This window comes from Tetrao urogallus (assembly GCF_951394365.1).
Source record: "Tetrao urogallus genome assembly, chromosome: 12".
NCBI classification, from domain to species: domain Eukaryota; kingdom Metazoa; phylum Chordata; class Aves; order Galliformes; family Phasianidae; genus Tetrao; species Tetrao urogallus.
This window is the reverse complement of record NC_136825.1, coordinates 16101919-16174007: the sequence shown is the minus strand read 5'-3', so window position 1 is coordinate 16174007 and position 72089 is coordinate 16101919. Positions and strand designations below refer to the sequence as shown.

Sequence of the window (72089 nt, the reverse complement as noted above, 5' to 3'; positions counted from 1 at the left end):
GTAATAAAAGCTTGGAATTCTCGCACTAGGAGACAAACTCTGCACAAAAAGCTTTCAAACTAAATAGATAAGTATTATTGTCCTAATTCTGCAAAAGAGTAAGACACAGAAAACATACAACTGTAAGCTGAGGAGCTTGGCAGTAGGTTTAAACATACCAAATTCACTCAAGCATGCTCTACTAATAGGGCTGTTATCCTTCACGGAGCATTTCCCCATAGTTTTGTGCAACAGACCTGACCAGGCACCCACTCATGGGCCTCACTTGGGCCTAAATCATGCAGACTGCAACAAAGAAGCAGTCGGAGCCCACAACCAAGAAGTAGGAAGTCCCTTTGCAGTTACAAAGCATACTTGTGTGTACATGGAAAAAAAACACACCAAGAAACCAACAAACCAACTAGATAAGCACAACTAATTTAATGAGGTCTGTATCAGAAGGTGTGGACATACTGAGATGGGATGAGAAGGTTGGGAAAGAATTATCTTCTGTGTCTCACTCCTGTGCTTTTAAAAAAAGATAAATACACACTCAGTTCCTACCAGGACACTTGTCTATGTAGCCTACTGAGTTCAGTCTGGGGTTACTGTTGGCTTATTATTTTAACAGCCCTAAGAGAGATATAGCAAGCAGAAAGCCTGATGCTGATTCTAGTAATAACGCAAACTGGGATTCCTTTGTGTTCCAGAAGGAGGAGAAAATAACAGAAGCATGATTCAGCTGATCTTTTCCATTCTCTGCATTTCCTTTTTCAGTAACTTTTCTTTTGTTCCTTCCTTGTTTGACTATCATTAAAAAACAAATAAAAAACCAACATAGCAGTGCTGTAAGTTTAAGCTTATGAGTATGATATTTTCCAGACTGATGTAGTTCCAGTCTGTTTTGAAACAATCTTCACTCTATGTTTATGGGCCGTACTGTTAAAAAACAGCAGCCAGATTATTAAAGCTACCTACTGAGAGACTTTCAGAGAAAGTTACTATTCTGAGATGCTATGAAACATGTTTTCAATGTACAGTACATTTAAAACGGTATTACATTCCATGCCTGGAAGGCAACAGCATACTCTGACCAACTCAGAAAGACAAACTGTCCCAGTGATTTCACTGAAAATAATCAGTATCTTTGGAACTTAAGGATTGAAAAAGCCTGCTCCTTCATCAGTTTCAGAGATAAGACATCTTATTTTTTCATAAATACTTACTGCCAAATACCGGAGTTGAAAGGTTCTCTGCTCTAGATACTATTGATGGCATTCCAGTTAAGGCAGAAACAATGGCATCGAAAAAGCTTGAATGAGGAGCTGCAACAAAGATTGGGGCTTCCTGTAGACTCGCCACTTTCCCTTTTACTTTAACTTGGAAACCCATTACAAAGAACAGGGTACGAGTTAGGCATGAGAGGGTTGTCTGGATCATCCTCCTTGTGAACAGAAACACAAAAACATCATCCAGGTTACAGCTAGTACTCTGAACAAATACCTAGCTCTCACCAGCACTGTGGGCAGGCACAGGACAGCAATACTACTTGAAAGGAGAGCATTGGAGGCTATTTTTTTTTTTTTTTAATGTTGGCATTTACAATATTGTATTTACGATTTTAAAGATAAGACAATGTAAAGCATCTTCTCCGGTACAGTTCCCCCCTGTTCCCCAGGTATGCCATTATTCCTGCTGTATTTTATAGCACTTTAGCACGATGCTATTGGGAGGGCAGGATAAGTGCTTAGCAGATTCAGCATCACTGTTGTGAGAACATACATCACTCCAGTTCTGTTCTTTTTTGATCATTTTTAATCATGTAAGATTAAATAACATAAATGGGACGAGCTCCCTCAGTGGGACTATCATTTCTTGGCCTGGTTACTGTTCACTTCGTGTGTCTCCTCTTCCTGCACGTAGCTGCAAAGTGTTGCAATGAGAAGAGACCCAGAAGCTGAGTGACTAAAACCAGAACACACAAAGGCAGCTTTAGAATACTCCTCCTTAGCATCACAGCTAAGAGAGAAACTGTCAAAGCTAATTTCGTTCGCAAAGCTTCGTTCAGCTAAGTAACATTACCAAATACTTTTTAAAATAGTTTTCTTTCTCAAATATTCCTACTTGCATCATTACTGAAATAAGTCCTGGCTTACTGACAGTCTGTTAATAATGCTTTTTATAAAGATGTATCTCAGTCTCAAGGAACTCAAAAATTTACTTATTGAAAAGCTTCGCTATGGTTGTAAAATACTCTCATCAAAAAACTGCTTCCCCTGCAACAGTAAAAATAAGATTTGACAGAGGACTCCTCTTTAATCAAAAGGAGGAAGAGAGTGTGAGGAAAAAAATACTTTGGACACTGACTTTGTGTTATTAAAAAAGCCCACAAACATAGAGCTCAACAAATATTGGTCACTTGTTACCTTCTCCATCCTTTAAGTGGCACTGATGCTCCTCCAGTGTGACGGAAAGTTGCAGCTGATGCAGACAGCCAGGACAGCAGTAAAAGGATTACCATACATATGGCACGAAGAGGTAGCAAGATAATCCCCAGAAGAACAAGCTGGAAAAAGAGAGAGGAAATTCTGAAGAAATGGCATCAAAACAAATAAATATCTATGCAGTTGCATTTTATGAATTTTAAAACACAGAAATTACTACTATATGTCTTAATGTATGCTAGTACTAATGAGTCCAGTTTTCATACAGGGAACTTTAGTCACTCATAGCATTTCAAAATATATTTTCAGATTACCATTTCAGCTGGAAGTGGAACATCTGATTATTTGGGTTTTTGGCTTGGATGTTGTTAACAGAGAAGGTAATCAGAGTTTGCCATAGTTTATACTTAGACTTGGTCTGCAGCATACAACAAGGTCAGATGAGTCTGACCAGCTGCTGTGCACCTCCACTACAGAGCTTCTATCACCAACCACCATCTGTCTAAAAGCCAAGTGGGATTGCTAAGATGATCACAGTGCACTTCAACCTTTTAAAAACAATTTTGTGTTGAGCCACAGCACTGCTGTGAGCGATTCTCACTGCTACGGCTCGCAGCAGCGCAGAGGCAACGCGACTTCATTTCCCATTAGGCAAACAGGAGTTCTCAGTAAAACCACACTCGTATTTTAAGGCATGGGTTCAGACCTTACAGTGCCCTAGGAGCTGCAGCAGCAGTTCTAGGCTGATTGCCTTTGGAAGCAGTTTGCTCACAGCCTGCACTACACAGACAGTAGAACCCAGCTACTAGGAAGACTAACTTCTTGTCTCCTGTCTGCGTTAAGCATCCTGGCTGTTAACTTCTGCCCTAGCACTCCTTTAATCTTTCAGAATAAGCTGAAAAATCATAGTTCCTTTCCTCCTCGCAATCAGGAGACCATTTCTAACTTGAAGCAAACTTTTGGGAGAGTTTTATTATGGTTGCAGCCTTCCAAGCTAGGTACCAAAGTCAGTCTAGAAAGACCCAGGCTCACACTGCTGGTCAGTTCTCCAAATGCAATTATATGGGGAGCTGGAGGCACGAGAGCCACTTACATGCCCTGGTTGCAAATAATCCTCAAATATTAGCCCCAGCCCCCAAGAAGGAATTTTTAGCTTGCTTTTTTTTTTTTTTTTTTTTTTTTTTTTTCCCCCATGCACAGCTCCAGCAAAAAGGTGTATTGGTACAAGGTTGTTAACAGCTTGTTGTAGTGCAGGGCAGGGCAGGAAGAAATTCTTTATTCTTGTACCCCAGTAAATTACTTTAGAAGCTATATCCTGAAGGCTGTCCTTTGTGGCACAACAGCAGTGCTACACAGATTGAGCAAGCACAGCCTGGGTGGAAGGTGAGCTGCCTTAGCCTGGGGAAGTCAGTGCAGCTTTCCTGGCAGGCTGTGAGCTGCTCTGTGTGCGTACATGGCACAAAACAATACATGCCCATGCAGAACTGTTGGAGTGGGCATTTTTTTTACATTTGCACAGTGCTCCTCAAAACTTAGCATTTGGTTGTACCAGCAGCCACTGATTGACAGCTCCATCAATTCAAATATGGTAAAGTTATTCAATAATATCTAAGTTTCAGCTTTCAGATTTTGATAAGCACTTAGCTTGCAGTTCTGCAGTAACATCCACTGTTCTACAGAACTTCTGATGCTGTAACACACCTTGTGAATTCATCCAGGAAGTCTGCATTGCTATTCAATTGTTTTTGGGTGAGGTATCAGCCTGTGTAAAACGACAAAAAGAATCTGACTCATGACTTTTAACCTTAAGTTTTACACCAGTTCTATTCAAATAATTACTGAGTCATCTGTTACGGATCTGTAGTCACAAACTGCCAACAGCTAACCAGTGGATTTGAATATGGTGAAGGAACACATGGGTTTCTGTATGTCATATCAGATCAGATAATTAATTTGTGAGCTTTACCACAACTGAACAACAGAGCTCCTCTTTCAAAATCAGCCTTTTTAGTAGGCTTTTCAGCAACAACTACTTCCTGTACAGGAAAAGCAAGGCTTTGAATAAGTTTTACAAAATCGTTTGCAACTTAAATATTTGAACTATGAGTATTAATTAATACCTCTTTTCTTTCAAAAGCAACAAATTATTTTAGTACATTTGCAATATAAGCATCTTCGAGTCTTACTAATCCAATTCTTGAATATATTAGCTTGGATCTAACTTTCATCAACACAGTTCTTCCTCACAGTTCTGCCCCTCAACTCCTTTCCAGTTCCATTCTCGTGTCCTCCTACTGTTCTCTTGTCAACATCCAGAAGAGGCTCTGGCCTTAGTCTTCTAAACCCAACTGTAATGACAGGGACTAAGAGGAATTTTGGGCCTTTGGGGCTCTCTCACATTTTGCAAAAGGCACAGTGACCACCTATCAAACTTGACAGTGGGTACACTGTAAATGAGGATAAGGAGAAGGTGTTGCAGCTTAAGATCTGTAAGCGCTGCCACATAAGCTGGGCATGATTATTTGCTTCTTGCAGCATACAATTATTCTAACATTAAAGTTGTATATAAGTAGTCAGGGAAGTGCATTAGTAACTTCATGGACAATACCGAAAGGACTAATGTCAGCAGCTGGGCTTGAGAGATTTGGCCTTGGGCACTTATTGCTCCTACCCTCTTTGGTGCCAGACACAGTAAACATGAAGAATTCAGGTAGCAAGTCTCTCAAAATCAGATATTCCCTATCACATGCATCCACTCTAGTGGGATCTATAAATCCAGTTCAACAGTTCAGTTGTATTCTGTAGTATGAAATAGGAGGTGTAAGCATGGATTAGCGTGTTTGCACTAAAACGATCTTTTTCCTTTATGGGGAAAAAAAAAAAAAAAAGGACTGAATGTGCACTGACCTACAATGAAAAACAAGGATGCGGTAGCAGAAGCAAAACAGTTCCTCCCTCAAAACTTTAATAAATTCATTAATCTATTTTAGGCAGATGCACAGGTGGTGCTGATGTGCTGATGCAGGCTGTCAGCTTTCTAGGTCACTGTGTAATGAGGCAGAGTTGATTTCTGCTCCATCAGCTGCAGAGGTGGGTAAAAAAAAAGGACAGAAAAGAGAAAGGTCAAGGTAGGATAGAAAAGTGCTAGAGAAAAATGTACAGAACACAGGTACAAAGTTCAGCAACTACTGAGTAGGACCCGAGTCACTCATTTCTGTATGCAGTAGTCACAAAGACAGAACTGCTCTGAGTCATCTCAAGCACTATTCCCCAAATGAGGGATCACCTAGCTCTTTCTGTGCAAGGTGCCTGTAACCACATAACCTTTCACTGCCGCAGTCAACAGCAATGACTGCAAAGCTGCATCACAGCTCACTGGTTCCAGTCCCTGCCCCAGCAGAGCGCCGTTCCCTCCTGCTGCGCTGTGGAGCTATGTGTGGAATGTACTTTGCTTTAAAACATCCCATGATTTTCATCCCTTCTTCCTGAAGGAAAAGATATATTTGTGGTAGCTAAAATGGCAATCAGAGCCTAAAAGTAGTATGCACTAGTAGTTGTGCACCCCTGCAAAGAACAGCCAGCACACTGTCCGTGTCTGGAACCTCATTAGGAAACTGCTATCAGTACCCGGGCTTCATGCCTGCAGCTAAGGGATCAGATGCATCTGAGATGTGTCTGAGGCCACCAGTAAAACAAGGGATAAAGAGATTTGAAACTGTTTTCCAGGTTCCTCAAATTTCCTCTCCCCAGCTTCCTTCAGGGCAAACATTGTTTATAACTTTCAGAAGAGCTATATGAAACATAAAATATTTATTCATAACAACCAGCAGAAATTTGCCGTGAGTTCCTACACAGCGATGTGCTCATCGTCCTCACGGAGATGTCACTGAGTACAGCTCTTAAAACGAAGCTGTTTCAAAATCAATGCCCAGAAGCTGTTCGCTTTCTTCACCGCACAAGCCCCCGACAGCCCGCCGTGCAGCGGTGCCGACACCACGCACAGCAACGCATTGCGGCCGCTCACGCAGGGTGCAGGCGTTCCGTTTTCCCTAAGAGCAGCGCGTTATCTGCAGTCACGGTGCAAACCAGCCGCAGTTCGGTCCCGCACAGGAGGCTGAAGCTGCAGGCTGCGCACGGTGCGGAGCGGGCTGCCGGCTGTACGACGCCTAACGGACAGCGAGGCTTCCGGACGCCCCGCCGTCACACGCGGCACGGCGCGCCGTCCTCGCAACGCGGCCTCCGGCTTTCGCCCGTCCCGCCGCCGACGATCCGCGGGCTCCGACGCGCCGAGGCCGCCGCGGCGGGAGGCTCGGATCCCGGCTCCGCGCCGCGCCGCCAGCCTTACCCGCAGCTTGTCCCCTGCGCTCGGTCCGCCCGGGTGGACGAAGGGGTTGGGAACGACGGGCGGGGAGAAGGACTGCTGCCGGGGCAGCGGCAGCGCGCGCTGCGCCATGCCCGCGACACCGCCGCGCCGACGCCCCGGGCGATGTTTGCGCATGAGCCGCGGCCGGGGGGGCGCCACAGCCGTGCCCGGTGCTGAGCGGCGCTGCCCCGCCCGGCGAGCCGCCCATAACCAACCGCTCGCGCCCAGGGAGCCGTTGGGCTCGCGCACGGTCCCGCGCGCCTTCTGAGGCGCGAGCTGCTGGGCGGGAACCGGGAGCGCACGGCGTTCTGCCGTTCTCCCTTCGCTGCCTCCCGAGCTGTAGCCCGGCACCCTCCTTCCCCGCAGCCCTCGTTCGGCATCGCAGCGCTGGGTGCTGAGGCGGCGGTTGCCGCAGGCTGAGCCCTGGCGTTCCCGTGAACGCGAGCGGTGCTCGGCATCCACCAGGGCTGACGTGAGAGATAAGAGACAGATTGGCGTTTCACGGTGTGCGACGGAAGCCCTTTTCGAGCGAAGGATGCGCTCGCGTGCTGCGGAGAGCCGTAGTGTGAGACGAGGTACGGAGATCCGCCGAGGGCGGTCCGTACGGGAGCTGGGCTCACACCTGGCCCCGGGTCACACCGTGCAACGCCTGCAGGGCGGCCCTGGAGAGGGGCTGAGTGAGGCTCAGGAGCTGTGGCAGAGCCCTGCTGCACGGAGCCTTCTTTCTCATCACGTGCCTTTCTTTGCACCCCAAGACGCTTCTGCTTCCTCTGCTAAAGGAACTTGCGGCCTGACCGAGGTTAGGAAAAACGCGCTTGGGTTCACGCACTGATCTGCTGCTGCGGGTGAGCCAGCAGGACGGCAGTCTGCAGAGCTGCTCCCAGACCTGGCCTTAGCAGTGGCATCTGTTCTCTATGCAGGCACCGTGTTTTGCTGTGGTGTTCTGTTCTATCTCACGTCTGTTCTTCAGTGAAAATATTGACGCTTCTTCCCACATCAATCTGTTGCTGAACCAACTATTCGTATTGCTGTAAAAAGATCACATAAATCTTATGGTTCAGTTCCCGGTTTGGCGTGGCTGCTTTCACCAAATATAGTTTTAGTAAACACTAAAAATTATCCGTGGTTTGAATTGCGTGTGCTGAAGGAGTAGTCCTAATGATATCCTTGGGTTAACTGGAGCCTGCACGTCACAGAAATGCGGTGAGTGGAGGATTTCCCTTGGCAGGTTTCCAGGGTCACCCAGTGACCACTGGTCCTTGGAACCGGTGCTGTGTGGAAGATAAGGCTGAGGGAACCCCAGAGAAGGCGGCTCAGTTCTGCCCTCGTTAACAGATCGTTGTACAAGCTCTTTCTAAAATCCCACAGCTTTCCTAGCCAATCTGTTCCCATATATACAAATACATTTTCTGAGTAGAGCCTTTCTCTCTGCAATTTATATCCATTTTCTTAGTGGATGTGAACTGTTCCCTTTCTTCTTTGCGGTTACTTTTTGCATACCCTTACAGTGCTTTCATGATTCTCTCAAGCCTTCACTACACTCTGCAGTTGAGTGCTTTCAGGTTTTCTCCCCCAGGTCATAGTTTCTAAAGATCTGACTATTCCTGGTGCTTCTCTTTGGCTTTTCTCCAGACCTTTCAGGTGCCTAAACTGGAAGCACTTCTCCCCAGGAGGACTGACCAGTGCTGGTGGTTGGGCAGGAAGGATTACTTTCTGCCAAGTTTATATATCCCCATACAGTATCCCCATACAGCTTCTATCTCACTGCCCTGGCTCTGTGACTCACGCTGTGATTCACGATAACGCTTAGATGCATTTCTGCACAATTACTTGTCATTTAAAATGTGAAGTTCTAAGAACAAGCCACTGCATTTGTCCTTATCAAATCCAATCCTGCCTCTAGAACCTGGGATACTAAAGTATCTAGTTTTACAAATTTGATGCTTTTATTGTGCAGAAGAATTGTTAAAAGACAATTGTACTGATTATAAATATTTACTTATCTAAGGCTGATTAGCCATAGTGACCTCAAAAAGGCTTAACTTCACTGGTTACGAGGTATGAACAGCAACAAAAATGTTCTAATCTTCAGAATGTGTGAAGGTGTGATCCTTTGGTTAAACTGACGTCAGTCACGCTTGCATAATAATTCCTGTCTGGTGTGCCAGTCTATGGTAGAATGAACACTGGTTCACGTTCCTCTAATACGAAACAACTAAAACTGAAACTGATTTCTGCAACCATTTCAGTTACCATTACCTCAACAGAGCATCTGATACTACAGATTGGCAAGATGGGAGCAGTAGCATTAGTTTGCTGTCAATTAGGTGTTTGTTTTTCTTTTTCTTTCTCCATTTTTGAACCTACACTCACCTTTATTTCTGCAGGTCCCTAGGAAGGTAGATGTTCTCCCTAAGGTGCTTTACCCTGGATTGTCTTGTACTGTAAAATGAGGCTCTAGAGCAGGTGTAGCTTCAGTGTGTACTCTAAATAGTTTCCCTTTTTAGCATTTTCATATTTAATTCTTCAATTGGGCCTGCTGTCTTAACTTTATAAAACACTCACGAAGGCATTTTTAACACGGAAATGGAAATCCCGCCTCGTGTTTGAGTTGCTCCCTGCTTGCTCTTGACGAACATTCCCCCTCTTGTGGCCGCAATCGTGTAATGCCTCTGCACAGAAAATTGAGGGCAGAATCTGAACTACATGTGAGGAAAAGCACGACCCTTCGTCGAGGAATACTACAAAACTTCTTCATGCAAAGTGTCGTTCTGATTATTGTCTTACTTTCTGTGGTATTGTGAGCTACTTTTACATAATGGGTATGAAATCAGAAATAGATTTCTAGTGTGTTTTCATTGTGAGTTTAACTTCTCCTTTCTTTCTTTGCAGATCATGATCTAACACCAGTTCGTTCTTTGCTCCCCTCCTGGAGCAATGCCTACTGATCCCTCCCAAGAGAAAACCTGGGTGCAGATGGCAGATGTTTTTCTCCAGTGTCCAGTGAAGCCAAATAGCATGAATGACAAGTCGCATCAAGTTTGTTTTTCTCTACCTGAGACAGCATTGCAGTGTTATCCTGGTAAGTCATGTATCCTCAGAGGTCTTCATACCTCAGCCATACAACACAACCTCTGTGGCGTGCTTATGTTAATAGCACTGTGGCAGGTTGCCACAGATATTTTAAACTAAAAAGCCACAGGCTTTTTTGATGATTGTATCTGAGAATCAGAAAGCCAGCATGAGTCTCCAAGGAAACCCAAACTCAGTGCTAAGCAGTGTGGACATACCTGTCTCCCCAGTGATGTCCACAGGGGTAAACATGGCCTGTCATGTCGTTAATAGCAGCTGCAATAGTAAACAACATACTTACCATGAAAGAGGAATCAAAATCACTTTTTCAAGTACTGATAAAGGACTAATTAAATGGTATACAGTAATGGAAATAAGATCTGATTGTAGAAGGGAACTGAAACAAACATTACTTAACAGTCTCTATAACTAATATCTATTTAACACTCAGTAAAAAATGCCATCCATGGGAATGTTCAATGGGCCAGATAACAGACAATGTAATTTGTTAGGACTTCATCAATCGATTTCAGACTGCTGAGAATCTAGCTCTGCATGTCTTTCAGTAGAATTTATTGTTTCTGTGTCACTGTAAACAATGGAAGCAGTTCTGGCCTGTTCCTTCACAGCGCTCAAGTGTTTGTGGACCAGAGGATGTAGTGACAGGCATGCATAATCCATCCAAGCAAACACATGCATGTGCATGCATGCATACACAACCACCCCATGCTTTGCTTTTCTCTTTTCAAGTCAGTTGCAGAGATAAATGTATCTTTGGGTTTTGTTTAATATTAAATGTAACTGAAACACCTCTAAAGCTAATGTGCCTCCTGGATGCTACTTGACATATTCTCTTACAGAAATTCCTTTCTCTTCCACTTCCCCTTGTTCCTTAAATGTTAGACTTTCTGTGCTAGAATTGTGCGTGTAGGGTTCACACAATGTTTGTCTGGTAAGTTTTCAAATGATTCATCACATTTGAGAGTTGTTTATAGCTGTTTTTATTAACTGGAAGTTGCTGTACCCAGTCTGAAGGGTAGGAGTCCAGCCCATTCCCTAATCTGCATAAAATAATCTGCAAGTATGTCCTGGTGTGCTACATCAGAGAGCGAAGCTTCGTGCTAAGAGTTCCCTGAAGCTGCATCTACTGAATTGCTTTCTTTTGACATTGCTTAACTGATGGAAGACGAGTAACACGAGAGGCAAGAACCTAGCCACTTCAGTTTGTGAGTTATACTTGATAAAGTCCTGCACTTTAATAAATGCTTACCTTGCATGTTGTTCATCCTGGTGAAGTAGGACTTGTGTTAGATTTTAGGTCCTAGTCTGGCAGATAGATTGCTGAGCTAGCTCAGCTAACGAGTTAAGGGAAAAAATACATTAACATTGTGTCTTGCTGATGCTGTCTGAAAATAAAGGCAGTGTTTATCTCAGGGAATCCACTGGGGCTGTTCCCTTGGAGAATCCTTCCAAAAAATTTCCTCACCTGTGGTGGCTGCAAAACTGGACAACTTGACAAGATTTTCTCTTCTGTTTCTCTGGGTAAGGAAAGCTCTGGACTAATGATGGGGGATCTCCAAATCCCAGTGCTCCCAAACTAGTACCTTCCCTGATTATTGAATTCACTTGAAAACAAAAGAAAAAAGTAGATTTACAAGAAAAAGAGTGACTCCAGTGAATTGCGTGAGAATGAGATATAAAATTAACTGTTTTTTTTCCCTTTGAACTGAACCCAGGAGCCTCAGTAAAGTTTACCCTATTTAAAGCATTAATTAGGGAGCTGACTGTACATAAAGATAAAACAACTCTTAAAGAAGTCTCTGGGGAGTAAAAAAAAAAACAGTTTTGTCTACATGAGGCAAAAGAATTTTAATTAGAAGCCAATGAATTGAAGTGAACTGATATGAGCAACAAAAAGAGAATTTATCCCACAATGTATTCAGGGAACATAATTGAATGTTCATTAGCTAAGAATTATATACTGACTGTTAATGAGCAGAAATGAATATGTATTATTTCTTATTAAGCTGGAAATGTATGGAACTAATTGCATTTAAATATAGTAGCTATAAAGCTGTGTTGGTTAAGTGTCAATATGAAGAACAGGGAAGTCATAGGTGGATTTGTATTCTTCGCCGCAGTATTGCTTTAAGTATTTATTATGCTAAGTGGTAGTAATACAGAGCTTTCTGTGGAAGTAGTTAATATGTTGTGCTGGTAGGACTTGGGGGTGCCTTCATTTGGATAGGATTTATGCTTTGTTTAATATACATTAAAGAAGGCAGCATTGCCAAGAAAAAAGTTTTTAAATTACTGTTAAACTGTTATTCCTGCTTCTGTATGAAGAGAGACCTCTGTTGTTCATGACTAAACGGCAGTCGGCTTGTTGATACTAGAGCTTGATAATAATCTCAGGAGAAAATTTTGGTAAGATTTCCTTGTTGAAGAACTACAGGAAAAAGCCATCTTGCTGCTAGGTGTGGTGATAGAAAAGTGGAATTAATTTGTGTTAACATGGGATGTGCTGTGCACGCACTTAAGAAGGGCCTGTGCCTGCCTGGGAAAGCTTACAGTTACATTGCAGACCAAGTTAAAGAGGAAGCTGACAGCAGCCTTTGAACTGTTAAAGGTAGGCCCTCTGAGCTATCCAAATTTGTCTTTAATGTACAGATGTGTTTTTATCACAGCATTCATTAGTACGAAGCACTGCTCACACGTTTTCCGAAAGACTGCAGCTTTTTTCCTATTCACAAGAGGGCGATAAATCCCCAGTCATCGTTACTCAGCCGCTACTGAGTGCTCAGTAGTTACTGCAAAACAAGCATCTTGCTGTCTGATAACTGATATGTAGAGAGACATGTATAAAATATTGTGGCACCTTTTCTTTTGTTTTATGGGGAGTCCAGGCTAGGCTCAGGTCATTTCACACCACTGCAGATCCTATTGGCAGTACGAACTACATGTGGAAAGGTTATTTAGAGGACTGCCCCCACCACAAATGTTTTCTTCGTGGTATACTTACAAAGATTACATTCAGATTCATGTCAAATGCCTCAAATAATGTGATTTTCAGTGTACTTGGAGAGTTTCCCATATCCTAAACTTTGTTGTGTTATTTCTTCCTCACGGTGAAACAGTCCTTGGAAGTCAGAATTTTCAGTTTATTAACTTTGATCCTTTGCCTCCATCAAAGTATCTCTTCTGTTACAACTCATTTAAATGCAATGATATTTTACCTAAATGCAAGGACCACAACTTTAAGCCTTAATGTGTTGAAAATATTGGCATGGGAAACTGCTGTAAGCACCGTGATTTCTCTTTTTATGTAGAGAATTTTATTAACATGTTATTATCCTTTTATATATGTAGATTTATTCACTTTGTCTCCCTGCAGTAGTTTCTGTTTATTGCTGTACAGTAGAATAGATTTAGGAAGTTCATGTAGAATAAGGAATAATGGGGGGAAAAAAAAAGAATTGGTTCAGAACAGTAAATTACTTTATGGATCTGTTGATGTTACTGGAGTGTTTCTTCCAGCTCATTTATTTCAAGGAGCTGGATTTCAGTTCCAACAACCCAGCTCATGCAATTTTTAAGCTGTCAGTATTAGAATGACTTTTAATAATCTACTGTACAGTATGGCCTCTGAAGAATACTCTCGCTGTGTCCTAATGTGAAAAATGAAGAGATGTCCAAAGTCTCCAGCAGCACATGGAGACATTTGCTTGAGGTGTTAGTAGTGTCCAGCTGAGCTTCAGTGCCTCAAATGATGTGACTTCCAGTATATCCTTTAAATGATAGACAAACCCATGGCTCTTGAGACTACATTCTGAATGGAGTTCTAGGTCTGTCTCAGACACCTGAAACTAAGACACTTTTATATTGTCTTTCAACAGCTTTTAGTAGTCTTTGGTTGCAGGAATCCAGAGGCTTGTCTGGCCCCTTGCCCAGTCTGATTACTTCAGCACTGTGTTAGAAGGGAGCCACGAGAAAGTGGGGCTAACTCTTAGCTAACTCTTTTGTTATTATCCTGCCTGTAAAAACCCCTGCTGACTGTCTTCCCCATCCTCAGCCCTAGTTTCTACAGGGACTGCATGCTGCAAGGCAGAGTTGTCCTTGAGCATAGCACCAGTTCTGCACTACTGATAACTGCAATGCAAAAGGTAAGTGCCTAGTCAACAAGCAGTGCTTGGAAGAGAAGCAGAGAGGAGTTCTGGGAGAAAACTCTGGCCTTACTCTCTCTGTTTAAGTGAAATTAGTCTTCCCTTTTTTTCCTAAGCACCAGACAAAGGATATGGCCTCTTCACTGTATTTTCTTGACTCTATTGCCAAAGGGTTTTAATGGCTGCCTTGTCACAGACAGAAGTTCATAAACTCCACTTTAAACATGAGCTGCTTAACAGAGATTCTCTCAGTACGGTCTGGTATTTTGGCCATTTTAGTTAAAACCAAAATTATACAACAGAAATATGTGATTGCCTGTTGGTTTACCAGCAGCTTTCCTCCAGAAAGCAGCAAAGTTCTGTGTGCTTCATCACCACACCATAACTAGTTGGCAGATGCAGTCACAATTCTGCTGTGCATCTGAGAAGATGAAAGTCCAAATAAGGCAAGTTCAGTTGCAAATATAATGTGCCTCACTGTAATGTACAGCTTGTGTGTATCCAGCTAAGGAAAACAAACCACTCTCACCACAACTATATGCCCTGCAGAACTCCATCCACATGTCAGAAAGATGCATATTTCTGTCATGTTTAAAGTTCTAAGCGCACTGTGATCGTAGGGGATCAAGTATACAAATAGGCCAGTTCTTTTTGTATATTTGACAGAAATTTAGTAGTTGAGAGAAGAAGAAGCAAGAGCAAGTATTTCCAACCGACTCACTTGATGTATCTAGAAGAGTAAGATACCGTAACTATAATTAAGGGGGGAAAGGAAGATATCTTATGTAGGGTCCTGGCTAGAATTTTGCTGTAAAGCATGTAGTAGAGGGGTATTGTTAATACTGGGGTACTTCTTTCAAGAAAGAAGGTGTGAAGACTAGAGAAAGAGCTCAATAGAACTCATTGGTTTTCAGGAACCTGTTGCTAGGTTGACAGCAAAAATTTTGCTGCTTGTTGAGTGTAACTGAAGCTTGTGGCATGCCAAAAGCCAGAAGAAGCTCTATGGAAAAGTGTGCAAGTGCCAGAGAAATTACAGATACTGATTGCAGGTGCTTTGCATTGGTGCTGCTTATTTCAAATAAGGCTTCAGCTTGGAAATATGCATTAGGATTAGAAACACTGCTTAAACTCTCTCCAGATGGCTTGGAAAAGCTTTTGGAAGCTGCAAAATGAGGCAGGTTCAACAGCCTGGAATTGTGCCTCGAACAATAAAGCAACAACTTCTTTTTCTCCAGTAGAATCAGATCACAAATGTGGATGTTAACAGAGGATTATGGAGCTGTAGCTCCGTTGTCATAAAGAGAAATGATGATTAGTTACAGAGACTTGTGAGCTTTCTTCCCATCAGCAAAGGGGCACGGACCCACAGGGGCTGGGTGTTGGAATTTCACCCATGCTTCAGTGGGTAAACGACAGCATCTCTGCTGGTTTTCCAGTATGATGTGGCTATCTTGCAGAAGGGATTCAAAGGCATAATCAATTGTAAAATGCATTGAAATAGAAAGTGCTATCTCAGTGCAAAGTGGTTTTATCTACTGCTGCACACCCAAAGGATTTAATTTTGAGGTGGAGACACATTTCTTAATGCCTGCGATTTGTACAGAGCCATTGAAAATCATAAAGCCTTGGGTTGGTGGTGTTGGAGCCTTGTTCTTAGTACAGTCAGAGGCAACTCTGTCACTGATTTCAGCTTGAAGATGATCCAGCCATTTATCAGGAAGCTTTAGGTAAATGAAGGAGTTTCCAAAACAAGAGATCTAGGACTTCTGAAAAGCTACATTATGCAGTGCCAGTCCTAGCTCCAGTACTCCAGTATCTCTGGTGTCAAAGGACTTTTCTAAGTGCAGTAGAGCTCAATATGTTAGTGAATTACTCAGGGTTTTATTAAGCCAGAATTAGAAGGAGACTGCTATGTTTAGTGCTGTTTCCAGATATAAAAACATGTGAAGAACGCTTAAACAGCCTATAGAGATTTTGGCAGTAAGTGAGCAAAAGATAGAAATATGTATGCAGTTAAAATAGATCATAGGATCCATGAAAGGAGTTACAAATACTGCACATCATTGATGTAGAAATTGGGAGCAATGGTAGATGGGGAGAAACTCAACAGAAAGAAAAGGAGAGGAAATAATAAAAACAACAGCAAAACAATCTGTAGGAATTTATCCCAACATAAGTATAGTTTAATATGTATTGATAATTGGGGTATGTCTCTGACAGTCAAGTCAAACAAGAAGCGTGGCTCTTGCTCTGAAGAATTTCAGGGTATGTAGATCTGTGAACAATTTATATACCAAAGCAGTCACCAAATGGGCTGGAGAGGCAGAGCAACAAATCACTTCCAGAAGCTGCCTTTATCATGATTTAAAAGTAATGTTAATCTCAGTGTTGCTATGAAAGTGAATATTAATGTAAATATTTAAAATCTGATTTTGATTTTGGGATGGGGGCTTCCGACTCCTCAGAATTGGACCTGCAAAGCTGTGCTCTGACCATGTCAGCTGGATTCTTTTGACATACAGATGACTGACAAATCCAGAAAGTTCTTCTAAGCTCTGTGTACTGTCTTGTTAAATCAGGGTGCAGTGTCTCATCTGACCACTGAACACCCATAAAACAAGTAGAACTTGGACTGGTGTACAGGTGACTTTCTTATTAAGTATCAGAGTATCCCATGTTTCTGATGTTTTGTAAAGGATCTGTGTTGGCAGATGGTTTTATACCTTTGCATTCATTTCTTATTTTGGAAAGGAAGATCTTTTAATAATATTTAACATGAACCTCTCCCAGCCCTGTGCTTTGTGCTGCTCTGGTGAAAGTGGTGTTCTTGTGCAAAAGCTCATAAATTGCTATATGAAATGTCAAAAATGATAAAGCAAAACAAAGAACCTCTCAAGAAAACCACGCTGCCATGCATATCTGCAATCTACAGAACCCCTGCCTTATTGCATTTAGATTTCAATGAACGCTTTTCTCAAGAGCTCACGTTTCAGGAGGCAGGGAATTATGTTCTCGATGTAAATAGCAATGTTTGCCTTTTCTTTAAAAAAAAAAATGTATTCTCACCACAGTGGTAAATCCCTACAAGCAAACTAAAACACATGGGCCATGAGTTATGGAATTCAATATCTGAAATCTGTCTCTGTACTTGTTGGGCTGCCATTCATGGCCATAGAGCAAAAATGCCATAGAGATTTATCTTCACTAAGTTTTTATGTACCTTCAAGGTTTGACAATGAGAGAAGGGAGGAAGCCAATAACTTCTAAAGGACATTAATGAACTCATTTAGCCCCCTCTTTTTTTTTTTTTTTAACATCTTACTCTAGATTTTATAGCTTCACTTTTAGCAGATGTGGTACAGCACAAGATTTATGTCTGAGTGCTTATCGCACCTTAGTAAAAGGCATTTAAGTTTTTCCATTAGAATGCTTTCTATTCACGTTTTCCTTGATAACGTTTTTACCCACTTAGAACGCTGCTCAGAGGGTGGCAAGGGTTAGGGTAATCATTAATGCATTCACGTTGGGTGCTGGAGGTGTTAATGCTTTGCTGCCAGTTGTGTTTCAGTGCTAGCTATCTCTGGTGTCAAAGGACTTTTCTAAGTGCAAGGCCAGCATTGTCCTTGTCTGAAATCTCTCTCAATAACTCTACTGAACTTTCTCAGTCACAGCTTTTGGTTTCCCAAGAAATCAGGCTTACATCCTTGGAACATCTGTAGAACAGTTGCAGATATATTTTAAATGTTTGCAAATTTCTCTGGCAGTCATCTCCGTGTGCTTCACTTAGATCTCTTAAGGGTCAACTGAAGGAGCAAGTGGGATGACAAGTAAAGAGGGCAGAGTTTAACAAGGTGAATTTGTGACACCTTTCTCTGCAGAAGTATCACTTGAATCATACTTTCAGAATGAAGGGCACGGTCTCAATTTTAGCTTTATATTCAGCTAGTGATTTTATACTCCCTCCTCTACATGGCATCTGAGAGCTTTTGTGTAATTTTGCAGGTGAGACAACCTTTATCTGTTAAGCTGAGCTCTTTTCCCCTTCTTATTCTTTCCAGAGAAAAACACTAAGCTAGTATAATAATAATAATATTGCTACCTGTGTTGTGTTTGGAGTTGTGTTGACAGCTTAGTTATTCAGGGACTGAAAAAGCCTGGCGTTGTCATTTTCTAAAATCTGATGGTATTTTTTTTGAGGAGGTTGGATCGATTCCCAAGCTGGTTTAGCAAATATTTCATTGCAGCAGTGCCTATCCATGAAAGCCAAGTGGCTTGTTTTTCACACAGACCTAAAGCAGATTGCATGTAATTGTAGAAGAATGAAGTTGAGTGAAGGAGGGATGGAAACACCGGAAAAGTCTCAGGTTATTTTTTGAGATTTCAGTTTCTTGTTCTCGATCTGAAAGCAAACATTCTGTCTTTGCATGTACAAATTGAAGTATATATCAGGACCTCTAAGTATGCCTGGATAGCCTGAACTGCAGAGCTTCTCCCAAGTATGAGGAAATTCCTCGTAGCAAAGCTGAGCACGAGGTTTCTGGCCAAGTTTAAAATATCAAGGAGGGGAAGCTAATCATGTTTAAGGAACTTCTACAAGAAAAGTCATGGATCTTAGCATGCAGTCATGCAATAACATTCCAACTTATTGTGTTTCATTTAAAAAAAAAAGCAATGTGAATAATTGCTGATGTCCTGTACACAGCAGGCTGATCAAATACTGCTAAGTATTTCTGTGGTACAGAATGGGTAGAATTCTTGCTGAAATAAAGAAGAAGCTGACTGCTATCTTGAGCTGCGCTGCTGCATGCTGGATTGATTGTTATTCACTTGGGAATGTCTTGTGTAATAAGCTAGAACATACTGCCACGGATGCTGAAGTTCCCATTATTTTCTGGAGAAGTGATGATTATGACCCCTTCCGCCATGCCTTGTCCATGGCTTGCCACTCAAGTCTTGAAGATAAGCAGATGTCTCAGCCTCCTCAGCTCCACAGCAGACTCCCCGGGTACGCCCTGAGGATTAATTAGTTCAGTGGTAGTACTGCTAAATTAGCATAAATTAAATCTGAATAACAGAGAGCATGATGCCGTAAAACATAATGCTACGCTGTAGCCTATCTATCTAACATGGACATAATTTACCAAAATACAATTACTTCGTGGTCTGAGAGCACAGCTCAGCTGCCAGAAGTCAAGCTGTGCATAAACGGCAGAAAGAAGTGCTTTAGTTTGGTAATTGTGGTGAAGATTTGTAGAAGTGTTCTTTTTTTTCTTTTTCATCCCCTCTTTCCCTTCTCCCCACCCCATTTCCTGAGCTGAGAATGTGAAGTTGGCTTTGTTTAGTCTTTGGTTCCAGGAAGATGTAGCTTCTGCTTAAGGCACCACTGAGAACCCGAGTTAGGCAATACTCTACAAAGAAAGTTGCCAACAACCAACTAAAGAGAAGTGTGTTTTAAAATACATGTGCTGACAATTATATGGAAAGGTAAAAAGTGTGTAATAAAGGAATTCACTGAAAGCAAAGTCTATACTTGAAATGAAATTCTGTATAAGCAGTATAACTCTTAAGCTGTTGAGATGTGATACAGGGCTTTGGATAGATGCTCAGCTACCAGGGTTTGTATGTTTACACATACTTCGTAAACAGCAGGATTTGGAATCCAGTCATGTCCTGTGGTTTCTTCATATCCTTTATGTTGGATAAAAAAATAAGCTGTTGTTCATGGCATTGTGGAAACAGAGCTGCTTAAAGGAGAAGTCATGGGATGTGGTAAGTTCTTGACATTTTATAGGCTTTAAATCAAGAGTTATCCCTTATCTAAAAGTGACAACAATGTAGTAATCAGTGGGCTGAAATTTGAGGAGTCGGTGAAGGAGTTCAGGCTAAATTATCTCAACATTCCTTCATGAGCAAAAGCTACCAGACCAATACTCAGCACAAATACAGTTAGAATTTCATGAAGCACTTTATGTTGAAATGGGTACGTGGTATTCTAAAGGACTTGGTGGGGGGAACACCTTCACTTTAACCCTTCCTTCCCCAAAGCTGTTGTGAAAACTGAGTTGTTTTAAAGTGCCATGCAAATGGAAAGGAAGGACATCTGACCTTTTTCTGTAATGTAAGGCTGTGGTGTTTAAGTCAGTGTTTTTTCCCCTAATAAATAAGAGAACCTTGCACGCTGGTAAACTGTAAGTATGTTTGCAAATAGCCACCAGGACTGAGGTACTGATAAAACATGTTAATAGAATGTACCCATTTCATCTGGGAAATGAAGGCATCTTACTGATGTAGATTAGGTCACGATGGATATTAGAAACTGGGAGAGAATAGATTAATCTGTGTGAGAGGGAACTACTTAGAGGCATTCTTCAGCTCCAAATAATGAAATGCCATAGAAACACAGTTACATTTCTGTTCATTGACAAACGTGCTGCAGTAAAGAGCCTACCAGGAGCATGCTTTGAATTGATTTTCTATCATGATAACTGTGTGAAATGTGCCCAAATGCTGGAGTGGAGTTCAGTAGTTCAGTCTATAGTATGTTATCTGTTACCTCATCTGTGACGTTTCTTCGGGTGATTTTCTTTTCTTTTCTTGCATAAAAAGCAGAAAGATGACCTTTGCATTTCCTCCCTAGTAATAAGGTAGTTCATCTTCAAGTTTTGAGCTGCTTGAGTATTTACGTTATCCTGTCAATAATTCATTAATCTTGGCATTTCTGTGATGCTTCAAATGTTGCCGTCTACCTAAGTGCAGGGACAGCTGCATGGTTTCAGAGGAAGGGCTGCTTCCCCATAGGATCCATGGCCGAGTGATGGACAGGGTGGGGCAACACTGGGAAGACGAGGCCAATAGTGGCTTCCCAAAGAAGAAACAGCCATCATGTCTATGGAGATCACCACGTGGCTGCTGCTTTAGGGCGCTGATGCACTCTGCCATTTACAGTATCCTCACTCATGGCCTCTGTATGTTTTGGTTAACCCTCTGGAGCGACTGGCCTGTAACTCTGGAGTTTTGTTTTGAATCCAAAACTGTGTTGGCACTGCCTGCCCTCATCTGTTCTCCAAGATGTGTGTAGGGGTGTGAGTGAGTGTGCAGCAGCCATCAATTGCTGCAGCTCCGTTCCAAGGCACAGCCTGCTTAAATCTCTCTTCTCCAGGCTGAGCATTGGTCACACTAGTCATGTGCCAAAATCTCTATTAAACAAACAAACAAAAACCAAAACCCCTTTGGAATTGGTTTGGAAGGCCAATTCTAGAGTGAACTAATCAGTATCATATGTTGAATTATGCTTGGGTAGACGACCGGTTAACATTACATTTAGGCGGTGTCTGTTTAAAACATAGTTTAACAGCGTGCACGTTTGGAAGAACAACTAGAGATAGTGGGTTGGAATACAAACAGCGCATGGCTGGGACACTGCTGAGACGCAGAGTTTTAGTGGCAGCACGCCGTGCCGCTCCACAGACCCGCTTTGCTCCTCGGGCTGGCAGGCGGCGCTGCGGGCCGTACCTCCCACGAGGAGGAAATGCCTGCAGCCGCTTTCAGCCCCTCCCCGCCCTCTCCTGGCTGGGGGCTGCGGGGTGTTGGATGCCGTTGCTGCTTTGGCGTGAGCGGCTGGGTACCGAAATGAGCAGGGGAGGGGAGCGAGCTGGGGGAAACGCTTCCCCTGCGTGGGTATGGAGTGTATATGGGGCTGTATGGGAGGGTCGTGGAAGGCGGTGCGACCGTTTTCCCTCTCTTTAAAGCGATGTCTTTGTAAATGCCTTTTCACGCTTATTCCCAACAAAATATGCTTTCCTTTTAATGTTCTAAATACCCTTTGTCTTCCTCAATAGCTTGGTACTACCCCAAAATCACCGACACAAAGAGAACAAAATCCTGCAAGCCCGCTGCTTGGCAGCCCCTGGCAGTGCAGGCGCGTCGGAGGGACGCAGCCGTTCCGGGCTCTGAGGCTCGCTGCGTTCCGGGCGCCGCGCTGGCCGTGCAGTGACCCGCTGCAGCCTGCGAGCGGCAGCGTTCGCCCAGGTACCGGCCTCGGGCTCCGGCTCAGCTGGAAGCCGCGCGTCGGCTGAAATATTTGAACATCACTCTTGTTTTTCCGAATGTTTGTATGCGACAGCCTGCGTGCTGAGTCTGGATATAAAATGAAGCTAGAAGCGATGCTGTGTCAACTGCAGTAGTTCTCCGTCGGTCTGCTCTAAACCCATCAATTGTTGTAAGGATGCTTCTCTGCACTGCAAAAGCTTTTCTGTTGTTGAACTTCGGGGACGCTTGCAGTTTACATATACACTTCATAAGTGTCCTTCTGAATGAGCTGCCTGCCTTGGGATTATATGTAGGGGTCTAGGACGATGCCAGTTATTTCCAAGCTTAAGAAAAAGGCTCTTCAAGTTGAATGAACTTCAGTTATATTCTTTCCTCAGTAACTTTTGCAGAAGTTCCTATGGTATTTTCACAGTGGGCTACACTAAGGTCAGCTTGTGCCATAGTTATTCAGGTCATACTCTTTTATTTAAATATGATTCTTAAGAATTTTAGCATTGGCAAGCAAGGGAGCTACATTATTTGTAAGGATACAGGTATTAAATCATTGTGGCTGTTTCTTGGGGCTACTTCTTTACCCACTGCAGTTACTTTAACGATAGATCTTCTCAAAGAGAAAATTAAGTAGAAGTTTTGAGTAGTTTGCTAACCGTGTATGGTATGTAGCACATTCCATGTATACCTGAGAACAGCATTTTTTGTTGGTCTGTTTGGGGTGATTTTCATTTTTGCAATACTAAAATTTATTCCCATTAAAAGTGTGAAGCTCAGGAGGGTCCTTTTTCTCATAAAATTTTGATTAGGAAATGTGGGAAGGTGGTTTTCCTATGAGGCTGCATTATGCTGAGGAAGGAATATGGAGCTTGCAGTCTGGATTCTTTTACTGCACTGAGAGACCTATGCACATAGCTACTGAAGTGTTTAGTCAGGATTCATTCTATACTTACACAGGAGGTATTAATCACTGTCTTTAATTTCTGAAGTAGAGAAATCAGTACCAATTCAATATGTGAGAAGAACTGGTTAATTTCAGAAATGAACAACTAATTTGGTGTTGTGTCATGTATGTTCTTAAGCCCAGGTTCTGTAAAGCATAGCATTTGCCATCAGTGAGTAAAGTACTAATGAAGAAGAATTCAATATTCCTAAGAGAGATGAGGAAGGTGAGTTAGTCTTAATGTTTACTTGTAAGGTTGAAAAAGGAGAGAAAGGATGCGTTCCCTTGACTCTTGAGCACTTCAGCTTCATAAAAGGAAAGAAGAAATCCCCATGAATTCAGAACATCACTGTGTGCGTGCAACAGCCTTTGAATAAACACAGAGTTTTCTCAGGAATACTAAAAGCTGCCAGTGTGCCCCAGAAACATAATATATTTTAACAATATTTGTTATGATTATAGTTTTAATTTCCAGAGGCCACATCTAGTTTTGCACGGCTGGAATTTATGGAGCAGAACTTTTGAAGGACTAGGATTATTTAAAAAGAAATATTTTCATTTTTCACACACAGAGGCTCTGTGAGGTTACAAAATCCACAAACCTTTCAATTTTGGGAGTATTCTTTCCTGTGTTTGCAGGAACTTTTCACATTCCTGAATCCAGTTACGGGATTTTCCTCCTAATTGAATCCAGACTTAACTCTGGAGTTACGTATTTTGTCAATTAGTGCAAATAAGTTCTCCGAAGTTATTTAGTGAGTGCAAATAGTTCTACTTAGCACTGCCTGCAGTGCTGTGTCTCCAGTGTATTTTGTCACATTCAAGCAAAGTGTGCTGGGACTTTCATGCTTCTAAGTTTTCCGAGAAAGTCACACTGGCCTGGTTAATTGCAAAGTATCATCAGCAGTTCAGCTTAACTGTTTTTCAGGTTGCTTTTTGAATGGTGGTTTAGCAACAGAATTCATTGTGTAACTTTTGTTCTTGGTGTTCCCTGTTGTGTGGCTCCCAGTAGGCAGCACTGTGCTGGTAGAAGCTGTGACTGGACCAAGGCAGTCTAGGATACTTGGGGCCTGCTCTCCAGAGATGTCTGGTAAGGAAGGATGTCTGGGGGACATGTTCCCTTCTGGGATGTTGGGAACAAGTTGTATGGAACCCTTTTCTCCAAAATGATGTGTTTCTTTCTTTGTAGCATGACAGGATTCCTTTGCACATGCAAAAGCCAGAGGAAACTATGGTTGCTTGGGTTGTTTGACATCATCTGGGCCAACTTCGCAGCTACCAGTGTGTTGTTTGGTTTTGTTTGTTTGATTTCCTCCTGCTTTAAGAAAAGTGGACTTCAAATGTACAGTCTCAAGCCAGACTTGATAGAAAAACTCTTCTCAAAGAGGGAAAAAAAAATTGTTTCTTTTATGTTGTGGGAGGTTAGTATTGCACAGCTGCAAAACCACTTGTGCGCAGAACTGTTGGTGTTACCTTCACAGCTGGAAAAGTGATGGTATAGACAAAGGCACTGAGTGATGTCAGATTGCCAGGCAAGCTTCCCACTGTGGACAGGAAGAGTGCTGCAGAGTTTCACCCTGCCTGTCCAGTTCTGTTTGCTATTTTAATCTGTTGTGAGAACTGATAAATGCTTTTGCATGGCTTGGTTATTAGCCCTAAACGACTTAAGCTTTCAACAGGTTAAAATCCACCACATTGTTTATTTCATGAGTGAATAAAGATCTGATAGAATTATCACCAGTCCATGTTTGATAGCTTTCTGGATGGATTGGTGAGTGGGGCTTTCAATAATGTAATGCGAAGGATTGCTAAGACAGTAGAAAAATTAATTGTGTTTATTGTACTGAAGGTGATCTGATAGGAATACAATCTGCAGGTGTCTATGAGACTGGTGTGTAGCTATTATCTGTGATTGCAGAGATCCCAAATAAAGGATTTATGATGATGTGTTCATATTGCTCCAAATTTTTGATTATTTACTAGGAAAAGAAAACTTGCTTTGCACTTCCCTGCTAAAATCAGCTCATGCATGCTATTGTCATCTTCATGTGGAAATGTTCACTCCTCTTCAGATCCCAAACATGAGGAATGGTGGATCCAGCTCTTTACTATGTTCTCACCTCTAAAAGTCAGTTGGGATTGCAATGTAAAGAAGAAATGCAGATTCAGATCTTGATATCAGAAGCGCAGAAGTTGTCAGTTCATTAGTGACTTCAGCTGTGATTTCATACGATGATCTTGTAGATTTTTGCTCAAGTTTTTTTATGCTTGGTTATGTTTTAGAAAAGCATGCTTGCCTCAAAATCATTTGTATATCGTTTGTATGATATGCTGTATTTATTGCAGATAAAGTGAGGAGTACCTACTGGGAGCATGACTGTGGTGAAAAGCATCAGTATATGCTAAAGAGTAAATGGTTTTAAAAAGGATATAAAGTAGACTTGTTTAGAAGTCTTCAGTTTAATGTAACCACATCAGTATGTGTGATGATGTATAGAATAGCCAAAAATAAGGTGGCAAAATAGCTAGATACCTTCTGGGCGTTTTATAAAATGCTATGGGGTTAAGCAGGAAGTGATCATGTGGGTTAGTTTAGGCTAATCTGCAGTTTTTTGGCTCCTAAATATTTTAGAACATGTGACCTAAATCCTGATGTGCTATTGATTTCCTATGCCTGTAGCAGATTTTCCGTGAGATTTAGATAAAATAAGTGTCTAAGCCCACTATACCTAATTTCTCTGTTTTCTGCAACACTGTTGTAGTTATTTTAGATGCTAATATTTCAGACACACCGACATTTCTTGCTGTCTGTTTACCAGGCATTGCATGTCCACTTAAAATTTTGAACTTCTGCTTAATACAATTACACCATATTTAAATGAATACTGCATATATTAAATATTTCTATAAATGCCTATGTATATTTACTAAGAGAAATATATAATAAATGAAGTTATAGTTTAAATGATTACATGGCTTTCCAGCTCAAACACTTTTTAGGTTGTAGGTACTTTGTTATACCAAACTATCACTGAAAGGTAGACTGTGTAGCATTTATTGATAGCCAAGGGAGTACTGGGATTGAAATGAAAAAGCTCTATTTAATAATGTTCTGGTTTCACTTAAGATACAAATACAGCAAATCAAGCATGGACCCTACCAGTCCTGCTACCAATTTCCTATTTTTTTCCATCCATAATACATAATATCCATGTAAAAATAGTCCTCAAATAGTGGGAAGTTGCCCTCTTTCTTTAAAAGATTAAGAGTTAGAGCACAGAGCACAGTTAGAAAGCAGAATGAATTCTTCCTTCTATACTCAAGGCTTGCCTCTGCATAAATTACTTTGGCTTGGCTTCCTAATGCAATAGTCAGCTGCTGTCCTGTGGCAGTGGGCTCTGCTGTGGTGAGATCCAGTGCAGGACAAATAGAGGGACTTGGAAAGGAGAACAATGGAGAGAGACAGTGGCCAGAATCGTCTATTATAAATTCAACCACAGGAGAAATAATGTCTCCATGACTTAACTGACTGTGATGTGACAATGGGTGGAAAACCTATGGTTGAATTTCCTAATTCTTTGGCTAGCAGTGATCAGAAACTTGTTGCAATCAAGGCACCCACTCTCCATTGTTGTCTAGTCTCCAAATACAGAATGCAGAGCTGCTTTCTAGCTTCAGCCCTTTTGGCAGCAGTGTTATGGTGGTTGTAACGGGCATGGGGAAGACTGAATAAGGCTGTGAGGCAGTCCATGGTTAAAGCAGTGTTTACAAACCCCCCAAATAAGCCCACTCAGCTTAATACTGTGAATTCCTGTCTGGTAGAAGAGGAGACCACCTCCAGATAACTCCAGGAACGTGCTGCCAAGCTCCAGGCTAATACAGATTAAAAGAATTATCCTCTTAATTTTTTAAGTTTATTTTGGCGGTATTCTGAAGTTTTTAACTGTCCAAGTGAGTTAGTCACTCAGGAGTAATTCTGAGAAACCTAGAGGAAAGCACTGGGCAATAACAGAGAGCAGAAAGCTCATGAGATTTGTTTTGTCATCCTCCAGTTCATCGTGCAGACAGTCTGCAGCAGGGTTAGCAGAGGAAACATGGAACTGTAGTGACATGCAGTCTTTCATTCTTATCTTCTCAGAGTGGTTTGTTGATTGTCTGTTAGTCTGAGCATGGGCAAGTTGGCTGAAGTGTTAGAAGTGTAACAGCAATCTGGGCATTTGCAAAAAGAGGTGAAAGGATGATCCTGAGGCTCTATCAGCAGGCTGTGAGGATAAAGCTTTCCTAGTGTTTGTTAAGCTGATGCAGAAGCTGCTGTGTCCTGTTGAATGGCTGCACACTCAGTTACTGTGGCTATGGATAAGTAAACTCCCAAGTCTTGAAATCTTGAATTCTTGGTTGTTATCTCCAGCACTGCTCCCATGGAAGAACACATACTTTAGATTTCAGGAATACGTTTCTTTTGTACAGAATATGGTGTATTTTATGAGGAAGTTTTGTGCTGAGCGGGTTACTGAAGTTGACTGGCATTTAGTTGTTTTCTTTTTCCCACTGTCATATTGGTATGCCGTTTTTGCTTTCACTTGTGTTTTAAATGGTAGTGCCAGAGGGATATATATTATAAGTAATAGCACATGAGGCAAGCTCTGCTATTGCAGAAACTTTCTTGGCAGCTTTTGAGATGCTTCCAGTTCTGCTCGACCCTCCCTTATATTTCTGTCAATCTCAGAGTCACTGTTTTTTGTTGGTTTGGGAGGATTGTTTCAATTCCATATTTCTGTCATTCCTACAATTTGCTACCTTGAAATACCTTAGTGCTCAGAGCTTTCTATATGACCAGTCTGGAGCAGACTGCTTCTGCAGGTAGACATCTCTCCACTTGCAGAGATCCCACAGCACCCAGTGCCTGGTCATTTGTTGGTTTAGCCTCTTCCAAACTCAGAAGGATGTTCTTTCATTCTCTCTTTGCTGCTAAAAACATGCATGCTTATGCTTGTAAGTAGAACTAATTTGTTTAAAATCAGCCCAAAGGATGTACTTTCTTCTGATTTACAGAACAGCACTGTTGCTGTTAATTGCTTACATTTACAGGTAATTATTGCCCTGTTAAGTCATGACAAAATAGCAGGAAGAAAATGCATCTTAAACAAAAAATAGTGTTAGTGAGTTACAAAATATAACGCGTGATTCTTAGTTCAGACTGCTGTTTAAATTGTGGCATTTCACTGCCTTTTATGTGTTGTGACAGAATGGTTACTAAACCACTGCCCTTTACTCCACTGGATTGGAGCTGTCCTACTGAGTGCACTGGACCTGTCCTGGGAGTAACTGGTGGAAAATTTCCTTCAGCTCAAGGAACAACAGCTGTTGACTGTGTTGCAGGACTAATTGGGAAGGCTACAGAGAAGAAGGATTCTCAGGAGACAGCTATCTTTGCTTTTGGCATTGGTGAAAATAGTAATGGTTCATCTGCGTGATAGTTCTCTGCAAGTAGATTTATGTCTGGATAGTATGCAGTGCAGATTATTTGGCAAATGCAACCAGTTTAGAAGCAGTATCTTCTCAGAATACAGTTGGAAAAAACGACAAACAGAAAAACACAATAAAACCCACCCACAAAACAACAGTAAAAACAGTCCTTTAGTTATAAAAGGGAAGCACTGAGTGTGAAGAGGACATCAGCTATAAACTGATTATTAGCTGATTACTAGGCAGTTTTATGATCTCAGTGAACTCAGAGACATGTTGAGAATGTCTCTCACTGAGAGAGCCCCGTGGAGCTGGGTTGACCACATGCACGATGCAACCTATATCTGTGTGAAATGCTTCGTGTTCATGAAGCTAGTTAAGCTCCAAACAGTGTTGGCTCCATGTGCAGAGTAAAGGTTTAAGTCTCTGTTTCTCCAATTTATGTTCACTGTAAGATATGCATACAATTTGTATTCTGATTGTATCTTTCTATGTTGTGGTGGGGTAGCCTGCTGATAAAGAAGGAAGAGTGTGGATAATAGGCTGTAAACTGTTCTGAAAAGGCAGAGGGCTTTGTAGTGATAGAAAAGCTAACCTAAATTTCTAAATAAATCCAGTACACAGTTATATCCTATATTACTCATCCCTCGATAGCTATTTCACTGTAATGTATTTCTGAATTTCTAATTCCAAATGATACAAGGAGGCACAGCCATGAGAAGTGTTGGCAGTGTAATTTAATTTTATTTGTATCGTTGGCATTTCATGTTTGGGACATTGTTTTCTGAATTTATTTTTACTTTTTTTTAAATGAGAAACATTCCATCAAATGTGAAAAGAACTCCTTCTGTTCCCAATGCATAAGCAGAAAGCCTAACCAAACAAAAACTCAATATTATAAAGAACAGAAAAATAAAACAAGGTAAACAGTAATACTTGACTTCTGTGTATAATGCATTGACTTAAAAAATCTGAGTCATTCTGTCTGTATAGACAAGTTATAGAGTAGTAACAAAGTGCAGGAAGCAAATTGCTAAGTTGAACTAAGGTTTTAAAATAGAAAGTACTTTAAAACAATACTTTAATACAGTTTCTTGCCATGATTCCATCATGCATCAATACAAATCAAATCCCGAGGCAACCTGTGCCTTTGACAGTCTTTCTGTATCATTATGTAAATAAATGGAAGTAATGATCAAACTCGCAAGAGGGTTAAAAACATTAAGACAAACCATCTATTTATAAAAGAGTTGTATTAAAAAAAAATTAAAAAAATCAAAGTGCACTGCTGGTACATCTTACTTGAGGCTATTTGAGATGTATCTAACACAGGGGCCTGATCCAGTCTCCAATGATTTCAATGCTTTCTTCAAGCACCAGGGAAAGAAAGAACCGTGCATGTTCTGTTACTAGCATTGCTACGACTAGCACAAAAACTGAAAAACTGTACCAGAATACATACGTAAACATCTTTTGTATGGTGAGGAGGCAAACACTTTTAAATTATCAGATGTGTACAGTACTGGTACTTAATGTTTTGGTGCCAGTACCAGACTGGTCCAGTAATTGACATTCAGATCTATTTCTAATTACAGATAAGGTATATAACAAGAAAGTAAATATTTGGTTATTAATATATTCTACAGTTCAGCAACCCAACCAGTCAGAACTTATCTTGCCAATTTTAACAATCTTCAAACTCTTATCTTCCATTTGTAGATAGTACTGGTCTTTGAAAAAGTAGGTGTACCCTGTGAAGGTAAACAGAACGATACACTCAATCAACTATAGAGCACAAAATCTTTGATCAAAGCTTTTTTGTTTAATTTCACAAATCTTAATGAACTACAGGAGCTATTTCCTGAAATATTTACACACAATAAAAATGTATTTTGTTTTTTAAAACCACTCTGTGAGCCAGAACTTCCCAGGCAGAAATATTTGCTGGCAAAATTGATGTTGAAACTGTAATCAAGTTGGAACTCGTGAGGTCTGTGATGCTTCCAGATATTGACACTTATCTGAGCAACATAAGAGGCCATGCAAAACCTTGGGCCAAGCTCTCGGCTGCAATTGATAGGATAAAATAAAGAAATAAATGAAGATTGGGAAGTGGGGGAAGGAAAATGCCACCTGTTTGTGTCTGTGATCAAGGGAGTATCATGCTCTAGTTGTGTCTGTGCCACAAGAGGATGATGCAGAAATGGTGCTGGGTCTGCATGCCTGAAGGGTAGTCAAGAAGTTGGGAAACTTTCAAGCAGCTGGGCCTGGCCTGATCGTGGCCTTTGGCAATAAGACATCCTGTGCCTTAGGTGCTGGAAGGCAGAAGCCACTTATTTGTTCTCAAGCTATAAGAGATAAAGAGTTCTCCTGCAAGCTGCTTTTCCCCATGCCAAAATTGATGTCCAATTGTCACAGATTCAAATGCAGGTTTTCTTTAGTTTTTCAAAGTGACTCCATTATGGGTAGCTCTTCATTTATGTAACAGCCTGACATTTGTGTAGGAGGTTTCTAGGTCAAAACAGCATATGGATGGAAAGCACCTGAACAAGTCATATATGGCCTTATTATGGCTGTTACTATTGTTAAGAAAATAGAAGGAAAGAATAGGGGTAAAATTCTCCTAAAGGCTGTTTCTTGCCTTGTTAATATTTGCACAGTATTCAGTGTAATGGAAGTAACTGATAGAAATTGATTAAATTGAAATTAAGTAAGCTTTGTTAAAAGAGATATTAGGGAAACTATTATTACTTGTTTGGATAAAAAAATTCCAGGGGAAGTTGTGTTCTGTAAATGTTTCATTTCAAAAAGCTTAAGCTGTGATCAGTAGGATGTAGTTATCAACTGATGTTCAGTGGAAAAATATAAAGTTTGAATTAGAAGCCTGCAAATCTGAATGGCAATTTGGCTCTTATTTATGGACCACAAGAAATTGAAGTATCCAGTAATGTCACAGGAGGCCAATAAAAGAGTTAGTGACTTAAATAAGACGATAGCTTACCGCTGTCAGTGAGACCCAGGACAGCATCGAGGTTATCTGGAACTCCGTTCCAAGAATCCGCAATGAATTTTGGGGATGCAAGCTCCATTTTTTTCTTCTCTTCATTGTACCTGAAGTGAATTATATTCATACATTACAAATCTGTACTTAATGTAGGAATTTTACAGATCTGTACTTAGTGTAGAAATGTAACTTAATTTTGCAGGGAGTCCTCCTGTGACTGTGCAAAGCAATCCAATGGAAATGATAACTGAGATTGTAACACTATTTCCATTTCATTGTCCTTACTCCTGATAAACGTTACACCCTGTGAAATCTCTTCTTCTGGAAACGCAGCTCTCACTGAACTGAGACTTTGCTTAGCAAAACATTTTTCACAAGCATAGCTTCAAAATGCCAAATTCCAGGGAAGACGGCTTTTCAAGCAGCAACCAATATGTGCAGGTTTTAATGTGGGTTTAAAAACAATCCTACTTGAAATTTTATGCTTGTACACCACTTGATTGATGGATTGTTACTAAATTACAAATTACCTTCCTTAACTTTTCATTTAAAAACTCTATTATTTTCACACAGTTCTTTTTCTCTTTGTGACAGTCAGTAGATAAAAGCCATGTTAAAAAATATATTCATCTCTTTGAAAAACACAATGGTTTTCACACTGTGCTTTGAAGATAAAACCTCATCTGAAGCAAATCCACACAACTTCAATAAATCTTGTAGCTGAAGTCCTGCAGAAGTGAGTGGGCCTGCATGTATCTGCAGCTGCAGATGATCAGGGGTTCTGCAGAAGGTGCTTCCCCCTTTTTCTGACTTAAAGTTTGGAGTCGGTGCTGAGTTTGAAAGGTGGAGTTGCCTCAGGGAGCAGTGACACAGGATGTAGTTTGGCTTCCAATGCATACGAAGCCTCAGTCACTCTAGCAGCATCTCTTCAAACCCAGCAGATTTCAGAGAGGTTGTCTGTGGCTAACACTGGAGGGAGGAAAGTGTGTATGGTGTGTATGATCTTTCTGTTTTTGGTCACCTTTCCCTCATTACCACCTGGAGGTACTTGGTTTGTATCCCATGGTACGCTGCTACAAATGAGCAGCATCTTGGTTAAAAATGATTTGTGCAATTAATTTAAATTACTTCCTGTGTTTTCTTTGGATATTTAAAGAAAATCCAGTTATTGCTACGTAGCTTTAAAACTTCAGGTGTGGAACCTGAGCCAGCTTCTCTTCCTCTGCCTCACATAACTTCACTTTGCTCAATAATATTGTTATAATAACACTCAAACAGCTTGGGGCTGGAGGAAAATCCATTTAAAGCAAGCGTGATAATAGCAAGGAGGGTATTATGGTATGTCACTATTTCGATTCTGTGGCAGAGTCCTTGTATAAAATAAAAAAGATTCAAATGTTATTGAATCTGTTAGATGTATTTTTTCCTCAAATATTTTGATTTCATCTTTAAACAGATACAGATCATCTCAGATTATTCTTATTTCTTAATAAATTATGCATTTTGCAGTGACTGCAGTTGATAAGGTACTTTGAGAGGAATACAGTCTGTGGCTAGAATGATGAATTACCTGGGGGCCCTGGAGTACAGTTAATCAAAACAATGTTTGATATAGACCAGCAGTTTTGCTAACTCATTGTCTGTAGCTCTTTTTAGGAATTGCAAGTACTGCAAATGACTGTATTAAAACTGCCTGAATTCATTTAACAAGATGATCTCTGCAACATTATAAAGTGAGTAAGATCTTTAGCTTTTAAGTTTTCATTTTTCCTAGAGGTAATGGATAAGAATCTTCGAAGTAATCCCAGAGGCATGGAATTGCAGGGGTTGGAAGGGATCTCAAGAGATCATTGAGTCCGGTCTCTCTGCTAAAGCAGTTCCTTACAGTAGGTTGCACAGGTGGACATCCAGACAGGTTTTGAATCTCTGTGGAAAGAGATTCCACAGCCTCTCTGGGCAACCTGTTCCAGTGCTCTGTCATAATGTTATGATTAATGGGCAGTTGTGAAATATGTTATTTACTTACGGGAATCCCCAGCCAATAGGCTATAAAAAAGACAGTACTCCAATTTGATGATAATATGAAATTAATGTTTATGGAAAATGGACTCTGTTATACTTTCTTTTATATTTTTATATAGATTGTGTCTCAGAAAGGACTCCTATCTTGTGAATCTTTTCATGGTTAACGTTTCTGTTTTGTAACTTTTCTCTATGTTGTCAGTTTATGAGTGGTTCAACGTTCTGCCCTTTGCTTAATGGTTGCATTCCTAGAGTGAAGTCCTGTTTCAGGAAGAGATCTCTGATAGTGAATGTTGAAGTTAGTGTTTCTGTTCTGGTCTCACCCTGTTCTGATGGGCAGCACCCAGTTCCTCAAAGCACCAAAGTGTCTGCTTTTTAAAATGATCTTTTGTGCCACATCTTCCTAGTGATTAAGATACTGACATTCTGTTGAATACATTTAGTACACACTTTGTCAGGCACAATCTAGGATGTCTATTTCAAACACATTAATCTTTGCACATTTTGAAGACATTTCTTTCCTCATCTCTGTCTGATATCTTTCCTGCACAGTGTGTTTTTGCAGCAGGTTACTGGCCAGCTCGATTGCAGTCTGGGCGCCCTGAAATACTTACATACTTAGATAAATGTAGTTCAATACCCAGGTTGCTGTATAACCTTAGGCAAGTCCATGCATCTTGTTTCCTTCCTTAGAAATAGGCCCTTGCTAGCCTTACTTACCTAAAACATGAAGCCTCTGGTGAAATTGTTGATGGTTATACTAACACAATTAGATCCCATACTGATTAGGGTGTTTAGTCTCCATCGCAATCCAAGAATTCTTTTGATAATAAAATGGCATAAGAGCTTAGTTGATAGTTACATCATATTTTGCATCTTAGACAGTCTTTTGAACAGGAGACCTACCCCAAATATACATGTAAAGACTTTTGTGAATATTTGTGGTCTTACTTGCAACAGAGCTTCCCTGAGATGTACTGGAAACATGAAAAAGATGGCAAAGATGGTCAAAACAAATAGAAGCCTAGATTTTTCCCAAAGTACTAACAGACTTTTTGCGGTTTGTTCAGATCTCCTCAGTGCCAATTCTATTAGTAGACAGATGCATTAGTGACTGGTACATCAACTGCCAATGGGCCTGCAGTCATCTGCAGCGTGTTTTATTAGTCACAGGTTGTTGTTTCTTTCGCATGCAGCGCCTTCAAACCTTTTGGCTTAGTGCAAGAATTTCGAAGGCAATCCAGTTTTTAGTTTCAGGTGGCTGATGATCACCCCAGTGTTTAGGAAGTCCTTTCAGAGCTCTCTCCCACCAGATTTGGACTGACTGTGGAGACATTGTGCCCCTCTTAAGAGCTGGGACTGACCGGAGTGACTGGTCAGACACAGGGCTTGAGGGGGATAAGTTGTTAGTGGGGGGCAGACTGATATGGACACTCAGATCTCTTGGAAGCTGTTAGCTCAATTACATGCTAACCTACTGCTACCATAAGGAAGCTCTCTCTTGGCCATATCTCTCAGGTCAGCATCCTCTCTCACCACCCTTGCTCAACTCCACTGTCAGTGCTGTCCCAGCAGCCCTCATTTTGAGTTGGCCAGGGATGAAAACGATCAGCTTAATTCTTGCCTCCCAAACCTGAATGTGCATTCAACACTAGAGATACAGTTTTGTCTAACAGCATACCACCCCTTCCATGTCTCTTACTTCCAGTATCTGTCTCCAGAGAAAATATATGTCTTCTTGTTTCTGCCCCAGTTGAAGACTGCATCAACGCGTTGCACATCGGGGGGTAGTCCCAGGCTGGTGAGTTTCTTTGGATAGCCCCTATCCAGGTTGCTGGCTGTATAAACCCAGTACTCATTTCCTAAGAAAGGGAAAAAACAAACTGCTTTTAATAAGGTACATAGGAATATTTCTTCTTTTATACTTGGATATGGCAGTTTTCATTGTGCTAATTGTACTACTAGTCTTTGTAGTATTTTTCTGTCTGCGACAGAAAAAATTAAAGTCAATTAGAGTACTAAATTAGAGTGCAGATGTACTGAGATCACAATTTCTGTTTTTGCCTCTCAGTAAAATGTATCATTTCAGTGTGCTTTTGCTTCCTATTTCTTGTCTGTTTCATTTTTCTGAGCTCTGAGCCAAAGAGATTGCCAGATGTACAGCTCCTTAAAAAGAAAGAAAGAAAAAAAAAGTATAGTTGGAGTGTTGTAAAACAAATAGTTACTATATGGTAATCTGTGTTATCACACACTGTTAACCAGACTTGGATCAACATGGATCAAATGCAGAAACTCATGCTCATCCTGTTTGTTTTATTCAGCAATTTGTCTCCTTGGTTTGTTTTCTTCAGCAACTTTATTGAGCTGTTACCAGGAGGTTTTTGCCCAGAATTCATATTTGTGTTGTCTTTTTTGTCATATGACACTTTCTAATTTCTCTCCAAATACGTTGTGGTGGAAGAGGTCTATTTCTACATTCCTTACATAGATTTGTAACTTAGTAAATACCTAATAAGATTCACTGAAAGCCATGGAAAGACTGGTTCATGAAAGGAGATTTCCTGGATTCTGTGATACAGATAGTGGGAAGGAAAGTATTTAATATAAGAAAACTATGAAGTGTAGCACTTGAGCTCCTGAGCAGTTGCCACTTCAGAAGCAAAGGAGGGTCTCACTCACAAGCATTTTGAGATAGTTAAGTTACAGGCCACTTTCAAACCAGTCTTTGATGGTCTCAAGAGTTCTTATTTAAAGCAGGTTAGTTATATTTCTTTTCCTGGAAAATATAGTGAAAGGGAGAGAGATGCACATGTAATAGGGTTATGTGTAGTATACCCAACTTTTAAAGCGTTTTGACTTGGCTGAAATAAAACATCTTAAAGCTTTTTTTCTCTCATGTAAACTAAAGGAAATAGCCTTTGAGATATATGGAATAGATTACCATTACTCTTTTCCGTCCCGTACAGAAAATGTACAGGAGCGTGGGCCATGTGGTTTTTATATGTTTGGAGATGTTTAGTCATGTTTTTGGTAGATACTGGAGCCTAGTTTTTGCTGGCTCAGTTTTTCATAGAGCCTCCCAGCTCTGCTAAGTTGGCTGGTACAGCTGAACCATACGTGTGACTCCAGATGGCCAGAGCAGTGCTGCAGTGCTGCCTGATCTCCTCCTCTGGTGCAGGCAGCGAGCACGGCCCCTTTGTCCTCTGCTGGTGAGCCACCAAGGCAGATCCTTGGATGCCAGAGTAGAAGTCAGTGTTTGGCAAAGGAGAAGAGGAGGAGAAGCATGGGAACAAAAGATGTAATATTCCCAAGCAACATGCACAGAGACAATAGCTTATCATGAGAGGAAACAGAAAGAAAACATAGGAATGGTCGTTGGGTGGCTTTGTGTATGAAGCAATAACTGTGGTTTAGTCCTGCTTATTGTTGAATGCTTCTTTCTGGGTGCTGCTGGCTCCCTTTTGCTGTAATGGGGGCTGTATGCTGTTCGGAGCCTTTCAGATGCAGCTTTTGTTGCGATGTCCTCAGCACAGGATATTTGATATCTGCCATCCATACCCGCTGGCTATGCTTACTCTCAGCAGGCTGTTCCCTGGCCCAGTTACAACTCAGAGGAACCTGAACTTCAATGCAGCATTTATGCAAATGCGTAATTATATTTTAAAACTAAAAGCAGTACCTGCGAAAAATATAGCCTTCTCATCCTGAGGGGACTCGTAGACAGCATCGATTTTCTCTGGTAGATCAGGCCAGAACGTAGCAACAAGAAGAGGACCTGTGGGTTTTCCTCGAGGGTTTACAGTCCTCCACATGAATCTGAGCAGAACACAGAATAGTACGAGGTTTACAATGAACTAATTCACCAGCACATCTGTTTCTCATCATTTCTGGCAAAGGCCACATGTGCATGTATACACGTACATGCACACACGTTAGCAGCAGCACACACTTATAATTGCTTTCCTGCAGTGGCTGCAAAACCAAATCATTTAGAAATGTATTGCTAAAACAGTTGCATAATAAGTTGCAAGCTGGACTGCAGACTACATTGCTTATGCTGATTGCTTTGGAGTACATGTTGCTTTTTGCATCAGAACAAAATGTATTCTGTGCTTTGATTATACAAATAAACTCATTTACAGAGCATTTAAACTATTAGAGCTCTCCTGCTGTTGTGTGTGGAGCAGATGGATGAGCATTTGACAAAAGCAGAGATCGGCGTTCCATGGATTGCTCTTGCAATTACTATTGTAGTGACTAGAGGTTCAAATTTATCAGTGATGTATCAGTCTGCTTGGAAGTGAGCTTGGCAGTAAAAGAAACTGCTAGCTCTAAAAATGCTCATTAGAGAAATGCAGAGGATAATTTATTGGATATTTTCTGTGTAAGTAGGATCACCGTTTGAGTTAAACTTTAAAAAGCTGTAATTATCTTCAAATGGCAAAGCTTTATGCTGAGGGCCTTTGGTACTCAAAATGGCACTGCCATTTCCTCCTCCACAGAACAAGCAGCTTTTTTCCTCAGCAAAATAGAAGTTTTGCCATTGTCATAAAATGAAGAATCAGCAGGCTTGTGGAATCATTCTTGCCCCAAGCCTGTCGCTATGAAATTCTCAGGTCAAGCAGCTTTCGCTATTATTTTGTTGCCAAAGATCAAGGTGCTACTGGCATACGATTTTTTTGCAGAGAATAAGTTATCATTACCCATTCCTAACCAGAATAATTAAACCTTTCAGAACCCTAGGAGCTGAAAGTGATTTATTTATATATTTTAATCCAAAACTTGGAGAATCACTCCTAAATGCGTGTGATAAATTCCTGTGTTTTTATTAACAGACATTTGACTGTGAACAAACAGTATTAGCTAGGACAAATAAATCATTTTGAAATGCATCTGCAAGTATAATTAGTTGCCATGTACTGAATTAAGATAATGTTTGAAATGAGGAACAGTGCAGCTGGCAAAGTGCATTGTTTTTTCTCTCTCCATTAAAAATATATATTAATTAAATCACACATATGGTACTAATAATTAATGTAGTAATAAGTCAATTCAATCTCATTTTGCAAGCACAGATGTATTTTTAGTGTATACAAAAATATATCAGCATATCTCATAATCTTCTGTTTAGAAAAGAGGAGAAAAACAAGGTGTTTAATTACTCTTAGGACAGTTTTAAAGTGCATGTAAAATACTGTAAAAGGTAATGATAAAATGTATTTTGTGCATCTTGTTTTAGACAGAAAATTAGATCTAATATGATATAAAATGAAAATCCACATAACAAATCTTTCCAACACTGCATTCATAAAAGTAGCTCCTTTAAGAATGCAGGTTATAGGATTCTTAGTCTAATTCTGATTTATGGCTGAGTCAGCACTAATAATTGCTATCTGCACGAGTTCCAAACTTTTTAGAGCCAATGGAGACTTGAACACAGGAGCTTTTCTTAAAGCACACATTTTGAGGGACTCGTTGGAATGGTGAGGTTTTCTCTTGGAAAGGGAAACTTGGTCGAAGTTGTATTTCCTTTTGTTTTTGGATTGAGTAAGAAGTGTTTTTATTTCTACTCCTCTTATTGAGGAAATGGTGGAAATACTTCTTTGGCTTTCTCATTTCTCTTTGAAAATTGTGAAATGTTTAAATTAATTCATGTTAAATTTTAATATTAGATATATAGACATTTCATACTTCTTTATGCTCAGTATTTTACATTCTACTGTAACACAATATTTGCCATCATTACTTGTACTGTTACTATTATATGCAGTTATATAGAGAGACCAAATTGGCGGGTTGTAGTCAAACATTCTGGTTGCTTTGAAAATACTGTCCCAGTGAAAGGCTCAGTGGTTCTCTGTGTATTCCCATTTGTTTATTTGGTTTGAGATGCGATTTGAAGGAAAAGGAAAAATTATTTTTTGAAAGAATTCATCTGATCTGATCTCCTTTTTTGCTACTTGCCCCTTACGGCTATGTGAGAGCTGGGATCATTTTTGGGAATCATAGAAGTCACATGACAAAAGAGACATTTTGTTTTTTGAATTCCAAAAGTGAATCATAATGTTGCTTGCCCGATATTTTGAAAGCCGTAAGACTGACAGGCAAATCTGTTCCAGAGCAAAACAATTAAACAATTGTCTGCTTTTGCTGAATGTTAGATCAGGAGTGAGGCAGATGAACAGACTGTCTTGTATTTGCATAGTTCTTTGACCAACTGGGTCTGAATGCAAAATGCTTCTATTTTGTTCAGATTACAAAGAGTAGTGAATTGCTCTGCTGATTTAGAAATTGATTTAAAATTGTTCTTTGCTGAATCAAGCCTTGTGTGGTTACTGCTTCACAACAGCAGAAGTGAGGTGGAGGTCCTTGCTGAAAGCCAAAGCCCACAGGTGAGCCAAAGGATGCTGTGGAACTTGTAAGGATTATTACTGCTCTGAGAATGTGTTTTTGTTTTTGAAAGCACTGAGCTGAGGTGAATACTTTAGCTCTCTCAGTATGCTAACAGAAGGGAACACTTTTTTTTGGCAAACTTGTTAGGCTATGGTGCTGAGGCCAGCTCTGTAGCTTACTGGAGGAAGGGTCCAGAGCTGGCTTTCTGTGAAGCTGGCTTTCTGTGAAGCTGGCCTGTTGGTAGAGTGGGACCATTTCTTGGCCAAGCAGGGGCTATTTCTAGCCATTACAGATGACTGGCTTGTAAGGAGCCTGCAGCTGCAAGAGTCTGCTCAGTACAGAAGGTATTGCACTCAGCCCCCTGGATGTAATGAACAAATCCTTTTTGCTTATAGTAGTTGTAATACAAATGGGGAACATTAATAATTCCCAGTTACAATGACATAATCACAGCCTCTGCATTGCTGAAACTGAAAGCATTCAGTAAAGGTTATTTTTGATTTGTTGACAATCTGTCAAGGAGCAAAGAAAATGTGAGTTTCAGTGTGTTGGTCTGAGATACTTGTATGTTTATATATGCAAGGAAATGATGTTTGATTTGAGCATACACACTGAAAATACACAGTCCTAGATCTTTGGTTGCTTTGGAAGAATGTTCTCAGCAACTGAGGATGAATGAATCAACCAGGCATTGATTTATGGAAGGGAAAGTAGAGCTTTAGAGTATTTCAAGCGCGGTGATGCCAAGTCTCATAGTCTTTAGGAGATGCTCTTCATTGCTGAGCAGCTGGGTAATACAGGGCCTGGCAAAGGCAGTGGAAGCTGCAGCTGTGCAGCTGCCTCGTTTTCCTGCCACATATCAGGAATTTGTTCTTTTGGACCAAAAAGGCCTCTTGTGTCTTCTGCTGTGGAGCCTTTGCACTCATGAAGCCTGTTCTAATCATCAGTGTCTTTGATGTGTAATTATGGCAGCTGTGTGCCACATAACAGTATTATTTAATGACTTTGGACTAAACCATCCAAGGACAGTTTTGCTGGCAGATTTCCATAACTGTGTCTATGTGCACATGGGAGAAAAACAGACCCTCTTTGGACCAGGCCATTGTAATGCCTACACTCAAGTTTTGCTTAAACATTGTCTCTGTGAGAGAGGAGGCATTGCAGATTATTGTCACCAGTTCTGGATAGAGTTCTGTTGAGACGTGTTCAGATTGGAAATGTTCCCGGAATCAGATTTGAATCTTTTCTCTGGAGTGCAGATTATGTGGAATGAAATAAGGAAGGATAGTGCCTCCACAACTGTACTCAGCTGAAAGTAATGGGATTTCCAGTGCTGAGTTACTATCCTTGTAGAAACATTCAGAAATGTTTTATAGGGAGTGAATCCTTTTTTGGCAGGTAATAGTCTGCATAATGCATCTCTTCCATTGCTAATTTTGTGATTAACATTACAGAATGGGAAATCTCTTCAGATGTGGGAGGGGGGTCAGATATTGTGTAAACATTTAGAAGTTGGGATATGTTTCCCAGCTCCTTGACACTTTTGACCTGGTTGCAACTCTGTAGAAGCCTGCAGAGACACCAAGATTAATTTTAGCTCTCCAGTCTGTAAAGTTGGGCTGAAGATACCATAAGAACAAGATCTTTTTTTCTTGAGGTAAACTTGCATTTTGCTCAGGTTTTGGTTATGACTAGTACCACCCCAGCTTGGCATGAATATTCCCAGTGCAGACAGAAGCCATAAGTTAAAAATCATTTAAAAATCATTAAAACAATTGAGGTTGAAAGTTCCAGAATCTCAAAGTTCTTTGAGAGTAGCTCTAAGAGAAGATGAATTTATTTCAAAATCATTGCTCATGTGAGCTACCTCATTTGGCTGTAATTACAAACAACCTTTTGGACATGAAGGTGACTGGGAGTAGTCAGCATGGACCAACCTTCTGTGATGAAATGACTGGCATGGTGAATGGGGGGAAGAGACTCCATAAAGGTTTTTGGCACTGTCTCTGTTAAGATTCTCATAAAGAAGCTGGTGAAGCATGAGCTAGGTAAGCAGTCAGTGAGGTGGACTGAAGACTGGCTGAAGAGCAGGCCCTGGAGGGTGTGATCAGTGGTATGATGTCTGTTTGGAGGTCAGTCGCTGCGGGTGTACCTCAAGGGACAGTACTGGATCTAGCACTGTTCAGCATCTTTGTTAATGGCCTAGATGAAGGGACAGCGTGTCCTCAGAAAGCGTGCTGGTGGTAGAAAACTGAGAGGGCTACCTGGAGCTGCCATCCAGGGGAACCTCAACAAGCAGCAGAAGCAGGCTGACAGGTCCTCATGCAGTTACACAATGGGCTGGGAAGCCCTGCACACTGGAAGGTGTAACAGCCCCAAGCACCACTACTTTCTGGTGAGGCGAAGTCCTGGTGAACACTGGTCTGACAGTGAGCCAGCAGTGTGCAGGAGGCTGCATTATCTAATCATAACAAGAGAATGTGCCATTTCTTTCTCCTAGGAGTTGATGAGGACATGTTGCTATCTCTGAGCATACAGAAGAAATAAATGTGTACTTAATTATAACTTCCTAGACTCTGATCAACTCTGATACTTCAGATGCCATCAGTAAGCAATTTATCTCACTTACCTGTCTTTGAAGAAAAATATTTCTCCTCTAATTTGTGCGACTCCATCAAATACAATGTCGTGCTTGCAGAGCTCTGGAGTGACAGGTCCAAGGGTGGGACGTGGTCCTGGCCCTGGTCCTGGCCCTGGTCCGGGTTCCACATCAGGTGATACTTCTGCAAGAGTGAACAGAGGGATGCTGGGTGTTCTACTATGTAATGCAGTGCTGCATCCGTAACAGAGGTCGTGAATGATCATAATTAATACAAGGGAATAGCTTTGAGAAAGATTCTGAAGAGCAAAAAAGTCTAATGAAGTCTTATAAAGAAGGGTGGCTGTGTCCAGGTGAGAAGGCCTTAGCTTCCAGTCCTGTCTGAATGTGCTGTGATGCCATTTGAGACACTGCACCTAGCTGTGTCTGTTGTCTTTGTCTGTCTGTCTAAGCAAAAGGTCCAGGGTTGACTATGAATTTGAATGTTATCATTACATTTTTTATTATAGTGACTTGTAGAATGAAGAGAAATGCACCTTGAAGTCCTTCTATTCAGAATTCTTTGCAACTCAGCTGAGAGAGGCATCAAAATGGATTTTTCTTCTTTTTACAAGTGCTATTATTTTGCAGATTATAAAGATGAATTTTGAGTAATTTGTGTATGGTGCCTGTGTCTTTAACACTAAGGAAAACGTGCTTTTCAGAACATGCTCTTTGCTGCCTGGTTTGTTCTTTATTTTCTGTTGTTATGAGGCTTACCCTAGACATCAGACTGATCAACTTTGTTAAACACTATGTGCGAGTGGCTGATTTGAGGTAACAGCAATGGAAGAATTATTTTTTTTCCAAAAAGTTATTTTATATAGAATGCAGTTTGTCTAAGTATTATTTCAAAGTGTTATTAAAAGAACCATCATAGTTTTGTCTTGGCTTTTGATGTAACTGGAGAGCAGTGGGTTAAATTCTGAGCTCTATCAATGACATGCTGGGTGAGTTCAGGAAATTCACTTAACCTTGCCCACATCTCAATTCTTAGTGTTAATTAAAGCAACTAAGAACAAAACAAGAAAAGAGTTTAATCTGTTTTTTGACAAAGAAGGTCTCATGTGGAAATCATTTTGATGTACCCTTATAATAATTTCTGAGGTCCTGAGTGCTATGCCATGTAGTCATAGGAAGGTATCCTGGTAGAAAAGTATGAAGTGCAGAAAGAGAAATGAAATGCATTTTTCTAGACTGCTTAATTGACTGTAGGATATTTTTGCCTCCGCAGGGAGGAAAATGGATAAAAGATGGGCCTTCAATCAAAATTATTTCTATGCATTTTACTAAGTGTCTGTGAAAAAAGTAATGAATTTTAAAGATATACCAGCATAAAAGTACTTATCTGTGAGCCTTCCAAATTTGTTTACACACAGCTGTAATCTCCCACACATTATCTGCAAATGTTATTGTGACTACATAACTTGAGTAGCGGGAAGTCAATGTGAACTCTTTTCCAGCTGGGACAGGAAACAAACTCTTGCCCTTGTGGGGAAGGGTTGTGAGCCGGGAAGATCAGGGTTGTGTAGACAAAAACACCCACATCAGATATTTCAAGATAGAGGAAAACACAGCATTTCATTGTCTTGGAAAGCCATTTGTCAGGGGGTTTTGGAGGCTCTTGTTATTGCAATAAATTTAATGACTCCTCATCCTTAAATTGTGATATTTGTTTAAAGTAAGATCCCTGGTAGTAATATGGAGCAACCCGGGAAAGAAACAGAGGAAGTTTCTGGCATTTGTGATATTGTGCATTGTCATCTACTGCGAGTTCTGAGACCCAAAACTCAACCTGTGCTCCATACATTCCTGATGAATTCTGCTGATGAGGGACAACTTACCATATAGCTCCTGGATCCCCTTAATGTCATCCTGAGAAAGTCGGAAGTTCTTGGTGTAGGTGTAGATTGGTGCCATCAGAGCTCCAGGGTCCTCCGAGTGCTCTAATCCCATAGCGTGGCCAAATTCATGGGCAGCAACCAAGAAGAGACTGTATCCTGGATAACACAGCAAGTTAGTATCAGCTGCCTTGTATCTAAATAAAAAGGCACCATGCAGGTTAGTCTCTGTTTTGTTTTCCTCGCCATTTGTCAAAAGTCTCCCAATCCTAAACAAAATAGTTAGCATTTACAGCCTCCAAATACGTATGTCATACATAGATCTAGAATGGTATTTCAGGAGAGTCTAAAACCTCTTCTACAGCTGATGTTGCTGGAGTTTCGCATGTATCTTTGAACACAGTCAATCTTAATACCTCCTTGAAACAAGAAAGTGTAATAAATAAAATCGTATTTTTTAAGCACAGAAGAATTAAACTTGCAATCTAAATTCCAAATCATGAAAGTCTCAAACAGGTCATGTGTCTAAACGAAGCCTGAATCAGCCCTGTTGTACCAAAGACTAAGTTTTAAAAAATCTTTTGTCATTGGAACATTTTTTGTCAGTTATGTCCAAGCAGTCTCTAAAATGTGGCATTTGTTTTCCTTCTAAAAGAAAAAAGGAAAATAATCAAAAACCTGAATGTAGCACTTGTTTGTAGATGTGTAAAATGCTGTTTATATCATTTAATTTTATCAATGTTACAAAGAAGGGCAAGGATTAACACAATTAACTTTCAATACTTGTATTCACTATATAAACTTAGCAGAGCTCTCCAATTCCCAGTAGTCTTTTTTTTTCCCTTTCATCTCTGGCAATATCTGTTCCAAATGGATTCATTTTTTACATTTAGTGTTTGTTCCTGATTTGACTGGCATTGGAGTCTCATTCCTGTATAATGAGAGAAATACTACATAATGAGCTATACTACAGTACATGCGGATATTAAATTTGAGGGAAAATTTGGTCATGGAATAAAAACTTGAGTTTTGTTTTTTATAATGTTTTTGTTACTGTATTTTAGACATATACTTTCTCATCACAATTTTAAAAAATCTGTTTCAGGCCGACCAACTCTGGAACTTCTTAAGATTTCTCTCAGATTCCAAAGTAAGGGTTTTGCTCAGATATTGGGTGGGGAGGAAGTAGTCAAACAAACAGGAATGATGTATGAAAATGAAATCTTCACAGTGTCACCAGCTCACAATGTTGTTACCATTGTATGGCTCTGTGTTACCTTGATCTGGACAAAAGCCCCACTTGCGGTCATCATCATAGCTGCTGGTAGAAGCACACCACAGCTTGCCATCATTGCGACCTGCACTTGTACAGGAGTCGTATTTATTCCCAAGGAAGATGAAGGGGAATACACAGGGAGCTCCTTCTGAATTTCCACCAACTGTTGACATGGCTGTGAAAAATGGTACAGAAATAGTGAGAAGGGAATCCCATTTGTAAGCTTAATCTGATGTCTCTTTTCTGAAGCTAAACATTAAAAGGCAAAGTGAGCAGAAAATCTGAAATACTCTTAACAATGTCAAGAGTAAGATTAAAAGCATTATTTAAGAAGAAAATCCTCTAACACAGAAAAGAGGGAAATGTCTAGCTATTGCCATTGCTATGAACTTGTCATTTGTTTTGGTGGGAAGGAGAAGTGCTGGCCAAGAAGTGCCTGATATGTACAGCTTTGAGAAGGAAATGGGTAGCAGTGTTTTGAGGAGGAAGATTGCATAGCAAATATCTTTATGTTGTCATTTTGATAATGCTGTTGATAATTTCCAGTTGATGTCTTACTGTAGCTCAGGAAGATTCGCAGTAGGCTTAGTGTCAGAAAACTTGAAGGGCCACTGAGCATCAAGTGGTTGTTAGTTGTCCCACTGAAATATAAGCTTTCAAAGAAAAAAGGTCCAGTGGAGAAGTCAAAAGGTCATATCTAATAGATTGAGGAATTGCTTTATGTTGACAGCAAGATGCATTCTGAAAACCTATGGTTTCAAACTTTCTCTAATTGAACATTTGGTTTTTTTTACAATACTGATGCAGAAACTTGCAAAAAATTTCCCCTAAATCTTTTCAGAGCTCCAAAATATATGGTAATGTATAATAAATTTAAAAAAAAAAGAAAGAAAGAAAAAGAAAAAAAAAAAAGTTTAAACAACATGTATTTCATTGCTTCAGTAATAGAGACTCTTTATCCAGGAGTTTTGATATATAGATTCTAGTTTCTTGTTGAGCTGTGAATTCTATTGCTTCTTTTGCCTGTTGACCTATGCTTCAGATTTTCATCTTCTTAACTATGTAGCATGTTACAAAGAATTTGATCCTTTCTTCAATTTAAATTTTATTTTTTTCCTTTTTAAATCATTTGTAAGGTAAAATTGAAAGGTTACTCCTGAATATCAGAAGTATCAGGAAACCACTGATACAAATCCCTATTTCAAATGAGTAGGGCATTTTCACAAGACTGGAAAAGCAGGTACACCCGTGTGCTCTCAGCTGGTGGTTGTGCCAGCTGTGCGCAGAGGCTTATGGCCCGTTGTGCATGAGCATAGCTTCACCTTGCCTCCAGCAAAAGGCTGAGATTTTAGAACCACAACTACTAACTCATTAAGTCTAAATAATTGTATCTGTAGCCAATATCCTTAAACTGAAAAATGCCAAGCTACAAAAAGCTATTTTTTTGTTCTTTTGTGTAATAAAATTCATGTAATTCAAGTTAAAAATATATATGCATTAAAAAAATTGTAAAGAAAGCAGAGATTTATTTTCCTGTATGAAACATTTTCCTCAGTTCCCCTGATCTGCTAAAAAGATCCATTAGGTCAAGTTTACCATACTAAACAGGATTTATTTTTTCCCATGTGAAAACGTTAAAATATTACTTATTGAGAGTTGCAAGCTAAAATATTGCTCATGCTTTATTCTGTCACGAGTCTTCTCTTTTAGGGCCATTAACAAATTGTAATCTACTCATAATTATCATGCAGTGGTAGACATTTAGTCCTATGGTTCGATGACTTTTGTGTATCTTGGATAGATGTGTTGTAGTACTGCATGCCACATTCAGTATCGTTTACACAGATTGCTCATAGCCACCAATACTGAAGTCGTACCTGGCTCACTGACTTCTATATGCTCTGGTAAAGGTGTAAAAAGTATTTTTGTTATTTAAAACAATGACAAATTATACTGTTATGCAAACAGTGTTCCTCATACCAGTTTCTGGGCAGAATCCATATTTCTTATCTCTATCATAGTCTTCGGTCGTTCCACACCATCGGTATCCATCTGTCCTGCCTTCTGTTGTACACTGGTCGTAGGACTGGCCTTGAAATTTAAAGGGAAACTTGCATGGCTGTCCGTCACCATTGCCACCCATTGTAAAAAGTGCTGTTGGGAAACCAGAAGAGGAAAATATTAAAACACAGTGCTCAGAATCCGTGAGAAATCATAATGGGCCAGTGGTGATGTTTGAGGTCTTGACAGTGATTAGGTACACACTCTGTGCACTGTTCACTTAAAGCCTCTATTTTACACCAAAAATATTTTGATAAGAGAGATGGATGTGGTATAGTATCACTAGGAGGGAAATGAAGAGCAGAAAGGAATAACTACAAATTAACTGGGAAGGAAGAAAACTCTACTAAGCTGTTGGAATGCAGTATGGATTGTATGAATCCTCTGTAGCCTGTCCCATTACATAAAACATGTAATATATCTTCTTTAAATCAGGGTTTCTGAAAACCATTCTGATAAAATCATCCATGTTCCTTAGTGCTTTGCTAATTAGTTTACCTTTCATCAAAAATGTTCTCTAGAGCCTTGGACAGTTTTCCTAATAGCTCTTTGTTTAAGTTTCATGCTTCTTTAAGATGCTAGCTTGTGGTAGAGTTAGTTAGATGTTATATCCTGGAGGCATTTCCCTTAGGCTTTGCTTCTCATTTCCAAGCATCCACACAGCTGTGCTCAAGCACTCCCTAGACAAGCAAGATTCCTCTAACAAAGCTGAACGCAGGGAGATCCTCCTGCCTTTTGCTTTGTTAGTGCTCCCAAGCTGATCTTCTAGGGGCTGATTGTTGTCTGTGCACATACACAAACAGGTCCCATGGCTCATCTGTGAGAACTGCAAGTCTCTCACATAGATGGAGTAGGTTAAACTGAGTCAAGAGTCCTGGGACCTGTTCTAGGATTGGAGTAAAATTTCTGGAATTGCATCCAGGCTGAATTGCATGAAAATATAGATGGTTCAGAGCATTCAAAAGATTTGAATCTGCCTGTCTTTTCTCTGAGCCACTCTATGGGCAGGAATCCTCAGTGGTACAATTGTCCATGTGAATGCCCTGTGCTGGTCGGGGAGGAAACCTCAGGGCAAAAGGCTAGGCCAGACTTGCACCAAACTGAGACAGAAACATCCTCCAAGCTGCCACATACTATTTCTCCTTGAGATTTAAGCACAGCACGTCAGAATGAAACTATGAAGACAGACTGAGGGAGTTGGGCTTGTTCAGCCTGAAGAAGAGAATGCTGCTGGGTGAACTTATTGCATCCTTCCAGTAGCTAAAGGAAGCCTAGAAACAGGAGAGGAATCAACTCTTTACAAGGGTAGATAATAGCAGGACAAGGGGAAATGGTTTTAAGTTCAAGGAGGGAAGATTTAGATTGGCTACTGGGGGAAGTTCTTTACTATCAGAGTGGTGAGGTGCTGGAACAGCTGCACAGAGAGTTGTGGATGCCCCGTCCCTGAAGGTGTTCAAGGCCAGGTTGGATGAGGCCCTGGGCAGCCTGGTTTAGTATCAGATATGGAGGTTGGTGGCAGGGGGTTGGAGCTTGACGGTCCTTGAGGTCCCTTTCACCCCAAGCCATTCTATGATTCTATGAACTTTGTGAATTCCCAGTGTAAAGAATGCATGATTTGGCCTTTTTAAGATCACCAGGAGGATATCTTTCTCCTCCTCCCCCGCTATAAATTCAAAGCTAAAACCCAAATATTATGCAGGAAGGCTTACCAAGTTGTTTATAACTTTGCTGCTATCATTTCTGATGACCAAATAGCTCTTGTAGCCCCAGTGTCTTTGTGTAGGTTTTGAGGGTTTATGTCTTTGCTTAGTCTGATACACAGCTGGGAAGAGACAATGTTTATGAGCAAGCTTTACCTTCTAGAGTAGGAATAAGTAATAAGCCAAGATTTTTTTCTGGCCGAAGGGTAGCTGAGAAGGGCTCTGACGATGGGATATTGTGACACAAATGATTCATTTTGCTTTTCCACTTAAATCAGCAATTGGCCACAGAATCAAGGATATGAACCACTACATTACTGACGTGAGTTCCTACCCCAGTACAGAGAGGACTTGGATCTTGCAGGCCTGGCTCACGTGGGTGGGTGTTCTGAACTTCAGATCTGGCCAAGCTTTTCTCTAGGTCCTTCTGCATCTTTGACATGGAGGCAGCCACAGAGTTCCTATCTCTAGGCAAAAGGTGCTCACTGATGTAACGGCAGCACACACTGTGCCTCCCCAAAAGAGCAAGCTGCAAATGTTTGTATTTTTAATATTCTGCAAGAAAATAGGAAACATATTTACTAGGACTGTGTCTGTGCTGATTGGAGAAAACCTTTTTATTTTTTAAAAGATAGATTTGGAAAGCAAAATGAATCTAAGTTTTTGAGATGACTCATTTACCACATGGGCTGCTTCCAAATCTGGATCTGGCAAATTCTATTTTAATGGCTTTTTTTTTTTTTTTTTTTTTAAAAAAAAGAAAAGGTTAAAACATGGCTTAGTTGCAGAAAACATAAAGAAAGTCAGTCGTGTACAGCTTTTCATGGAGTCCTTCTGAGTCACAGTCAAAAGACAGTTTTTCATTTTGTTTGACGTAACATCATGTGATGGTAATATCAGAGGTTTAAGTTTTCAAGGATTCCTTCCCCAGCAGTTACTAGAAAAGTCTTTGCTTTGATGTAAATGAGAATTAAAGGGACTATTTCCCCAAAACAAATAAGCAAGGAGCTTAGTGGATTGTAAGATCTTAAAAGGGCCTGTCTCTTGTTCTGCTTCATAGTAAATTCAACAGTTTCAAAATTTGTGAAGTTCTACAGTTGCAACAGCAGATTTAGGCTGGCTGTAACCAACCTGTGAGTCAAGCTGCAGTGACAGCCTACAGGAGGTGGTGACTGGTGCAAGGAGAGGTATCTGGCCTGTGGGACTTGCAGAGGAAACCCATTTTTTTTCTGTTTCTCCTATTCAGGACATTGTCCAGCCTGCTGCCTTGAATCAAGATCTTGGTATTAAAGATGGCATAGCAGGGAGAACCCCACTGGGTTAAATAAACTGTTACGTGCGACCAGCTGGTTAGCTTATGTGTCTTTTGTTGATGTGGAAAGCTCTGGAGTAAGACAGATAGCAGTAATGTTAGGTATTGGAGGGCCAAGATTTGGAACCTTAACTCCCTGTACTGTAAGTGGATTTTGGTAGGGAGAGTGATTCAACGTCCCTTGATCCCATATGGCAAAGGAGAGGTTTTACACAGCTGTATAAAATTTGGGTAGTACATAGACAACTTTCTGCTTTCCCATTTATCTTTAAAAAGCGATTTCTGAGTCAGCCTGCAAAATGAGGGTACAGATCTGAGATGAACTTTAGAAAGGCCTAGTGCAGTACCACAGCTTTAAGAAAAATGTTTCCAAATGAGCACTGTGGCATATTGAGGTGAATTGAATTTCGTGAATTAAAAGACAGAAACGAACACTGACAACTAGGAATGTTGCCTCCAATACAAGCTGTATGATGTAAATCCTTCCCTATCTGAATTTATTAACAGGGTTTAGCAAATGGAGTCTTGGAATAATGAGTGAACAATGCTGCTCTGAATTTAATAAGAAACATCTGTGCAGAACTGTTCAAGGATCTTGCAAAACAATTACATCAGAAACAAAAGGCTGAAATCGTTCTGTTCCGTTTCAGAAACCTTGATACAAGCATTTCCAGGAAGACCAAATTCCAGAACCAACTCCTACTGAGAGTGCTTCACTGCTCATATTTTCTGTCTTGTATGGTTTCAGCATTTTACAAAGGTATCAGTCATGGTATGCAGAGGTCTGTTTGTCCAGCTTCTTGTAATAGAGGCCTAATTCATATAGCCTCTGAGCATTTCAGCTATCTTAAAAAAATAAACCCAGTTCTGCTCTTTTCCAGCTGGAAGGATTAACCTATGAGAGGGGAGATCTGAGGAAGGGTGGGGAGAGAATGAGTAAAGGAGAAGGCAAAGTTTGAGGAAAGGAAAGAATGATTGTGCAGTTCTGTGCATGTGTGCACATGCCATTTACTGAAGTAAACGTTAGACTGAGGAGGCGAGTTCTGCAAGGAATGTAGCTAATTGTAATTGCAGAATCTCTTGTCATTAACTGAAATCTGGTAGAAGTTCAAGCTCTTCCTTCTTCATCTGCTATGCCCATAGAAATAGTCATCACCATGGTAGATCCCAGCTCTAGATGTGGTATAGAATGGGCAGTTAGGTTTTTGAAAAGAAAAGCATACTTTTCTTTAACGTATTGTATGGGATCTGTTGATCACGGCCTGAACCTCTGACTACCTGAGGCAAGCCATGAGTCAGCTGCAGGAGCACAGGTGAAGGCAATTCCTCTGTGCTACTGGAAGGGATGGAGCCTGGCTGCAACTCTCCTAGATCCCATTTAAGAGCTGACTGCCAGTTCGGAAGGATCTCTTTTGGAGATTGCTCCTCGTGGAGTTTGCTGCGGCCCTATGACACTGGTGAGCGTTTCTGTTTATTTTGGTTGTCTTTCCAGCATGATAATCTTACTAAACCTAACCTCTGTACACCTACTGATTGTACAGTTGTACACCTATTGATTGTACACATATAAATGCTAAAAGACTGTTCATATTCTGCAACAGATTTTTCTCTGACAGTTGTTAGCTTGCTTATACAGAAATATTATCTTCTTTTGGGAAGTGTATAGTCCTGAAAATAAACTTAATGCTGTTGTTCCAAGCATGATTATCATGAGTCCAGCGAAAGTTCCATTATTTTCTGTTTTTCTCTCTTTCATAACTGCCATTATTTGCTCTGTTATAGCAGCAGCAGTTATAGTGGTGCTGTGTGCTCATTGCTCAGGTGTCAGGTAATAGGAATGATGAAACACTGCTTGCTCCCAGAAGTTTACAGCAATTGGTTATGTACAAAGGGCAAAAATAAATATGGGAAACTGCAGTACTGGAACAAAGCTAATGGTTAAAAGCTCCTTATTTTCTCTATCCTTTTCTCTTCTGGCATTGATTCATCAAGGCTACAGCCAGTTATATGCAATGCTTCTCTGAAGTCTCCCTACTGTGTGATATAGAGGAGATCAAATTAACACTTGTACAGTAATGAATTATCTACTGGACACAAGATTTCAGATTAATCAAGAATTTCAAGAACGTGAATAAATTCCCAACGTTTACTGGGGGACAAGTTGGCTTATAACTTCATTTTAAAATCATAATCATGCTTTGTGTATTGTAGAAAAAGTAATAGCAGCATGATGGCACAATACAAATTGTCCTGTCTGTTAATGATTGTATCCTAAAAGTCCAAACGTGAAATAAATTACTTGTAAAGGCAAGGATCCTCTAAAAAGTTAGAAATTAAGTATGGTCCTAGCTGTCCTAGGCCCGCTAACATTTTTGCCCAGATGATGATGCAGTGATGATCTCTGAAATAGTGTTGATCCTATATGTAAAACGAGCAATTGGAACTACTTCATTAATGAAGGGTCCTAAGGCATACATTAAAATAAAAATCTAAACTTTACAAAAGTGCATGCTGTTTTGGCTAGTAATTTGTAGTGTACTAACATAAAAATCCCTTCTTACCAGCATGGATAACCACTTGAAATTCAATTGTTTTTATTTTGAAAAGCAGCAACATGGCATTTATAGGATGATTTGTGATGATACTGTCATGGTGCATGAAAAGGGCTTCCAGACTGGGCTGACTTGGGCTACCAGTTACTAAAATAAGTAAATTGATACGTGAGGTTAGAAATTTGCCTGAATGGATTTCATCCCTAACTGCCAGACTTTAGCAGTTGCTGCTCTTGAAAGAGTGCAATTATCAGTGGACTGGCCTGCAATTTAGGGAGAGATTTCTGTCCTTCAGCGCACTCCTGAATTTGACCTTATCCTTAATGTAGTTTGTTCCTGGATTGTGAAATTGAACCTTTGTATCTTTGACGTACGAATGGAGCCTGCATTGCTTCAGGCATGTTTTCAGTATTTTCTTGTGTTTAGAAAAAGGAATTGGCCTGGGCCATTATCAATTACATACTCTTCTACACCAATTGATTCTGCTTAATTACAGTGGGGATACTAAAGACCAGTAAATCTGAATCTACCAGAAGGGAAGTGGGGAGAAAAGTAAAAGGAGAATGGATAGATCAGTCAAGTAAGGGAACAATCTAGGAGGAAGAGGAACACTAGAAATGACTTTTTACTTACACTCATGGGGACAAAAGCCATATTTTCCATCTGCATCAAAGTCTTGAGTTGTAGAACACCAGAGGAATCCATCATTACGTCCTGCATCTGTGCAACTGTTGTATTCCTTACCATTGAACCAGAAGGGAAATTTGCAGTATTCACCATCTGCATTTCCATACTTTACTCTAACCACTGCAAAGAGAACAGATGCAATGCTGAAATGAGTCACTGACTGGAGGATATTGGTGTAAATGTAGTGTGGATTTCTGCTTTGAAATTGTATATGTTATTGGTCTCTCTATTGGCAAGGTGATCATAGCTGAAGTAATAACTGGTAATTTTGAAAGAATTACATAGATATTACTCATGGTGAAGTGTTAGAATGAACAGTCCTTAAAATCAGCCCAGAAAAATAAATGCGGTGGTGTTACTCTGGCAATGCAAACTTATATACATGCTGTTAATATGTTTAATAATTGAGTTTCTTTGGTAATGTGGTCTAGAATATTCAGTATATTTTGAAAGTTTCTAGGCAGCATGTTCATGTTGAGCATGAGATCCAACATACCTCGTGCCTCATAAATGACTTTGGTATTTGCAGTTTGACTTGAATGAGATCTGCTGGTGCACTGAGTGAATTGGTGGTAATGCAGGCACACACAGATCCTGGGTTTTATTTCTATTTCTTAAACACTTAAGTCTACAGTACTGGTGCTCTGTTCTGTACAAACAACTGGCATATCTGTAGTATTTCTTTTAATGGCAGTGACTAATTGGATGCTTGTGTAGGATATCTGCACATGTGGAAAAAAGTTTCCTCCTGTTCACTGTTGTTGCTCTGAGGCAGGGGTGCTTACCAGTTACTTACAGCTACCCATCAGTGCTTGTGCTAGAGATAAAATAAAGCCAAAGTGAAGGGTTTGGGCTATTTTGTATTGAAGTTCAATGATTTCCTTTGAGTGGGAGGACAGCTGAGGAAAACTAGATTTTGAAATGAAAAGCTAACATGAGTTTGTATTCTTATTCCTAGCTTCCCAATTTATTTTACAGTGAAAGAATTACAGTTAGTAATATATGATTGTGGTGAAGCTTAAGTAGATAAAACGTGTGCCACGCTACTGCTGCTTGGTTTCACTTGTCGAAGGTCACACAAGAGTCTTTGGTTACTTCCTTATAAAGATTACTGCCTACTAAAGATTCTTGAAGTTGTTCTTAACCCATTGTGCATGAGGGGTTTATGTTTCATTTGTTTCTGACAGATACCATGAGTACATAAGTTTTGATTCAGGTGGTTCATTCAATTTTTAAAGACTGGAATCATAGCTTAGGTTCTGTTAAAAGAGAATACAAGTAGAAAAGTTCCCAGCATTCTGCCTCCTAGTAGCAATATTGCATCTTGGGCACCTGAGAACTGAAGCATTCGAAATCAGTCATGGCTTTGTACTTTTCCACCCTTCAGCAAGGCTTTGAGGTATCAGGTCTATTAGTTCAGTTTTTCAAGGGGTAATGATAGAGGAGCAGGAATGGGAATTCTAGAAAACATTTAGGAATTACATAAACATTTTGTTGAGAACAATTTAAATTGTATGAACTTATTTTCATCTGTAGTGATATTGTCTCCTAAGACTTTTTGACATGTCAATGAAAACATTTAGTGCAGTTCCTGAAGCAACATCCTGAAACAGTTAGCAGGCGTATGTTCTGAAACATGAAGAAGTTTAGTACCTTGCCCTTCTCCAAGAGTCCACAGTTCATCATCATCAAAATGGGAGTCTCCTCCAATTCCTGGCCCCGGCGCAAAGGCGTGAGCCAGGAGACCATCTTTGCCATCAAACGGATAGCCATCACCATGCTCTGCAGGAGAAATCAGACAAAAAAAGCAGTTTCTAATGACCTCAGTTGTCAAAATGGATACATGAATGATGGTGATTATATGCACTTTCTCATCCAAGACTGCAACAGATATTCTAGTGAGTGGTATGGGCTGGGCTCGCAAGACTGAAATAGAGAAGAGAAAGCCAATTCTTGCAAAGAACTTCAAGTGACAGTTTTGCAGTTGTGGCAGCATGTTATTTTATGTAACAAAAGTGTTGTGAAAGGGAATCAGACTGTGAAGAGCAGTGAAATGTTGTACACTGGATGTGCAACAGCATGTGTGCTGTTATTTCTCAGTGGAGACTAGCAGGAGCTGTAAAATATTGCAAATGAGAGGTATTTTTTTCAGAGTTTGCATCAGTCTGAAACACAGATTTGAAAGTAAAGGTGGATTTTCTTTTTTGCGGTTTCTTTTGTCCGTTACACCTCTGATCGCTGTGTTATTTTCTTTGCATGGTATACTGGGGAAAGCAAATCATCTGAGTGCTTCTCAGTAGAGAATCTCTGGAAATCTAGCTCTTATTCAACACCTGGAGTCCTGTGAATGAGCCTGTCCCTTCCCCACATCAACCACTCTGAGATGCAGGCTGCTCACAGGCAACAGCACTTTAAGTAACTCTCCTGTTATTGCACTGTAGGCTTTTCTTGGAAGTACACTGTGTGTGGGTAAGGCAGGCTGGCAAGGGCATAACCCTGGTATTCATAGCTTTCCCACCACACTGACCTGTGCAGCAAAGCTGGCTGCCAGCATCTCCAGTTGCATCATTTCAAGCTTTTCAGTCTGATGTCTTTCCATTTAACAGAAACCCTCAATACACAGGCCTGAATCTCTGCTCTGTTGCACTGATTTCATGCTGCTGTCAGCCTCTTAATACTAGTTCAGTTCATTCATTTCAGTAGACTAGTGTGTCAGTTGTTCAGGGAGCAAGAGTTTGATGTGAAATTAGAATCTTTACTCCTGTTCTTTGCTTAAGAGAAGCTGAAAAATGAACAACTTTGTGGATGTCCCGAATCCTGTGAATTTGTAGGCAATAAGGTGATGATAATGAATGACTGTGGGAAAAATTCTCCCACTATTTCTGAGCTGAGTGTAATCTGCAAGTGCTAAAATCAGCAGGAACACTTCTGCCTTTGTAAGGCTTGCCCTATGAACCAAGCCAGCCTGGATGAGGATCTGAAGTTTTGGGTTCTGTGCACAATCTCTGAAGCTTTTGAAGTCAACTCATCAGTAGCTAAAGCAAAGACGACCAACTTGAAATGGAGGCTTTTACAAAGAGCTCAGTTATTCTTTAAACTGTTTGCTTCACTTGCAAAGTCTACCTCCCAAGTGACTGGTTTCAGAAATGTCTTCATTAGTATTAAAAATTCTGTGACTGTTAGAAATTGAAATGCCCAGGTATACACTGAAAATCGTGTTCTGTTAGAGGAAACCAAAATTAATTGAGAAGGCATGCGCAACTGAAATGAATCAAGTTGCTTATCATCAGCAGGACTAAAACCAGGATTCAGCTTAAGAGCCATACTTAGAAATTCTTCAAGACCAAAGAATGTGTTGAAAGCCTCTAGTCTGCTATGCTAAAGAACAGAGACCAGTTATGGAGATAAATTGAAAGTCTCAAATCTGTTTTTAAGGTCTCCCCATATGTTAGGACCTCTGCCACTGCCACTGGAAAAACAAGCATGGAGGTGTAAATGAAGATGATGGCATTATGTAGTCTTCTGTTGTGAAAAGCCATCTTGCATCTGAAAATTGTATCAGTATTTCCCATTTCTATTTCTGGTTTGTAAATTTAAAAATAAAATGTTACTCCTAATAATCCTCTTTTGCAAAGATAAATATAGAATAAGGATATGTTATAAACATTTTTCTCTCTAACGTGTGTATATGTATATATATTTTAGGAAAAAAAGTCTTAGTGAAATTAGATCGTAGACAGCATGAGCCAAGTGCAAGCCAGGACAAGATTTGCCAGAAAGGCTCACGAGTCTCCTTATTGAGGGTAAGTCATTCCAATGTGAAGGATTAATGAAAGGAACAAAACCAAAAACACATGTAAAAATAGAAAATGTACCCCATCGGCCAAAATTAATCATAATGTCTGCTTCTCCATCGTTTATTCGGTTAAATCTCAGTGGTGTGACATCACTCCAGACTTTAAAGGCTCGGGCAAAGGCATCATCTACTGTCTCGGGATCCAAATCCGGGGTATAGCCTATAATCCTTAGACATAAAAAGGAGAATTAAGAAACACATACCTTCCCTCCCAGTATATGTTGCTTACTGATCAAAATGCTGAAAAGACTTTGAAACCGGTTAAAGAAGTAATGCTGCTCCACATGAGGTACAGACTTTATGCTGATCCAAGTGCGTCCAGAGGTGGTAGTTGCTACTCAGTTTTTGTTTGGAATTGACACAGCATCATTAACTATCTAGTCAGGGGCTGTAAGGCTTGCATGGTGGTGGGCCTTGCATAAGATACTCAGTTTTGCATCAGTGCTGGTTTGCTGTCAAGACAACACCTTACATTCTTTCTCTCCATTACACTTGAGATTTGTGTTCTTGTAAACTACTTAACAAGCTTGCAAGTCACACTGTCACTTTAGACCTGAACATGCCAATGCATCCCTGTTTTCTGAGATTTGCCAGATAAAGAGCTCACTAAAATTCTGACAGTCTCAAGACTGGATTGTTTTTGAAAAAAAAGCAGCCCTTCTCTCTCACTTTGGTAGTTAGCTATATATTGTTTTATGCCAACTGATTGCTAGATCTTCAGCAGTGTGTTGGTAGGATAAGGCCCTAGACCTTGAATGTGGTTTATTATGTGTTTGTTTGTTTGTATATTCTATTTGAATATGTCAGTGCCTTGTATTAAAGCCATCTAACTTCTTCATAAAGAAAATTTCCTTTTTTTTTTTTTTTTTTTTTGTTGCTGTACATAACAGGTGAAACGACTCTATGCCTAGGGATAACAATGTCAGAGGAAGCATATGAGCAATACAGGGCTTTGTGCACTGCCACACATTTTTCCAGCATTCATCAGACAGTCATAAAATGAGTAGTATGTAGAATTGTAACTAGTAAGGGAGCAGCAGACCAAGTCAAGCACTTAAGACAAATCTGCTGTTTTTTCTTGCTGCTGCTAAATGTTTTGTCCCAGACCATCTGATCCACAGGAATGTTTTTATTATTGAATTTAACTATATTGGTTCATGACTCCGTAAAGTACGACTGAAAAATGAAAATATGTCAAACCTATTGAAACAGTCTTGCTTTAAATGATTTCTCCTGACAGTAGCTGCTGGTTGCATGTATGTGCTTGGTCTGTGACAAATGTAGGGTAACTTTGGAGCAGCTTAGATGCCCAAACAACTGTATGATACTGTGGCCTTCTTTCATAAGGGCTGGAATCTCTTGTGTTTGCTACTGACCAAGGTATGGAAACACAAAAAAAGTTTGGTGATTTACCAAACTGTGGTAACTTGATTGCATCTTAGTCATTAGAAAGTTCTGTGGTCATAAATAAGTGTCAAACTTTCAGAAGCAGTACACAAATGGGCATATTTAATATATTTAACTTTTTGTGTTCCTTATGTTGATAGATGATCTGTTTAATGGGGATAGATGCTCATCCCATGCCTTATTTAGTAGTTTGCTCCCTTTATTACCTACAACTTTTTCCTCACTGACTGGCTACTGAAGCTGAATTTTATTTCATTGGGTTCCTGATTGTTGAAGATTATCAGCTGATAAATAATAAATATGTTTATTTGTTTTACTTTATAACTTATTTGATGAGCAATGTTTTTATGACTGCTGACTGCAGAGGGCTCTGTCTTCTGTGCAGTCCTTTGGTTTCCATCAAGGAGATGGGCAAGTAATGCGCTCCTGCTCCAGATCCCATAGGATGCTTGCAGCAGAGAAAGAACAAAACCAAAATCTCTTTGGGCCCAACCAAAACCCTAAAACTGAGCTTTAGGTAATTATTCCTGAAACTTTTTAATGGAAATTTCTGATGTTTGTTTAAAGGTTTGTGTAAAGTAGTCATCCAAACACGAGACTGTAATTCAAGAAACACTGAGCACCTTCTCCACTTTGAAGTGCCTTGTTTGGTTGGTCCTTAAAAGTGTTCAGGTTATGTATGAGCAAAACCCAGACAGTACCTGTATGTTATATGGTTCTTTTCCCATTTTGGCTTTCTTGGAAAGAAGTTGTAATTGGCCACATCTGGGTTACCACAGCGGGGTTTCTTCATTGTCTCAATTGTGTTTTGATCCAAATCTCCTGTTTCAGGCAGCCCAAAAAACTTCTGCATTTTCTTCAAAGTATCTTTCAGTACAAATAAGTTGCAGTTGTCTTTTGGGCATCCATAATATTTATTCAGGTATTGCTTGGGAATAATAAAGCACAGAACAAAGACTTTAAAATTCATAAAAGAGATAAGTAGTCATTACAAATAAATACTGTAATTCCATGTTAGCTTTCCATCTGAAATTTGCAAGTTTTCTTTTCAAAATTACAACTATTAGTAGCTCGGAGGCCAGCAGAATCTCCTCAATTGACACAAACCATCCTTGATCACACAACACTACTAATTAAACAATAATTTCCACTATTAGCCATCACCTTTGCTTGAGGAATTGCTTTATTAATAAGTCAAGCAAAGACCTTTAATGTTGAACTACAAAGTGAAAATGAGTTTATCTCTTTTGGTTTCTTTATGATGTGTAAATCTGCTTACAGTCTTAGATCACATGTACTTTTTTTCCTGGAAGACTCTGAATTATTGAGCAACTTGTCAAGTTAAGGTATCAAAGCAACCACACACACAAAAAAATCATTAATTCATACCACAAACAGCTCTTTGAATGTCATGTGTGTTTGTTTTTGAGTCAACCATTGCAAAGACCTGAGGAAGAGTCTTTGGTATATCTCAGTTGGCTGAATGCTGTATCTGAACAGTATGTGCCTACTTAAAAGCTCCACGGGATGCATGGGGGGAAAAAAGAGGGGAAAAAAGGAATAAATGAGGTAAAGAGCATGTGACACACTGTCAGTTCATACCTTTGACCTACTGGATGAAATTTGCAGACACACCATTGTGGTTCCACTTCAGTGTATTAAATCAGCCTGCTGTGATCTGCTCCCTCTGTCCCAGAGGACCAGTGGGTTTGCCTGTTCCCTGGCAATTGTTACAGTTAAGCAACTTGTCTTTCAAATGTGTTAATAAGCTCTATAATTATTTTGAACTGTAGATTAATAGCTGTGGTCCTAAGTATCTGTTCGTGGTCTCCACCTTCTGTGTAGAACACACATAAGCTGTTTAGGATTTAGTATTTTTTTTTCCTCTTAAATTCAGCGTTGAGTGCCAGAATAACAGAATGTCTTTGGGCAGACACCCTCTGCGAATGCCCGGTAGTCTGGCAGCCTGTAACGTGGTGAAACCTGTCATGACAACATTGTCGTCAAAAGAAAAGCGTGACCTCTCATAAGAGTCAGACAATAAAACTTTCAGTTATATCTTCAACTGTGTAGAATCTTAATCAACTCTATTCCTATCTGGGAATTAACAAATCCGAAACAAAGACAGATGGCTATTTTGAAGGTTTGGATTCAGTGTTTGGATCCAAACTAAATTTGAGAAAACCTGTTTTTTCAAGCTGCTGCCTTTGCTTGGACTGTTACAAGGGTAGGTTCAGTTGCACTGTTTAGGCTAGGTACAGTTTTAGATTGCTAAATTTACATTTCCTATGAAGAGCAGATAAAGTGATTGATGAATATGCTAATTTGGGAACATCTTGAATGATAATTACCTATCATTCATTCACAGCCTGACTAACAATCTGGCAGTCAGGACTTACAGGCTTTATCCAATATAGTGAACTTTGCAGTTCTCTTCTTCTTGTTCTTTCTCTCTACTTGAGCTTTCAGTAATTCCGTACTGCAGTTTGGGTTAACAGTATTCTACATCTAGCTCTAAAAGAAGTGCTAGAGCCACATCAAACACCGAGTGTTCCCAAACTGGTGTGTAGGCCATCTGGACCGGTGTTTAGCATGGCACAAAGCTGAGCCATTCCCAGTGATGCTGGTAGATGGAAAGGTTGTGGGTTACTGATTTTTCTGGTAAAACTCTTTAGCATAGGAAGGAGAGACCAACAGGTACTGTATCCAAATTATTAAGTACAAATCCAAGGTAAGAAACAAGGTAAATGTATCAGAACTATTTTTTTACCAAAGATTCTAAGAAGCTTGACAAAATGACTGTGCATTTCAGTCTTTGTGCCATAAATATTCCTGAGGGAAATCTTTATGTATCTAATCATCATCTACATCAACAAAACATAGAAAATGTCATTTGATGACTGCAATTTGTCGGAACCTGGATTTCATCAACATTAAGTCCAGGAGTACCTCATTTTACCCTGTAAAGGAAATAGTTCATAGTTGAATCAGAAAATAATTTAATTAGGATGTTACACCATTTCCTTCAGGAGGTCCTCCATCTACCTACTGACTAAGCATAGATTTTGCTTAGTTTTAATAATTTTTATAACATCAAATTCTGATATGGTATTTCTCCTGAGGAGAATACAACACTGGCAAGAAATGGATACGCAATGGTTTCACCTTTGCTACCAGCAAGTTTCTGTCTACTCAGAGGAAATGGGGCCTAGGGCCTAATGTGAAATGCACTAAGAACATAAGCAAGCCAGTTTGGAGCATTTGTTCTTATGATAATTTTAATGTAGCTTGATCTATTGTCTTACACTTTTGTTTGTATCCGCCAGTGATATACCATGGTATCTGCTAGTGATATACCATGTATTCTGATGGTATACCATCAGAACTGAACTTTACTGAGGACAGAGGATGCTGCTCTTGCCATTTTAGGTTTGTAAGTATGATAAACAATGAACAAAATAGAAAATGAGGCACAATAAAGAATTGTATTTAAGTTTCTGAATAAAAATCTAACCCCCCTCTCAGTTTTTCCTAAAATGGAGATTTTACTGAAGATGAGAAATGAACATGACCAGCTGTTCTATGAGGAGAGAATCTTGAAGAAAATGCAGTGTCTGTGTAAACCACATCTTGGCCTAGACTGCAAAATTCAGTTTCCCCAGAGTCAGCAGGGAGCTGTGGTGATCTGGAATTTTGATCCAGCCCATTAATGAAACAGGGTCCAGCTGCAACATAGCAATTTGTGTTCTGATTCTGAGTGTTGGGGCTGTACAGATGGACGGTGTGAGAGAAAAGGAGCCAGTTAACCTTGCCCAAGAATATTACCAGAAAGACAAAGCAGAACTGCAGTGTTAAACCAGCTTGTAATTTTCCTCTGAGTACACATAATAAATAGGTTGTTCTAAAGAAGTCGAGACAAGGGGAGATGTGGATTGCTGCTATTTAGTAAAAGTCTAACTGTGTCTAAGGAAAATAGATTATTTAAGGATGGTTAAATTACCATTAGACGTGTATGACTCCCCTTTCTTTTCCCACACGTGCTGCCCCCACCCCCTGGCTGCTGTGCTGCCAAGACAAAAGCTCTGGTGAATTTGTCTTGTTAAAGGCTGGGGAGTGCCCTTTTGGGGTCAGTTTATCTGTTTTTCCTCAACTTTCCACCACAGCTCCCATCTGGAATTTCTCTCTCTACCCTCCCCCAGACCATTAGCCTGGCAAGCTTTCCCAAGATGCACACCAGCTCCTAAAGAACAGTGACAAACTTCCAACCCTCTATATTCTGAAATAAGAATAATTTATCTCAATCTTCCTTAAAATGGAGTTACTGCTGAAGAAGAGAAATGTCTATAATTTACATGCTAAAATTAGGATCCATCTCAATCTCCCCTTAAATGGACTTCCCCATAGATCGTTGTTTTTATGAAGGTCCACAGGACTTAAAATGAGGTTAAAATAAAATACTGTAGATTTATAGCTATAATTTGCTAATGTCACATTCAGAAATCCAAACTTTTTTTTTATAATCTTGAAAATAATATTTCTTTAAACCTCTGAGGGTTTTTTTGAAGTCAGAACCAGTCCTGATGCCTTCTGAAACTCGAGCCAGCTTTCAATTGTAATTGTCCCTTAAAGCTGTGTTTATGCAGTGCACAGTAAACAGTCTGGAAAACAAGATCCTGAAAGCTGTGTGATACATGCATTAAGCCCTGATTTCTGTAAGTGAATCTTGATAGCCCACAGTTCTATTTGATATAAGTACAAAATTAGACATTTGCCCTTTTCCTCTCTTACCACTGGAATCTGTTGATTACAGTTACAATGATTTAATGAAATTATTTTGTACACTTAGACTGAAGGAAAAAGAAAAAGATTTTGCTGCCTTTAAATTTTTTATGAGAGGAGAAACATTACTTGGCTCTAGTTTTTACTTCTGAAAGCTGATACCTTTGCTAGCTAGCAAGCACTAGCAGAGACTAGAGAGAGAGCGCTACAGTCATTTCCTAGCCTCAGCTGAAAGAAGAAAGAAACATCTGCTTATGAAAGAAAAACAAATCTGAAGCAAAGATGAAACCAACACTTACCACTGCTAGCTCTTTGTCTGTTTTTGGAGTGCTGTCCCCAGGGAACTTAATGATTGGTGACGGTGCAGCTAAAGTTTTGTTAAAAAGATACACTTGGATTAATAGTACTTTAAAAACGAAGCCAAATACACTGTGAGTCTTCATTCTGCCTATATTTTTGCAATCCTCTTTGAAAAAAGATTTTTCTAACTGGCTGTCAGTTACTTTAGCTGTACAGTGCACTAGTTGCTTATCTGCACATCTTAACTCTCTGCACCGTTTTCTCTTTTGCTTGCTCTAGCAATTCCTTTGTATGTTTAAAACATCCAGATGCGCAGTCTCAAGCTACCACAAGAGGAAGTCTGAAAACTAGTGGAAACATGAGAAAAGGGCAGTTACCAGATGTGATTGCTGTGATTTTAAGGTAGCAACAGGCAGATACTTATTACTGCTGAATGAAGCCACATTTTCTTCTCATTTGCATACATTAAATCTTTCAGTTATGCCAGAAAGCAGCAAAGGGCATCTCTTGTATTTTTTAAATTAGAACAAACAACAGAACAGAACAAATTAAATTAGAACAAAAGAACTACCCCTAAACATTATTTTCCTTCCTAAGTGTTTGTATTATTCTTTAGCCTATTTTCTTGCCATGTGTTTCTTTAGTGAGATGTGGTTACAGTCCTACACAGTGTCTCTTGGTGACCATTTTGATGACATAGTTAAAGGCAGACCCTGAATGGGCTGGTGTAGCAGCAGAGGCTTTGTGTCCATCTCCTGCCCAGGCTGCACATATTGGTGTCTGTGTATGGGACTCACCATTCCAGCCCTGCTCTGTGCAGAGAATAACCAGAGCTCTGAACAAGATTCCTGGGGCTTGGTGCAGCTTTTGTAACAACTTAAAGCTTTGCCACCAATAGGCATGGTAGGTCACTTTTGGTTTTCTATGGAGTTGGAGAGAATCTCGCAGATGCAGCAAGTAGCAACTATGCTCAGCAGTTAGAAGGGTAATTTTGTACAGAATTCCAGGTCTGCTTGCACCATGGGTTTGGTGCATTGGTGCAGCTGTATGTCTGAAATTCTGGTGCAAATATTGCCTTCGTCATGGCTGGCCTTTTTACTCCTTCATAATACTGCCAGCTTTGAGGTGTTAATACAAGCTGAATATTATTTTAGCTGAATAGCCTTAATCTAGGGGCTTGGCTCACGACTTTTTAAGACAGGAGACTGGCAATTCTGCATGAATGCAAACTGTGTTCTGGCCAGCCAAATGTCACAGAACAGTTTCTATTCAAGGTGAGTCCAGCCATCAGGGTTCCTCTGAGCTGTATGTCAGCAGTGAGGCTGTGACAGCTTTCCACTGAATGTTTCTAAACTAAGGGTTTCTCGGTATAACTCCTGTTACCAAGTAGTGTTGTTAATGAAAAGTAAATACTCTGCTGGTGTTTGGTATTTATTCAAAGTACTTTGATATTTAATTGGAATATTTGGTATTGACAGTTCATTGACTTACACTAATATTGAGTTGTTTTGCTAACTGAAGCCTATTGCCTGTGAACTGAAGAACCTTATATGAAGACAAGGGTTGCAAACCGTGGGCCAAGACCTTCAGGAAAAAAAAACATTCACAGGAGGTTTTGCTGCTCGTACAGTTTGACTGAGAAGCACAGCAGTTCTATGCTCAGCCACTGGCTGAACAGCCATGGGAAGCAATCCTTAGTGTTTGAGGGGAAAAAAAAGAGCTGCAGTAATTTTTGTGAGCAGGGCTTTCTCTGCAAGCAAGTAACTCTCCAATCCTTCCGTGTGTGATTCCAATGGCACTTGAGTTAAAGTGAACAACTTTCCCCTCATGGTTCAGCTTTGAGATTGTCGTCATCTTTTCTGGTAGTTGCTTTAATAAATGGCAGTTCTGAAAATCTCATCAAGTTTTTCTACAACCTGCACTTGGTTGTGGAGAATGGCTCTCCTGCTTTGTGATGATTGCTCCTGTTTGTGAACAAAGCATCAGCAATGGATGAGGAAAGCCTGTGTGTGGGCTGCGAGGTCCCTGCAGTTTGAGAATCTCACTGTATTTCTGTATTACAGTACTACTTATCCTTGCTGGCAGTGAGAGACCCTGTAGGTAAATTTCGATACATTTCCTCAAAGAATCCGCAGCAGAAGCATACAGACCTAGAGTGGAATATTGTTTCTTGCTTTTGATAGCAGTTTTGCTGGTAAACTGCTTTCCTGGTGCTGCTTCAGCTAGTGAGCAGTTGTATTCAGTTAAGAAACATACAGGGATATTGGATTGATGATTACTGGGTGAACTCATACACTGACTGCAGTTAGTAGCAGTTTATCAGATTGTAGCTGAGAGTCAAAGACCATCATAATATGATTAAATTTGGCTTAAAACGTTTCTTGTTTCCATAGATTTCTCTTTGAGTTCCATGGGACCATCCTGTACTCAACTTGCTGTGCAGGTGCTAGGACTGCAGTGATGCTAAATCCTGGGAGCTGGGAACTGCTGCTGTTCTTGGGCCTCAGGACCAGCCTTGCTCTGAGCCCACGGCTAGGCTGAATCACATCATGGTCCTTTCTAGTTTCTGGCTGAACTGGAAATAACATGGTGTGATGTGTTTTGTTCTCTGATTAGATGAGTTCAAAATCAGTTAAAAGTGAAGGGAGAAAGCAAAAAGGCAAATTGAGAAAGAGGAACAAGGCTCCCTGAGAAGGTAACGTAAGGCCATCTACCTACTTCATGGAAGAGCTGAAAGCATAATGTAGACCTCCTTCCTCTTGCCTTAGTACGTACTCAGCAAAACACTTTTGTCTCTGCAAACAGTTGCTACCTCTGGATTAGCTATGTAAAGTAAATGCAGTTATAGCCACAACTACATCCTTTATCTATTTGTGGAAAAAATATTTCAATGTAGCACATAAAATCTATATAATTTAGGATATGTATGAAATATGCATATTAAATTATCTCTCTTGAATCATAAAAAGTTGGTCTCTGTTTATTATGTTAGGTTCAGGTCAGAATCACTCTATACTGAGGCTTTAAAACCACCTATTTCAAGAAGTATGATGCCAGATTTGCATTTCAATTGCATATTTTCATGCATTAACAAGAACTGTATGGCAGAAACCACACATTCTAAGATGGCATATGTCTCTTTTTGGGACATACTTCAGTAATAACAATAAAAAGGGAATCATGTTGTCTTCTGTTATTGAGCCGTAAGCTACATTTCTTAGGAGATCTGACTGAGATAAGAGACACATGAGTATGTACTAACATGCTGTTTTAATCAAAGGATTATTATGTTTTCAGAAAATTATTTTTAAATGATTCAGGAACACTCAGCGGTTTCTGAATTAGACTTCAGATGATGTCCTGGGCAATTTGTTGACACAGTAGTCAACCCTCCAGAAATATACTGTAGCAATTCCTACTGTCCTTCATACTGTCAATTCCAAAATGATATAAAAAACTGATGATTTCCTGGAGGTTCCACAGAAATATATTAGGCAGAATGTCAGTGAACACAGTCCATAGGAGGATGATGGATTTATTCTTAGTAAGTTTTTTATTATCATAGTGGGGTTTTGTGTTTTAAATTGCTTTTTGCCACATGTCTGACTTGTAGGGTGCTGCAGTAAAGAGTAGAAAAGCTCCCATAGTAGTTCCAGGCTGAAGCTCCACTGAACCTGAGGGCATACGACTCGATTAGCTACTCACTACCACTTCCTAATGGCACCTCTGCTGAAGATAGACTGTCTATGCAAGTAATTGTATTAATATACTACGGGAACAGATTCTTTCTGGTGTTTTGTGCTGGCAAGACACTAAGCTGCAGGTGTGTTATTCTGCACCTGTAAGAGAAAAAGTGGGAGTTTGCTGCTGTTGACTGATAGAGGTGTATGCCTCTGTAGGGACAGAGAAAGGCAAATATTAGCACTTTATCTGTTTCAGTAAACTTGTCTATGATTACTCATAGCAGTGTTCATTTGGGTATAGAAGGTTTAATAACTTTAGCAAGAAGTCATTTGCATTGCAGTCAACTGAGCTGATCTAAGACACGTGGTGAAGAGTTGATCCTAACATAGCATACGCCTTAAATATTCACATAATTTATTATCTGGATATGCTCTCAGTAGCTTGCTCAGACTCCTGTGATCCCAGTCACCGTATCTGACCACCACATGAGGGAGTCTTTAAACTTTGGAAATTGCTGCACACGTGTGTGCATGTGGAGAGAAAAGAAGGATGAAAAATATATGAATGATCAACAGTTAGTAGGAGTTATGAGTTTCAGCATTTACGGTAGCAATATAGCTAGTGCTACCTTATAAAGTATAAGGTACCTTATAAGGTAGCAATATAGCTATAGCTGTATTCTTGCTTTTGTTTTTCTCATGCCTTCCATTTTAGGAAGTTAGTTTCCAAAGATGTGAAGTTCCTTTGGCACATGGATTTCATTTGTTAGCTCACTACTAAATTAGAAATGAATTTTTAGTAAGTCTGTTACCTCTAGACAAGGTATTTTTCACTGCATCTGTTTGTTGTGCTTCTGCCCAACCCAGAAATTCCTGCTTGTGTCCTCAGTTGGTGTTAATTGACATTGCAAAGCTTCTGTTGGGTGAATTAGTTCAGCAGAAATACGCTGAACAACTTCAATCAAACCCCAGCCCAAGTTTGCATGTGTTCCCACTAGGAACTTGTTGCTGAGCATTCTGCTAGCTAGTTCAGAATTTTGAATGAATTTGGTTAGAACCTGTGTAATTTCAAACACTCCTGCTAGAAGTTGATTGTTACCTGCTTATCCTCCTTGAATTTCAGGTGTGTTTGTTTAGAGACTGGCTTATTGTAAAATAGTGTGCTGATATGATTTTAGCACAAGCTCAAGTAATTCCCTTGTAGCTTGTAGAGATGTTGAATGTAAAGAAAATCAGATTGGTCAAGATAAGCTGCTCAAGGAAAACCAAACCCAGTGTGAAGTTGTCTCTGGTTTTTGCGAGAGCCTTGTTTGCCAGCTCCTGCAGGCCTGGCCTGTCCCTGCACTCTCTGGTGTGTGAAGGGAAAACAGGGTTCAGCTGCCCCTCAGCAGCGAGGCAAGAACAAGGTTTTAGTGTCAAGCTTTCAGTTGCAGAGGAGTATGAGGAAACCTTATTTTGGAAAGTGAGTCAAACTGATTTTGTGTAAGGATTTTTTTTGTTTAGTTTTGAGTTATCAGGATTCTCTGAAGGCAGTGCATCTGTGAAGTGCAGAGAAAAACTGCGTTATTTCCACTGTGTACTCACAAGCACTCCACTTGCATCAGTTTGGGGTGTTTCAAAGAAAAACTTAGTGACTATTAGTACCTGATGTTATACTTCTATTTCTCCAGTTTTACTTATTAGCTCTTCCCCTATTCTCAAGCATCTAATTACACAATAATTTACAAGTGAGTTTATGATTTGTAACAGCTAGTAATCGTGTGTTCAGTTGCATTTCACTTTGTGAGTGTCTCAAAAATAAACGGGGTTTCTTGTACAGAGAGAGGGGGACCTTTGGCCAATAGCTTCTCTATTTGAAAATGTGCTGGATCTTATGGATAAAGCATGCAGAATGAACTTGCCTTTAAAACTCCACATCACTGGGAGCTTGGCAGAAGAGTGAAGTCCTGATGGTTATGTATTTGCTTAAGCTTGGTAAACTCGGCATGGTTGTAAGTAGCACTGGGGTGGATCCTGCCACTAATCTGTATTGATGTTAGCTTGCATCATATTTTGTCAGTGACCCTCTTGATCTTCATGAGGCACCTTGTCGTGAAGGATGGGAGAAAGCATGATGTTGCCCAGCCCATAGCTGGTAAGGTAGCCATAATATTACTGCACACATTAATAAGAGGAGAGCTAAGCTGATGTGTTTATGGGATGGGCTCCAAAGGCACACGGTAGTGAGCTACGTAACTTCAGCATTTCAGATTTCAAAAGGAGTACCTCGCTGAGTGACCCATTTATCAAGCACTGGGAGGATGCATAGTGCTTGCAAACAGGGCCATGCCAAAGCTGGGCTATTCCCACTGCTCTGCTGTTTGTCTTCATGAGAGATACCTTTGTTGGAACAACCAGTTAGTGCAGTCCCAAACATGTCAGAATAATTCTGCTTGCTTTGCTGCTGCTGCTGAGCAGCCGCTTGTTGATAGGCACTGTACATCTCGCCTGTCATTATAATGTTAGTATTCAGACACCAAGGGGCTTTAATTAATGACTTTGAAGATCTGGTCTTTTATAATTCATGACAGAACTTTAATTAAAATCAAATATACAGCAGTTGAACTAGCAAAGGATTTAAAGTGCACAATCTTTGATAGAGAAAGTGATTCCCTCTGACCACCAGTGCTGTATGCTGAATGCAAATTCCATTTCATCACAGCAGAGTCAGAGAACAGAAAGGGCTTTTTCTGAAACAGATTGGTCCCTGTTGTTATAGACTCTGGAAAACGGTAAGGCCAAAAGGCCTGCAGTCATTTGATTCATCCTCCAGTTCCCCTTTTCTCCTTCTAAAATGCTCATATATTTTACATGTCTGTATTAGTAGACATACAGACATGTCTACTATGTCTGTAACAAGAAACAAGATAGAGGGACAGAGATTTGCTTGATGTTTATACAGACAGTGTGTGAAAATGCTGTGTATGTATCAGGGACTCACTCAAAGACTTGTTAAAGCAGTAGGCAAATTCTTATTTCACACAAAAGGAAACTAATCACAGAATCACAGAATTGTAGGGGTTGGAAGGGACCTCCAGAGATCGTCGAGTCCAATGCACTGCTTTTAGGCAGTGAAGGGGAAATTAATGTAGTTTTAATGAATTCAGAGAGGTGCAGTGATCGATTATATCTTTTTCTCAACTATGTTATGTTAGCTGAACCTGAGCGAATATGTAACAGTACATTGCTCATAGATTAACAGGTAGTACAGGGGAATGTGGTTTTATTAGGGCAATTCAATTTGTTTCAGTTTGGTCTTATCCTTGGTAGTTGGTCCAGTTGGTCTGTATCCCATGAGCCACTTTCTTCTTCACAATTTCTTCTCAAATACGCTTTTATCTAGGGGCCTTGTATGTTGTCATGTTATTGCACCGACTTCCATAAGTCCTCTGAATGGACTTTGTTGTCTTGCTGGTCCCTCTGCCTTCTTAGGGTAAAGGTTTAGAAGATGCTCGTGGCTTTGATTTTACAGCTGTGTGCAGTATTTTAAGGATTGCTTTCTGAACTACTGAGTGCTGGGTCTTCCTGTCTGTGGCAATAGTTGATTGTTTGGAATTGCTGAATTTCCCCATCCCACATGTGAAGGACAGTCTGTGATTGTTGCTCTGAAAGTAATGCCTCCTATTTATCTCCATGGAAACTACAACAGATAAAAAGAGCACAGTAACGCTATTTTTCAACATAGTCATATTGAGCAGCAGTTTGTGGCATCGTATTAGAAAACCTTTGGATTACTTTCAAGATCAGATCAGCAGGGAGTATGTTTAGTGTCTATACCAAGGTAGTTCTGGTGGTTACAGGCACTGTATGTGTTGCAGGAACTGTTTGAAAAGGCTAAGTACACCAGTTTCATGGCTTTTGTTTAGCAGCTTGCCTTCTTTGTATTATTAGATATCAAGGTCAGCTTACTTTCATTTAAAGAGATGTACTAGATCATTGGTCCATCACACAGCTCTCAGGAACAAAGCCACAACCTCAAAGATGCCAAAAAGGAGAAAATATAAGGGAACAGTGAGAATCTCAAACGAGAGAAGTGAGGAAAGTCTAACAGCTCTCCATAGTTACAAGG

At 40.2% G+C, this 72089-nt stretch overlaps 2 protein-coding genes across 2 annotated transcripts in view; both read right to left on the bottom strand.

Moving 5' to 3' along the window:
• LPCAT2 (lysophosphatidylcholine acyltransferase 2) overlaps positions 1 to 6876 on the bottom strand; it is a gene marked incomplete at both ends in the record, with an annotated part of 26967 nt that extends 20091 nt beyond the window's left edge. The window contains 3 exons of the mRNA XM_079541593.1: positions 1206 to 1423; positions 2406 to 2545; positions 6769 to 6876. Coding sequence (XP_079397719.1) covers positions 1206 to 1423; positions 2406 to 2545; positions 6769 to 6876 — 466 coding nt within the window. The remainder of the gene's footprint in view (positions 1 to 1205; positions 1424 to 2405; positions 2546 to 6768) is intronic.
• A 23241-nt stretch (positions 6877 to 30117) lies between these two features.
• On the bottom strand, positions 30118 to 64441 carry MMP2 (matrix metallopeptidase 2; the record flags this gene model as incomplete). The annotated part of the gene is made up of 13 exons (XM_079541627.1): positions 30118 to 30221; positions 31472 to 31581; positions 35199 to 35358; positions 37176 to 37312; positions 42519 to 42672; positions 44372 to 44527; positions 45646 to 45819; positions 47625 to 47798; positions 53903 to 54076; positions 55610 to 55738; positions 57832 to 57980; positions 59921 to 60147; positions 64298 to 64441. The coding sequence occupies 13 exons, from the start codon at positions 64439 to 64441 to the stop codon at positions 30118 to 30120; spliced, it is 1992 nt and encodes a 663-aa protein (XP_079397753.1).
• Between the last annotated feature and the right edge of the window lie 7648 nt (positions 64442 to 72089).